Source organism: Miscanthus floridulus, chromosome 10, assembly GCF_019320115.1.
Source record: "Miscanthus floridulus cultivar M001 chromosome 10, ASM1932011v1, whole genome shotgun sequence".
In the NCBI taxonomy this organism is placed as follows: Eukaryota; Viridiplantae; Streptophyta; class Magnoliopsida; order Poales; family Poaceae; genus Miscanthus; species Miscanthus floridulus.
In genome coordinates, this window is record NC_089589.1 from 16,697,603 (window position 1) to 16,769,691 (window position 72,089).

The following is a 72,089-nucleotide window of genomic DNA, read 5'->3' on the forward strand; positions in this document are numbered from 1 at the left end:
GCCCGCCAGATGTACCAGGATCTGGCTGTCACCCTCCCGCCCAATTGGTGGTGTGGGTTTCCTCATAAAAAAATCAGGTCTTCTCTTGATCCAATGCACCAAGAAACCATGAAATCACCATTGGGGAGAAACCACCAGTTTCTAGGAGGCTCGTGCCGCACTCTTATTAGAGGAAGAAGATAGAGTTGGGAGAGAGAAAGAGAAAATAATTATTACTCATAAAAACCATGAGTTGAAAAAGCAGTATTTTTTTTTTTTTTGTGCGGGACTGCCCTGAGCCCGTGTAGTTTCATCCCCACCGATTCTTCCGATCTGCTGCGGCGGGCAACCGGCGGCCTCCCCGGCTCCTCACCAACTCCCGCCATCTCCCCTCGCCTCTCCGTCTCATTTTTTTCCCTCTCCCGTCCGTCCCACAGCAGATCAAGCTCCAGCGGCACAGCGTCCGGCAGCTCCGATCCAGCTCGACCTCGACCAGGCACAGAAGCGACACTCCGGCGACAGAGAGAAGCCACTCGCGAGTGCCGCGTGCAGGTGCTACAGGGCACGCCTCTCCTACTCAGCTGCTCCGCCTGGAGATGGACCATCCGTCGTCCTGTGGTTCCACTTCCATGGCCGCATCTTCCGCTTCATATTAGTAATAAGATGTTCAGACTGAATGATACTAGTACCAGTACTAACATAGCATCGAGTAGCTGAGGACTCGAGATATTTGTATTTGCCGGCTGATTTAGCATTACGAATACATTATCTAAAACTGTTCTTTTAAGTACCGACTCGTGGTGCTCATGCAGATTCTTAATCCGAAACCTATTGCCTTGAAGATTCAGCAAGATGAATGATTGATGAGTCAATTTGAGTAGTACTCTGAAATTATTGACATGTTCTTATTTGCCAACATGATTGTTGTAATGTAGTAATACGTAGAACAATATCATATGGCTACATGGTTCACATAGCACATTTGATCCAACAACATGGAAGAATTAAGGATTAAGTCCACTTTTGGCACCTCAACTATTGTGTCGGTCTAATTTTAACTCTCAACTACAAAACCATCTAGTACCGGTACCCCAACTGTTAAAACCGCTCACTTTTATCACCTGGGCGGGGGCAAGGCTGTTTTAACCGACATTGAGCGGTTTTGACACGCAACCTCCATCTTAGTGACATGTGGAGCCCACGCGTCATCGACTCACATGCTATAAACATATGTTTTTACATAGCAATGGGGTACCGGCGACCTGCTGGCCATGCCGCCGGCCGCGGCGGCCCTCCACGACCATCTCGGGCGCGGATCCGCAGTCTTTGCGGCGTGGAGGCCACTGGTTGCCGGTGAGGCGATGGGCCAATGACGAGCATGAAGGGCGGAGGTGTGACCGACGTGGGCGCGGAGGCATGACCGTAGCGGATCCGCAGCCTGCGCGGCGCGGAGGCCGCTGGTCATCGGTGAGGCGATGGGCCAACGACGAGCGCGGCTAGGCGGAGGCGCGGCCTGCGTGGGCGTGGAGGTGCGACCATCTCGGGCGCGAAGGCACGACCGACACGGATCCATAGCCTGCGGGGTGCGGATGCACGACCATCGTGGCCGCGGTGGCACGACAGCAGCGACTCGTGTGACGGCGGCCGCCCAGCAATGGTCTGATCAGGCGAGCGTGAGCACAAACCAGGCCCCTCTCCCATTCTCATCAGCTCTTGGTGAAGTGGTGCTTCTTGCCACCGTCTCCGCCCTTGCCGCCACCACCGCCGCCACTGCTCCTCTTGCTCGCGTGCGCCGTCGTGTTCTTTAGAATATATGTGGAGGGAGCACTAGGGGGTCGGTCACTCAGAACAAGAGGAACGCTTCGGAGCTCAGATCGAACCGCGGAAACGAATGGGGGGATGGACGGAGGTAGGCTAGGCAGCACCTGGCGGAGTGTGTTGTTCTCGTTCTGGAGCGTGGACACCCGCTGCTCGAGCACGGCATTGCGGAGCTCTAGGTCCTTGGCCTTGGCCTCCAGCTCCATCAGGTATGCCTTTTTTTGCTTCCGCGCCTGCTACATGGTCACGTGGTTCCGAAGCAGGCGCTTCAGCCGGTTCTGCTCCTTTGTCCCCCTCGGTGCAGCCGCGCTTCTTCCTGACCGCCGAAGGCTGCGCCCCCTGCTTGCTGTCCGACTTGGGGCGCTCGTTCATGCCCGCACCTAACAAGGCCGACGCTGACGCGCTGCCCATCTCCGGCACCCGCCGTATCTCCTCGTCGCTCTCCACCCCTGCAGTGGCATGCGCGCAGCGGCAACCCGGGCACCTGCTGCAGGGGCAGAGGCGGCTGTGGCAGGGACGGAGGTGGAAGGACCATCGTCGTCGTTGGCGGAGGCAGAGGCGGTGGAGGTGGCTGACCGTCGCCTTGCCAAAGAGCTTGAACCCCATGGCGTCGGCGTCTGGGAGGTGGCTGGCCATGGCTCGGGGTGGAGGTCGGAGCAGGAGGCGGGGCTCAGGGTGGGTAGGGGACGCCGGCCGACGCTGGGTTTTATACATGGGTTTTATCCCTCCCGTGCGTGCGTCTACGTGGCGGTCAACGCCAGCGTGCCAGGTCAAAACCAGGTACATGTCGGCATGAAACAGCCACAACCGTGTCTAGGTGCCAAGAGTGAACGGTTTTCAAACTTGAGGTTCCTGGACCATACCGTTTTGTGGTTGTGGGTCAAAATTAGACCAACAAGATAGTTGAGGGGCTAAAAGTGGACTTAATCCAAGAATTAAATGCTGCAACTAGCCTATGAAACAGTGAAGTGAAACTATGCAATGGCAGGAGTTGTTTCATGTCCTAGTTTCACGTCTTGGAAACAGGGACATGAAACCTTCATTGAGACTGGCCTTATTCAAGGAATCTCCTCGTTGTGAATTTTTCTTCCATGGTTAAGACGTGGCAAATCATTAAGTTTCCAAATTTTTAGATAGGTTTTCTTGAAGTGGTTGCATTACATCTAGTGATATATGCATAACAAGCTAGGTAGATATGTCTTTGTCCAACTATGTTGGATATCTTTGTTCCATTATTTGCATTTATGGTTTTTGCACCACCTTTGTTAATGTTGGGGCTATTGCTAAGACGATAGCGGCACAAATTGATAAAACATAATGGCTATTGTCGTTACAAAGCATAAGCATATATATATAATAAGAATCGACCTATGTCAACTTTGTTCCACTCGTTCACGGGATGGCTCTTGTGACTCAAGTCCTAGCCACCTCATATCAGTCTTCATTCTTCTCTAGATTTGGTGACCTCACCAGCGATAGGGAGGAAAGGGGATAGCGATAGGGAGGAAAGGGGATTTGCCATATTCACCATTGATCTATAGAGCATCTCCAAATAATCCCCCTTTAAGAGGTTTCTTTCCATGGGTATTACAGTTTTGTGGACGATTAAGGTTATATGCATGTTTCTAGGTATTCTTAACTGAAACGAGGTATCTAACAAGCTAGAATGTTATTCCTTCATCCACTGAATATGTTTGGAGACTTGATTTTGAGCGCCCTTTTGGTTCATCACTTATATGAGCTAGCTAGTGTTGGAGTTTTTGTATTCCTTTTTTCCAACACAAGAAGATGGTTAATGATCTTTGATATGTTTCTGTGCTTCTTGCTTGAAATCATATGGTGTTGTCTTTTTGTACTTGCTAAGGTTCTAAGTCATGTTTCTAGGTTCGAAAGAATTCTCACTTCTACCATCTTCGTTTTGTTCACCGGCGGCAGGATATATAGATTGGAGACAGAGATTGTTGTGTCAAGGATCTTTCTGAGTTTATACATTAATTTGTATGTTTCTTAGGGCCTCTATGTAACAATGTAGAAAAAATAAAACCAGCAATGGGCTTGGCTCAGTATAGGTCCGCCTGCTATATAAGCTATAACATGCCACATTTTAGTTTTATATGACATTTTTATGAGTTGCCAGCTCAGCGTCACATTAACATTTGATCCTATGTGGAATGGGGTAGAACCGATAAAATAAAACAAATGTCATAAGTCATTGTTACATTAAAATCAATGGTACAATTTTTGTGACACGGAATAAACAGATGTAACAAAATAAATTTGTGATGCGTGTTTTCTGACATAAGGATTTTTGTGCCTCGGATGTCACAAATGGTGAACTATGACATAAGTTCCCGATATTATTTTGATATAAATGAAATGTCAAAAGATGCCATATCTTTTGTAGTGTAGGCTGCTTCCATCTATTTGTAAAGGCAATGTGTTGGTATCTTCCACATAGAGAAATTAACATGCAATCGTCACACCCCACAACAAAGGGTAGCATTCTCCAACACTTAAATGCACCTCTAGTTTTGTTCATACCCCTTGGTTAAATACCATGACCAAGATGCAGTAGTGAGCAATATATACTTAGCATTTTTAGCCATCTATTGTAGGGTTTAACTTGGGAAGCAGGAAAAAGTTTGCATACACTTGGGCATGTCATTAATACTGTTGTTGATTAATCCTGACACTGTTGGTCTTTCTTATGCTCAAGTAGCTAAATTTTGCAAGGTGTTGACACCAAATTTTGGAATGGGTACGTGGGAACCCGAAATTTGGGGGATTTGTTATGAAGCCGTGATATATGCGGAATCGGCTAATTCGGATTGCCATTGGAATCGGTTAAGTGACCATGACATCATCATCGACTTGAGGTTGGACTCTGCCGATGAGAAGATGGCGGTAATTGAAGCAAGAGACGTGTCGGACTTCACGGAAAGGAAAGGTTGGAGTCCAAGTTATCTTAATTTAGGATGTTTTTCTATTCCAAGTTTGTAAAAGAGTCTTGTTCAACTAGGACTCGTTTTAGGCCTTGGGTATAAATAGTACACCCCTGCTATTGTAATCCACAGACCAATCAATCAATCACAAACCCGTTCGATTACTTTTTGGCTTTCACGCCACCCTTAGGAGTAGGAGTAAGGTAGATCTCGTCGAGTTTTTCAACAAGTAGGGCTACATCGGTTGAGCCGACCTCCAGTTTGTTTGTGACCGTCACGACTTGTATCTTACCTCGTATGGCTGCATCATCATTGACCTCCACTATGAGTTTGATATAAGTTAGTTATCGATTTGTATCTATATCAAGTAAAGCTGCATCTTTACGACCTCACTGCTTGGTATAGATCAAATCACAAGTTATCGAATCTATTAGAGATTAGTAAGGCTTCCTTGCTGTTTTTAGTAGATTCACCGGTTACCGATCTTGCTATTGTTAGTTTCTTTACCAATTATAGCAATATCACCAATTTACCTGATCAAGACCGAGATAGATCGGCACCTCATCATATTAATTCATCGTCTTTTTGCTACATCACGATTGGCTATTATTTTGATGATGAATTCTACTAGATCGACTGTTTTATCTCGATTTTGATCAAAACATAGTAGGCGTTCGAGGCATATTTGATTTTAAGTAGATTTATCTAAATCGGCTATTTAGCCAATAGCTCACGCCTTCACGTGTATAATATGTTTTCATGATTTTATTGAAATATAAATAGATTTATCGATTGTTAAGTTTAGTTAGTTGTCTTTATCATAGCTGCCATCGCTTAGAACCTCACTGATAAAGACATTAGGTTGGATTTAATCGGTTTATAAACTTATTTTATATTAGATAGTCGGCGGTTTGCATATTATACTGTAAAACTCTCGGAATAGGCAACCAATTAATGCAACTAAGCTCAATCATAAATTTGTTTATTGCGTTCTTTTCTCGTGATTATGGGTGGTTAGATCCATAAATGCAACTAATACTTGATGATAGCCTATAGCACTTATCTTGAATATTTTATGAGCATGCTGAATATCGACTCTTTCGTCGACAGCTTTATTTGATTGGCTATTTAGCTACAAATTGGAACTGTCTGGAGCAACACCAGCATGTTCTGCTTTAAATTATCGATTACTTTTCTCTCCCTGTCAATTGCATGGTCAAATTGACTGGCACGCCTACGGTTTTGAAACCAACTTGTCCTGCGTTTGGAGTTAAGTAGATCTCCCAGGTTTGTCGTGTGTCCTACACGGTAACCTAATTTTCGTGTCAACACAAGGTATCCCAAATGGCAACAGACTAAGATGAGAAGGGTGCCAAATTGTTCCTGCATAGAACTCTACGATTTAAGAACTTACCCAAACGTGGTGGACTACAAAGGTCAGATAGGGATGCCACCGTCTGCTGACTACCACAATCATTTGTGTGGTAGGCCCCAAACCTAGATACCCGATAGCCTAAATAGCAAGTTTATGCCATGGAATACTACTCTAATCTCGAGCAACAAAGAATAGAACACTCAATATGAGGAGAGAACTGGTGTGAAGGTGTGATTCACTTAGATATAAATGCAAGCCTAGCTACAAAAGTTATACAACTAAACACTAATATACCACTACAAGAAAGTAACAATGCAACTAAGGCACGAAGTATAGTAGAGAAAATATATCTATTGAGTACTCAAAGTCATACAAAGGAAAAGATACAAGGGCTTCACCTTGAAGACTAAAGACTTGCTCAGAGTGACACTTAACTTCCAACTAAACTAAACTAACTACTACTATTGGAGAGTGGAATGAAGAGCTTCTTGAGTGTTGTGTGGGTTACTATATATGTGAGGTGGTACCCCCTATATATAGTATATAGAGGGTAAGAAGGTGGGCCCTTCAATCCGTAGGAGAGCTCCTTGATGACCCTGAGATCAAACCAACCTCAATGGAACGTCCCACGATGCTCCTGGATGTGCTTCCTTGCATGTCACAAAAGTTGAGGCGGTTTGGTGCCTATGGGGCTTCAGGCGACCAAGGGGGAGTGGTGGTTTGGCTGACCCATCCACTGACCATGGTCCCTTTGTCTTCTGCAGGTAGCTTAGTCCACTTCTCAATGTTATGTATATAGGTGCCTCGGTTGATTTGGTTGACGACAATTACTTAGTTAGTCCAAGGATCCTTGTGATACTTATTCTAAGCCTTTGATCTTCAACGGACATATCTCTACTATAATAGACTAATCTGAAATACGCTCAGTCCACACAAGAAATAAATGGTAACCCACACTCATGACATTTCATCCATCTACACTTGTTTGTGCACCCAGAAAAACCACCCCATAACAAACCAACGATCCAGATCTAATCTGAGAAGGCTTCATCACATGATCCAACGGGCAAGGATGATTTGAGGCTTCAACGCACCACCGAGGTCGTTTTGAGGCTTCAACGTTCCTTCGGCACCCACGCACGCGCCTTTCCTCGCTCCCTCTCTGGCGATTCCGCAATCACCGCACGGAGTCATGGCACAGATGGGCCCGACGCATGTCGCCTACCTCGCGCCACGCTCCCGTTCCTGCCCCCACCGATGCCCTATGCCACGACTTACACAACGGGGTGCTGGATCTCGGCACCCTCCAATGATAGCGGCCCTCTCCCCACGGTTGTGGCGAGAGCGCCGCCACCGTCGCAACTGGGCAGTGGGCTGTCAGCTATGGACCAATTGCCCAACGCAAAAACTGAAACGCAGCTATGCTTGGTCTGCCCAACACGAAGATTGCTTGGAGGTCCGAGTAGCCAGCAGATTGGCGTCCACGGTCCATCTGGATTTAGGAGATGAGGAGATAGATCACCTTGCTGCCTCAGTCACGGAGATCAAGCGAGCTGCCGAGCCGAGCCAATCGACGAGACAAGAAAGATCACTGGCCACGGGAGAGGACAGAGAGGAGAATAGATGACATGACGAGATCACGGCAGCAACGCCTGCAATTCTTCTTTGATTTCAGTCACTAGGTAAGCAACCACACTGTACACAGTAGTACGCATATTCATGGTGTTTAAAGATTTTTTTTTAACTTAATGAGCTCGAGCACCCTGAAGTTATTAGATAATATTGAACTTGAAGAGCGCTGTACAAAATTTGCAGAAACTTTCTCTGTTGACAGATCATCTGATGTTGAGGTAGATGATCCAATTTGTGAATTGAAGTTATTTTAGTGCATTGAATATTATCTTCTTAATTTATCTGGTAATCCTCACTTGTGAATTCTTGCATGATCAGATAGCAGATTAGGAGAGACGACATAGCTCACCCATTGCGGCACATCTGCCGTGCCTATGACGTGCTTGATGGAATGCACAGCAGATGGTGTTATGAATACTCTGCGTATTCGAGAAAACTACAAAAGACTGCAAGGCATGATATTTCTTTCCCTTAACTATCAATTAGTTATTAGGTGTTGGGATTAGATGAAGCCAAAGCCAAACTAAAGATGAGCTGACGGCTAGGAATTACTAATGGTGTTATTATGCGACCCAATGCAGTATTGGCCATTGAATTATCACAGAAAAAATTATTTCAGGGAATTATCATATGTTTTTAAGTAGCCTATTTGATCTGCAGGATAGTACAACTGTTGTTATTGGGCGTATTGAACAGAGAACACAGCTTACATCTTAATTTTTTATTGCCTTAGATCGAATTTGTGATGCAACTAAACTGCTGCGCATGATTATCCTACTTTCTAATGTTTGAAGTATGAATTGGATGCTTTTCCTACTTTCTAAACTGAGTACGGAATTCATATGAAACCTGCTTTGAACTCATGTTTATGTTGACTTGGAGTGGATATGGATCAGATGGAGGCAATTTTTTACATCAGTTTAGGCTGCACAAACTGTTTAACATTGTTTAGCAACAAAAACAAATTAATGGTTATGTGAAATAAAGGCTAAAACATAGAAAACATAATGAGATTGCTTAGGTACCAGTGGAACTGCATCAAAAAAAAAAACATAGTGAAGGATTTGTATATTTTGTGTGAAAAATATTGTCTGATTGTACATTAGTGACTATCTACTATAGATAATCAGATACTTCTGTATCTTACTATGGTCCAATATATGTTTTTATATGATTCAGTATGATATTCTAATTGTTGAGGTACCAGGCTATATGGCTAATAAAGGAAGAAAAAAAAGCCCATGCATGCTTTAACATGATGTCTAATGGCCAGTATATGAGATTAATCATTTTATTTAGGACCATCTCATATGAGTACATACGTACCATTCATTTACTTAACTAGCTGTACAAATATTAGAGGTTATTGTTTTTTTTCCGGTTATACTCAACTATGACTTTTCAGCTTTTTTTGCAACGTTGAAAATTATTTATTTCTAAATTTTTAGTGCTCTTTTTAGTGGCAAAACTGATGCAGAGATGATTGTAAATTGTTGCAGCGTGGAGCTGAGGAGCACCTGAGGAGTGAATGCAAATAATTTCTCATCATGAATACATGAGTGTGCATCCCCTGGCATGTTCAAGTGCAAGGAAATGCCTAATCAAATACCCATTTTTTGCAACATTCAGCAAGCTTTATGCTGAATTTTGCGAAAAAACTAGCATCAAGGGATCTCCCCTTTCAGAAGACATGTTTGTTTTTGGCCACTCCAAAGTTTCAGCAAGCGTTATGCTGAATTTTGCATAATCTGACATCAAGGACATCTCCTCTTTCTGAAAGAGATAACTGTTTTGGGTCATTTCAATGTTCATCCAGTTCAGGCGATTCAAGGGCGATGATCAGGAGGCGAAGGAGCAGGCCACTGATGATGAGGAGAACGACAACTGGGAGCTCGCTGCAGGAGAGTTGAATTCTTACAGCTACAGGTAGAGATAATCGAGAACTTGAAGCATGGTTTGCATGGTTTTGTGTGCATAAGAGATTCAACACTCCAGCTTTAGTTCTTCCTGTCAGTTGAAGGAAATTGAGTAGGTGTTGCCAAGCAATTAGCCGACTGGCGACCAAAGCACGGTAAACTGATGTAAAGCTTTGTTCTGAATGTTATGTCTTGACAGCATACCCTCGTGACTGTGCTGCAAATGCTTCATCTGGATTGCTTTCTTGTGGATGGAAGTGTACAATGGCTGGTGTGTTGTCACAAAAATTATGATGCTAAGTTTTTTCTGGTGGGGAAGAGATGAATTCTGCTAACCATCCTTGAGAATATGAGATGTGAATCTTAATGAACTCGTGGTGTTAGCACGAGCAATATACTAGTAGAAGCAGTGGTGCATGATGGTTGTGAGTATGTTTCCTCACTTTGCACCAAAGTTGGGGAGGATCAGTGACGTGGACTGGTTGGGCGACCATGCCTAGGTAGGCCAACCCCTTCCTAGGGCCAATTTGAGCCATCTTTGACAAGTGGGTCAGATAGATCATGTGTGCATACTTTATTTTGAACAAAATATATATGAGAAATGCTATAATCCTTGTTTATTTCCGAGGTATTTGGTGGTCAGATAGATCATGTAATGAACGTTAACACACACATACCATACACATCAAGAGCTAAGATTATCTTTTTTTGGTGGTTCCTTCATGGGTGTTTATGCAGCAATAGCATGTTAACAAAGATTGTTAAGAGATTCCTTTGGAAAGAATACAATAATTGCAACATATCAACCATTGCACCTTCAATACATTGTCTTGAGGACAAAGCATGTTGGAGAAAGATTGTTAAGATGGCGATTGTGGTTATAAACATGACATATATAAGTATCAACCAATTTGAAAAAAATATAATTCTACTCCATGATGTGATGGCTCTCATGGGGTCTCAACCACGTCATATTGGTCTCCATCGTCGGGATTTGGTGACCTCGCTGGTAGTGAGGAGGGGAGACTTCCATATATCTAATAGCTTACTATTAGTATCCAAATAATCTCCTCTTTGTGAGTTTTACTTCCATGGTTAAAATATGGAAAATGATTTGGTTTCCAAATTTCTAGATAGGTTTTGTTGGAGTGACTGCATCACCCATAATAATGATATATGCATAACAAGCTAGGAAGATACGTTTTTGTTCAACTATGTTGGATATTTTTGTTCGTTCATTTGCATCTGTGGATTTTGTGCCACCTTTGTTAACGTTGGGGCTTTTGCTAAGATGACATCATTATAGGCAAAAATTGATAAAATGTAACGCCTATTGCCGTTACAAAAATGCGACCTATATATCGACCTATGCGATGCGAACCACCAATGCCATTGTTCCGCTCCTTCACGCGATGGATGTTGTGACTCAGGTACTAGCCGCCTCACATTAGTTTTATTTCTTCTCCAGATCTGGTGACCTCACCCGCATTAGGTAGGAAAGGGAACTTGCCATATTATCATCATTCTACAGAGCGTCTCCAAATAATCCCCTGCAGAGGTTTCTTTTTATGGGTATTACAATCTTGTGGGTGATTAAGGTTTTATGCATGTTTGTAGGTATTCTCATATCTAACAAGGTACCTGACAAGCTAGCAAGTTATTCCTGTGTCCACTTAATACTTTTGGTCATTTGATTTTGTGCCACCGAATCCCTTTGGTTCACTTAATTAGACAAGCTAGTGTTGGAGTTTTTGTATTCTTTTTTTCTAATATAAGAAGACGGCTAATGATCATTGAAAGGTTTCCATGTGTCTTGTTTGAAATTATAGGGTGTTTCCACTTTCTACTTGATAAGTTTCTAAGTCATGTTTCGAGGTTCGAAAAGAATTCTCACTTACCGTCTTCATTTTGTTCGGCGTCACCTCAATGTTTTGGCAGGATGATACATAAACTGGAGATGGATACAGATGTGTCGAGGACCTATTTGTGAGCTTTTACGTTAATTTGTATGTTCCTCAAGGCCTATGTGTAAGAATTGGGAAAAGAAATTTTATTTGATACAACCAGTACTAAGTTTATCACAGTCAAATGGCCTAGAGATCAGTGCCGTTCATTTGCGGACTTGATATCTTCATTCAATTCAAAATTGGAAGGGCTTGTGAATGATAATAATTTCTGTATAATTAATATGTGGCTTGGATTTGATGGCAGTGCATAATTGCTCTATGCGTTTGTAAGGAATGAAATAAATAAATACTTGTGATTGTAGAGTAGCAAAGTAAAGCTATACTAGCTGGTTATCATTTGTCGCCATAGCCTTATACCTGAGAATGGGATTGGAATGGATTAATTACTACCCTGTATATATTTCTACGACTAAGTTCAGTCATCAATATTTTTTGGTAAGCATTGACTACATGCCAAGAAAATTACACAGTAGAAAAAATATAGCCAAAAGAAGATCTGAAACGTAGATTTTCAAGCATTACTGTAGTCCCAAAATGAAAGCAAAGTAGCCAGGCAGTAAATAGCAAATTTAGCCAGTAATCATTGTCATCTAAACTAGACAATATGGACGGGGGATGTCTATTCATATACAAGCGATTATTTCTATATCAGGAGGCTGGTATGGAAAGTTTTTTTCATCATCAGTTGGACATGGCGCGTGCCGATTGGCCCAGCCGTAGCGCCCGTTTGAAACGGTTGCATGCCGCCTGTTTCCCGCGCTTTCATTTTTGCTAATTCTGTGAGGAAACAGCGAGTGAGAAAACGATCCAACCAAGAAACTACCTGCAGGCCGGTGTTCTAGTTTCAGAGCTTCCCTTTGGCCTATATAAATCCCGGGCCTGCAGAGCTTCCCTTCCATCAACCCATCACCCATCCATCAGCTCTTCGACCATTAGTGCACACATTATCTACTAGCAATAGCTAGCTTTCGTGCTTGCTTAGTTCCACCAATGGCCGCTGTCACCACTGTCCGTGATGTGCTGTACCACTACACCTTCGCCCGTGGCCTATACGAACGCCTCATCGGCGACTGCGAGTGCCACCCACAGGTTGCACGGAACATCGTGGCGCTCCTCCTCTGGTTCGACCAGGGCACCAACAAAGTCATTTCCCACCTGCCGAGCATGAGCACCACCGCCCTAGGCCACCTGCTCAACGAGGCCAGCTGGGTCATCCACTGCCTTCGCATGAAGAACGTCCCCGACCCGCCGACCCCACTCCTCTCCGCGCTCTGCCAGGACAGCCACATGGACCACCCCCGTTTCTTCGCCTTCAACCGGGGCCGCATCGCACGTGGCGTCGCCGACCTCCTCGACGGCGTGTGCACGCTCATTTTCGACGACCGCTTGTACCACCTGCTGCGCCGCTACCAGACTGGCCTCGTCGGCCGCAACCAGGAGCTCGAGGCGCCCTATGAACGCGTCGTCGTCACCGTGCCGGAGGACAGCCGCGCCATGTTCGTCACATTTTCGAAGGGCCAGCCAGTCGAACGAGACGACATCTTTAACTACTTCAGGGAGTATGTTCTGCATCAACTCGTTGACACATTCATGATTGCTCTCTAGCTTCGTGAATGAATGCCACATATATGTGCATGGTTGCATCCTCATCGGATAATGCATGCAGGACCTGGGGAGACTGCATTGTCCGTGTTCTCATGGAGAAGACCACTGGTCGCGCGCAGCCAATGTACGGCCGTGTCATCTTCAAGAGCAAAGCGTTCGTGAGCCTGGTGCTCAACGGCGTGAAGCGCGCTTCGCTCTTCATAGGCGGACGTGAGATCTGGCTCCGCGAGTACATCCCGCGCAACAGCAGCAACAACTGAACTTCGCTCTCCCTAGGGCATCCATCAGTGCTGGTACATCAGTGGGGAACTATATATGCATATCGCGTTAAGGAGTGGCCGCCGCCTGACCATCCCGGCTGGTGGGTCCTCCCCTGGATAACAAGAACTACAATACACAAAACCACTGTACAATAAATCCATCTTTTCTGTAACTCACAGAAGCACTGATTCCCCTATATTGTATGACAGGGCAGAAGCATTAGGAATATGAACGGAAAGAAAACTAGATTCTGGTCTGATCCTTGGCTATATGAAAAACCTTTGTACACAGTTGTTCCTGTTGTGTTCATCCTATGTGAACAAAAAGAAGCTAGTGTAGCTAATGTGAAAAATGGCAAAATTCAAATCACTTTTAGAAGATGGTTAACTGATGAACTGCAGACATGCTGGGATAAAATCAACTCTGATGTGAATACTTTTCAACTGCAGACATGCTGGGTTTCTGCTCTCTTTCTGCTCTTCTTTCCCAATAGACTCATGTATTTCTGTTTTTCTACGAATGGAAATGGGGATGTCCTCGTGTGAAAAAAATACACAAACAATTTTGCAATATGAAGATATAGTGTGTCGGGTTCATAAACCCGGGGTCCCCAATGGACCCGCTTTCCTGCAATACTTAGCCCAGCAGGCAGCGCAGCGACAACGCGCATCTGAGCGGGCCTAGATACACAATGACAGGCCGAGACCACGATCCGATCCCCGACCGGCACCTCTGGCCAGGAGACCTAGTCGGAGCCCCAATCGGAAGGCCTGGCCGTGGTGGGACCATAGTTTGACTCTGACCCCGTTCCTCTGAATGAGGATATGCCGGACCCTTGCTAGCCTCTCTTTCCTGACCGACACAGTCGGGGCCGACTATGAACAACCGACCAGGACGCCTGCTCGGTGTGGGCCCGGGAAGCAGGCGGAGCAGATAAGGTAAGGCGCTCAAGTCAACCGCAATATCGAGGATTGTACCCTGCCATGCCCTGCGCACCTGCAGGACGGCGCCGTTAGGCCATGTCAGACGGACACTATACAGCCTACTAGACGTGTCATAGTACAAACAATATTGTGGACGCCATCGTTTGCCGTCATAGGCGAACAATGTGCAGCCTGCCAGGTCATGAACAGTAAGGTGGGCGAACACTATGTAGCCTGTCAGGTGCAACATGACATGAACAGTAAGGTGCGATGGCGTGCCATACCCAACGGCGTGGGCAACAAGACTAGGTAGCACCCGTACACACTCTCTCCCTTTTCGTCTTTGACTTGTAAGGGCATCCCCTTCATCTATAAAAGGGGATGCACTCTCTCATAAAAAAGGATGGCTCAATGGCTCTAGAGCTCAATAGCTACACAGTCTACACGCTCTCAACAGCTGATAAGCTCGGACACACAGAGCATACGCTCTAATACTTAGCGCACGTTTGAGCATCCGTCACTCTCTTCCACTCGGTTCAGAGTCTGACCGGGCCTCTAACACCCCCTTCCCATTCCTTACTCGTTTGTAACCCCACAACAAACTTCGAGCACCTAGGCTCAGGAATAAAGTCACCGACCGACTAAAACTGGATGCAGGGCACGTTGCCTGAACTAGTATAAATCCTGTGTCATCGCGTGCTAGGCCACATCTGATCACAGCGCACGGCAAAACTACAAATATTTACTTGTCGGCCACATTTCGCACCGACAGTTGGCGCCGTCCGTGGGGAAAACACCGTGCATGCTTTTGGTCATCGGATGGCCCACCTTTCCACCATCTTCGGCAAGGTGGCCTTGAGCTATATGATTCGCTTTGGCTCACTAGAGTTTCCTACGTTCCCACTTGCTGGGATATGGGTTCCTCCCGTCTTTGTGCCACTCTAGACCTTCCTCTTCGAGAGTCTGGACTTCGTCGCCGATCAACTCGGTGTACTCCACCTCCACGAGGAGGCGCTTGTCCTGGCATCCACTGGAGGAGGAGCGCCCTCCACTGGCCCCGGGCCACTCGACGACCTCAACGTCGAGACACCCGCGCTTCGCCTCGAGCCCATGTTGGGCTCAAACCCCATGGTGAGTGATGTACATATTGTTCTTTACTCCCTATTTAACACTTTCCGCTAGCTCTCTGGAGGGACCCCATTGTCCCCACCGTGATCGCCATGTGACCGGTTCCCCTACGGCTTCACGTCCCCCGTGGATGCGTGTGTACAGGGACTCCGAAGGATGCTGACACTGCCCCCTCTCATGTCTAAGTTCGTGGGGATGGCGGGCTATGCCCTCGCCTCCTTCCACGACCCCGTCGATGACGAGGACGAAAGCGATGGCTCCAACATCGGCGACGTCATGACATCTAGCCACTCTCTGTCCCAGGAGTGCGCTATGGCGGATGCCCCAGACAGCTATCGGAGGTAGTGGAGTCTCTGTAGACTCACACCCCTCTGGACCCCCAAGCGCAGGCCCTAGCGCGTGCGCAGGAGCACGATGAGGAGTTACGACAAAGGCGGCAGAGTCAGCCGCCACCTGCGCCGGCGCGCATGGCGCATCACGCTGTGCCACATGCGCTTAACCCGGCAAGCGGCACTTGGGGTAATGCACGTTAGGTCCAGCATAACATACTGGATGGAGGTGATGACCCCCTCAGTTTGCTCGTGCTAGCTAGAACATCGCTGCTATGGTGATGCTTCTGCCCGGCCTCCCCAAGCCTGCTGCCCCTAGGAGCAGGTGATCCACCGGAACCTCTAGGCGCTGGTGGAGATAGCCGCCATTCAGCAGGCGGAGAGCTCCGCGTCGTGACACCAGCTCGCGGCCTCTTGCCCAACTAGGGCACTGGGGCCGCACCAGTCGAATCACTCCATCCACTCACCACAGCAGTTGTCGGGAGTGAAGTAAGAAGCCGCAGCTACACTGTAGCCTGACCCATCGCCCGCACCACACCGACCACCTGTGCGCAAGTGGCTCGGGCCAAACTGTGACGCTCGCAGTGTCATCAATAATCGACGCCATACTAAGCACGATGATGACATCCATTGAATGGTAGCAAGAGTGGGCGGCGCAGGCCCTGGCCAGACCACTGAGGACTACGAGAACACGCACCCTAGGCATGGTGGCCGACCGAATGACCGGAGCCCTATCCCTGATGGCCCGGGGCCACGAGCCTTTAGTCACCGCATCTAGAAATCGCCGTTCCTACAGCGTTTCCGACCGCCCACCAACATCGCGAAGTACATTGGGGAGATGAACCCCAGTGTATGTCTCGCCTGTCAAGCCGGTGGAGCATGTTCGGCATGGCTCGAATTCCTTTCGCCCAACAGCATTCGCGACTATGTGGACCTCGAGAGGGTCTTCATCAGGAACTTCCAGGGGATGTATGTCCATCCTGGGAATTCCTGGGACCTCAAGAGTTGCTAATAGGAGCCCAACAAGTCCCTGCGGGATTACATCTGTAGGTTCTCAAAATAGTGCAACTCCCTTCCTGATGTCGTCAATGCGGACGTCGTCAGTGTGTTCCTCTCTGGGACAACCTGCCAGTCCCTGGTCCACAAGCTCGGCTTTGTGAAGCCCCGTACCACCCGCGACCTGCTCGACATTGCCATGAACCAGGCCTCCGACGAGGAGGCAGTCAGGGTGGTCTTTAGTAGCGGTCGGGACAAGGGCAAGGCCAAGTGCGAGGACCAAGGCGAGGGCCCCTCCACACAACAGGGCAAGAAGAACAAGAAGGATCGGTGCCGATCGGCCAACCCAACTTTGGTCGCCATTGCCGATCGTGCGGGCAAACAGCCCCAGCAGGGCTAGTCTAACCACTTCAACAAGATCATGCAGAACCCATGCACCAACCACACCTACCCTGTCAAGCACCTCTACAAGGACTGTGAGCTCCTTAAGCGCTTCCTGCGGCAGGTCGGCAAGCCAAAGGAAGGGAAAGTCAAGGAGGATGCAACCAAGAAGGGAGGCATGGCGGGTAAGGATGGAGACATGTTCCCCGACCCCAAGGAATGCCTCATGATCTTTGGGGGATCTGACACCGTCCACTCCAAGCGCCAACACAAGGTACGCTACCGAGAGGCATGCGTCGTCGAGTCGGCCATCCCCTCTTTCCTTAGCTAGTCAGACTCCCCGATAACTTTTGATCAGAGAGACCATCCTTCCCATGTCACCCGACCAGGTCGCTACCCGCTCATCGTCGACCCCATCATCCGCAAGAAGCGCCTCACCAAGATGTTGATGGATGGAGGTAGCGGCCTCAACATTCTGTACATCGACACCCTCGACGTCATGTGCATCCCCCGGTCGGAGCTCCATCCCGTGAGCTCTCCCTTCCATGGTGTGATCCTAGGGACATAGGCGTACCCACTCGAGCAGATCGACCTGCCCATCATGTTTGGCGACTGAGCCAACTTCTGGTCGGAGATTCTGATCATCGAGGTGGTGGACTTTTTGGGGTCCTACCAAGCCATCATAGGGAGGTCATGCTATGCCAAATTCATGGCGGTCCCCAACTATACCTACATCAAGCTAAAGATGCCAGGATCAAACGACATCATCACCATGGGTGGCACCTTCTCACACGCCTACACATGCGACCGCGAGCATTACGAGCTCGCCAATGCCGTCATCAACTCCACCGAGCTCCCAGAGCTCGGGAATTTAGCGACTCCAGCAGTCCTCTACTTCAATGGCTGACCTCCTCGAGTGCCTTCCATCCGATCGAGGAAACCAAGGCAGTGAAGATCGACGCCACTGACCTCACTAAGACGGTGCGGATCGGGACCAAGCTCCTGGCCAAATAGGAAAGCGAGCTCGCCGACTTCCTACGCGCAAATCGGGATGTCTTCGCATGGAAGCCTTCTAACATACCGGGCATACCAAACGAGGTCACCAAGCATGCACTACGCATCATCCCGGGCTCAAAGCCCGCCAAGCAATGCCTGTGTTGCTTTTGTGATGAGAGGCATAGGGCCATAGGCGAAGAGATCACCAAACTTCTGGCAACCGGATTCATCAAAGAGGTATACCACTTCGAGTGGCTAGCCAACCCTATTCTTGTGAAAAGGAAGAATGGGAAATGGAGAATGTGTGTTGATTATTCTGGCCTCAACAAGGCATGCCCAAAGGACCATTTTCCTTTGCCACACATAGATCAGATAGTCGACTCCACCTCAGGATGCGAAATCCTCTCCTTTTTGGATGCCTACTTAGGCTACCACCAGATCATGATGAAAGAGTCTGACCAGGTCACGACCTCATTCCTCACCTAGTATGGTTCATACTATTACGTAACCATGCATTTTGGTCTGAAGAACGCGGGCGCCACCTAACAACGGTGCATGCAGTGATGCTTCACCGACTAAATTGACCCGCCCGACCAACCTGACCAAGTCGAGCGGCCAAAACCGACAATCGCCGTTTATGTAGATGACACAGTGATGAAAACGGCTCAAGCTAGAGACCTGATCGCCAACTTGGTCGCCACATTCGTGAACCTCTGAAGGTTCAGCGTCAAATTGAATCCCGAAAAATATGTTTTGGGGGTTACAAAGGGGAAGCTACTCGGATACATCATGTCCGAGCACAGCATCATAGCCAACCTCAAAAAAATCACAGCCATCTCCAACATGGGCCATATACACAACATCAAGGGCGTGCAGAGGCTCACCGGCTGCTTGGCCACCCTGAGCCGGTTCATCTCCCGACTTGGCGAATGAGGGATGCCTCTCTACAAACCTCTCAAGAAGATAGATGCATTCATCTGGACAAAGAAGGCACAACAGGCTTTGGAAATCCTCAAAGCATCGCTAACGTCGGCCCTAATCCTCGTCGCTCCCGAATGGAGAGAACCTCTCCTCCTCTACATCATGGCAAGCAACCACATGGTAAGCGCCTCCCTCGTCATCGAGAGGGAGGAGCCGGGACACCCCCTGAAGGTCCAATGACCAGTGTACTTCATTGGTGAGGTACTCGCTGATGCCAAGGTTTGCTACCCCCAGGTACAGAAGCTTCTATATGCCATGTTGATGGTGACCTAGGAGCTCCTGCAATACTTCACAGATCACAAGGTCATCGTCGTCACTTCGTACCCGTTAGGAGACATCATCCGCAACTACAACACCATGGGACGAATCTCCAAATGGGCACTCGAGCTCTTGGGCCATGACATTAGGTATGTCCCCCGCACCGCTATTAAGTCTCAGGCACTTGCCAACTTCGTCGCCAAATGGACAGAATTCCAGCTCCTGACCCAGGACGTCACCCACGAGTACTAGACGATGTACATCGATGGGTCGGTCATGGCGCCCGGCTTGGGGGTTGGAGTGGTTCTGATCTCCCTAGATGGGAGCATGTTCTGCTATGCAATTTGTCTCCATTTTTCAGCCTCAAACAATGCCATGGAGTACGAGGTCCTCATCAATGGGCTGCGCATCGCCATCGAGCTTGGCGCAACGCGGCTATATGTCCGCAGCGACTCAGAGCTGGCCATCGACCAAGTCATGAAGAATCCTCCTACAAAAGCCCTCTCATGGCGGTGTATTGCCAAGAGGTGCACAAGCTCGAGGGCAAGTTCTGAGGGATCGAGCTGCATCATGTCCCGTGAAAGGACAACGATGCCGCTGACTTCCTCACGAAGTGGGCTGCCAGGCAGGTTCCGTCTCCAGGTGGGGTCTTCATCAACGACCTCCACGAGCTGTCTGCCCATGTTCTGGAGCATCCGACTATGTTGTGGCTCAATCCCGACCAAGCGCTCGGGGGCTCTGGCGCTCTATGCGATCTGACCCTGACCCGCTCGGGGCTCAGGCCCCGACATTCCTATCGCAACTTTGACAGGTGACACCACCGTGATGACACTTGACCTAGCTGACTAGAGAGCGTCGCTGCTCGCCTACATCCTCAAAGAAGTCCTCCCACCAGAAAAGACTAAAGCACGACATGTCGCTTGATGCGCCAAGATGTTCATTGCCATCGGTGATGAACTTTTCAAACGAAGTCCATTGAGAGTACTCATGAAGTGTATCCCGACTGACCATGGGAAATAGCTCCTCCTCGATGTCCACACTGGAATCTGTGGACATCACATGGCCTCGAGGTCCGTAGTCAGGAAAGCCTTTCTCCAAGGTTTCTACTGGCCCACTGCACTCCATCACGCAGAGGAGGTTGTTCGTAGGTGTGAAAGATGCCAGTTCTTCGCTCAGCAAACTCACTTGCTAGCGAAGGAGCTACAAACCATCCCCACCACCTAGCCATTCACAGTCTAGAGCCTCAACAGGGTTGGGCCCCTCAAAAAGGTCCTAGGTGGCTTCACTCACCTACTCGTGGTGGTGGACAAGTTCACCAAATGGATCGAGGTGAAGCCCATCACTAACATCCACTCGAAAGAGGCTGTCAAGTTCTTCCTCAACATCATCTATCGGTTTGGTGTTCCTAACTGTATCATCACCGATCACGGAACCAACTTCACCAGCAAGAAGTTCCTAGACTTTTGTGATGGATATGGTATTAGGATCGATTGGGCCTCTATCGAACACCCGCGTACTAACGGTCAGGTCGAACAAGCCAATGGCATGGTCCTCCAAGGACTCAAGCCCCGCATTTTTTACTGACTCAAAAAGTATGCCGGGTGATGGGTTGTAGTGGTCCTGGTAGTCCTTTGGAGCCTAAGAATGACTCCAAACCGATCTATGGGGTTCACCCCTTTCTTCCTGGTGTACGGAGATGAAGATGTGTTGCCAACCAACCTCGATCACGGCGTCCAAAGAGTGAGGGCCTTCGACGAAGACCGAGCCATGGAGGCTTAGCAGGATGTGGTTGACCTGCTTAAGGAGGCTCGTGAGATGGCCATCATCTGCTCCACTCATTACCAGCAAACTCTCCGTAGGTACCACAAGAGAAAAATTAGGACAAGGACCCTCGAGGTCGGTGATCTCGTACTCCGGAGCACCGAGTCAACCAAGGACAAGCACAAGCTCTCTCCACCGTGGGAAGGACCATACATGGTGGACGTGGCAATCTGACTGGGTGCCAACCGGATGAAGGATGTCAACGGCAACGTTCTCACCAACACATGGAACATCAAATAGTTACGTCGTTTCATTCCCTAAGCTCGATCTTTACTGTTCATTTCCATTTAAAACTCGCTCCTACAGCACCCTAGCATGAGCACTCTTGGCCTAAGTCTCTTAGGGGCTCCATAGGGGTGCGATACCACTCCCACATTACTATCGTTTAGTAACACTTTTCGCTCAAATGAAAGGGTGTCCTGTTCCTTTAACTACCCTACGTAACTTATGATTTAGCCTCCCGACTGATCAGACCCGCCCCCATGACCTAAGGTTATGAGCAGCTGAGCCTCGCTGGCCATGCCCGAGTTCTTAAGGTTGTAGCCCATGGTCAACGGGCAGGTGTGAAAAGCAAAGGGCAAAAAGCAAAGTTGCGTAAGGATAAAAACAAGGACGGGCAGACAAGCTTCCCTTCATGATTGATTTCATCACAAAAGAACATAAACTGTTCACACGGGGGCTCCCCCCACAAATTTATCTTTTTACAAAGACTAACTACTTTTGTACAATTCTATTGTGGTCCTCCGGTCGTATCGGTGGATGGTGCGGTCGGCAAAGATGAAGGCAACTCGGCTATGGTCGGGACAACGGCGCTCGGCTCGGCTATGGTCGAAACGATGTTTGGCTCAATTGCGAGTGAGATGACGCTCGCCTTTGACCTGGCCTCCACAATGATAGGCTAGATGATGTCTTCCTAGCGCACACCTGTGACCACCTATGCATGCAGCGCCAAGTTTTCCCCCAGCACCTGGATCTTGTCCGAACTCCACCCGCTGGCATACCCTCTGTAGGCGGCCACGAAGTCCAGGTCAGGGTAGTGGGTCACCACCGACATCAACACCCTCAACATCTCATAGAACATGCCATTGGAGATGAGCTCCCGAACCTCGTTCGGGACCTCCACCAGCTGGAAGGCGAGGGTGCTGGTGCTAGGGCCCGACCCGAACACCTCAGCGACTGTGGGGTGTACGACCCCAGATACCCACAACAGACCACATGGGCTACGCCCCTAGGGGTGGCCCAGTCTACAAGAAGAAGCCTTGCGAGGCACGACTCTGCTCGGCGTCTTCCGCAAGACATTGGAAAGATATCCTGAAGATATTACGAGATCTGTTAGGATATGTATGATCCCAAGATTCCTGTAATCAGTTATTACTTTCCAGTTATCTCTTAGATCTAACCGACTTATAACCCTACCTCCCAGACTATACAAGATGGGCAGGGGCCCCCTCTAAAATCACGACATATGATACGATAGCTAATACAAACCAACAGACCATAGGAGTAGGGTATTACGTCATACTGATGGCCTGAACCTATCTAACTCGTGTGTCTCTATTGCCTTCTTGTTCTTGATCTCGCGCTCCTCTGCCGATCAATCTACCTTTGTGGGATACCCCTCGGAGGACTGCCGACGATATTCTATCGACAGTTGGCGCGCTAGGTAGGGGTGTGTGTGCTATTTCCTTATCGAACAAGATGGTTTTTCCATAGGCTCTTCATCCCTTCTGCAGCCTGGCTAGATTTTCACGGTCAGATCCATCTCGTGGGTCATCAATGTTGACGGAGTCAGAGAGGTCCTCGAGCCAGAGCAGATCGGTTCTGCGCCGGCCACCCCTGCACCTGCAACTGCAGGTCCAATCTCAGAGGCAATTCCGAGGTCTCTTTCGGCAACAACTCGCCGTTTGCTTCCTCACTACTAGAGGAGGCCGATCAACAACGACGATCTGATCAAATCCATTGATCGGGTCGGTCTGAAGCTCGCCGATTGCCTCTCCGTCGCCGAATCAGCACTAGACACTCTGGTTCAGCGCCGACCACCCTTCAATCCAGATCTATCGGAGGCTGTTTGGGAAACCGTAGGGGCTACGGCCCTACCCTTCAGATTCACCAACGCCGCCGCCGCTTACCAACACGCCCAAAGGGGCAAACTCGCCGACCAGGTCGCCGTCCAACTTCCGCTAGCCGTCAACACGCTACACTTAGGTCGGAGCCTTGGGGAACACCTCCAGACCATCTCAGAAGGAGCTCCAGGCTTCGAGTCTCAGGGCTCTACGGAGACCCTCGCCGAAACCGCCTCCGATCAATTTCTCCTTCCACCCTTCCGAGGTGGTGCGATCTTCAACGTCAGCGTCGACAGTCCTCCCCGGAACGGTGAAACCAAGGAGGAGTGCGCTGCTCGGGAAAACTGGAATGTCAACCGCGCGCAGCGACGAGAAAACAAGGCAGCCATTGCGAGGGCCGAGGCTGCTCGGAATAATCGGCTTGACTCTCAGGGAAGACCGCTCCCGCTCTACCGCGACCTCGACGAAGAATTCCTCCTCGTCGACGACCACGACGTCTTCAAGACTCCAAGCGCCAATTTGGCAGTAGCCACCAACGAGCTCGCTCATTTCCCTCAAACGCCCGAGCTCGCCAAGATCGCTGCCATGCTTAAAGCGGCTCACTATTAGGTCAATGAGATCCGCGAGGATCAGAGACCTTTGTGCTCTACGAGCACGATTCACCGATCAGCTGCACCGAGGACCAATCGCCGCCCAAGCCAAAGCCGTCTCGCCGACCAATCACTACCTCTCTAGGGGGGACCCGGGGGGCATCGCGCCGAACACCATCACTAGCATGACTAGGAGGTCGAATAGGATGCTAGAGTACATCTTAGCAACCTCCGGGATGCGTGGCGGCATATCGAGCAACGTCGCTTTGGTCACCATGAAGATGAAGTACGTCGCCGTCAGGATTACGAAAAGGAGTACGGCAACCTAGACTCTGCCCTCGAGCCTATTCCCGACCACAACGCCATAGATTACGGTGTCGACAACCCTGAGGGGCCCCCAGCTTTCACAAGGGCACTCCGGACGCTTCGATGGCCCCATGGTTTTAAGATCACCGGGGTCGAGCCCTACGAAGGAAGAATGAACCTAACTCAGTGGCTGCAGGCTTACGCCACTACCGTCCGCGCCGCGGGAGGAGACACCAGCGTCATGGAAAATTATCTCCCCATCATGCTCATGCCACCCGCCATGAGCTAGTTCACCAGCCTTGCATCGGACTCCATCGGCTCATGGGAAGAATTGAAGAAAGTTTTCACCAACAACTATATGGCCACGTGTACTCGACCCGGCACGAAGCATGATCTCAGCCTCATCAACCAGAAGCCATCTGAGCTCCTCCGCCGCTACATCCGGCATTTCTCCAAGATGCGAAACTCTATCCCCAACATCATGGAAGCTGAAGTCATCACCACCTTTATCCGAGGACCCACCATCACGAGCTTTGCTCCAAATTCAACCGTAAGCCACCGACAGGTATCGGCGAAATGATAACTACCGCCAACCAGTACGCCGATGCAGAGGAAGCTGAGGTGTGCTTCAACGAGGATGCAGTCACTCAGCAACCACCTCACCAATACGACGATCGCCTCGATGACCGACGTCACAGTGACCACCATCCCGATGACTGCAACTATCATCGCGATAGCGGTCGTGAGCGAACAGGAGGACACAGGCCTAGCCAAAGTCGCCGCCACCGGCTAGAACACATCTTCACCGCCGTTAGTCAACCTCACGCCAAGCGTAACTACGACGAGCAGTACCAAAAGATCCTCGATGGCTCGTGCCCTCTTCACAAGAATGCCAAACACAAGATGAAGGATTGCATTGGTCTAGCTAGGGAGTTCCAGGACAAGAGGCTCGATGACGACATAAACGATGGAGCTAGAGGTCACCGACCACCTAGGAACAACAACAACACCTTTCAGGACCAAGATAAGGTGGTCACCACCATCTTTGGTGGCCTCGCCTCCACTGAGAGTCGAAGGGAACAGAAGCTTGCAGCCCGACGAGTGCTCACCGTCGCTTTAGAGGAAACTACCGCCGACCCCAGCTATCGCCCATGGTCCGAGATCCCCATCATCTTCAGCAGGTCTCACCAGTGGGCAGACATACCATATACAGGGCATTTCCCCCTCGTCCTCGACGCAACCATCCAGAAGGTGGTCTTCAGAAAAGTCCTTGTTGATGGTGGCAGTGCTTTGAACCTACTTTTTGCCGGAGCCCTAAGGGAGTTGGGCCTCGTGATATCAGATCTCACACCCTCGGACTCCTCCTTCTGGGGTGTGGTACCTGGAAGGGCATCTAGACCACTTGGAGAGATCACCCTACCAGTTCAGTTCAGCACAGCAAGCAACTACCGCGTCGAGCATGTCAACTTCTACATCGCCGACTTCGACACCGCCTACCACGCCATACTTGGTCGGCCAGCTCTGGCCAAATTCATGGCCGTACCACACTACGCGTATCTGGTGTTGAAGATGCCTTCACCTGGACCACCACCTATGTGATATTGTGGAGTTGGTCGAGCTCTACCTCGAGAATGCTTCACTCCTCTAGGGACTAAGCCAGTACCTCCATGCTCTAACCTGCCATCGCTCTGGCCGCCTCTAGCTCCTACTCCAAAGAGCTGACCTTTCACCCAATTCTAGAAACAGACGATAGATTCAGGAGCAAGGAAAAGAAAATTTCAAGACATCAATCGAGGGCAGGACAGTTATGTACTGAGGTAGGCGCTTTCAAGAACGGTAATCCCTTCCTCTTACTGGGCCACCCTCTCGAGCAGTCGAGTGTTTGACTCCTCTGCCCTGAGCATCTGCCCCTGAAGCGCGACCACTTCTTGCTCAGCGTCCGACCGGACCTTCTGCTCTGCCTCTAGAGCCTCCAAGGACTTCCAGAGCACCGCCTTGGTCCCCACCAAGTGAGCCAATGCCATGTGAAGCTTCTGTTTGGCAGTAGTCACCTGCGCGACCACGCGCCGCTCCACTTCTCGGGCTCCCGTCGCCTTTGCCGTCCGGTCTTGGGACTCACAGCAGGCAGATTCTACCTTGCGCCTAAGCTCGTCGACCCACTGCAATGCTACCACTTCCTGCTCCATCTGACTGTGCTCATCCTGGAGAAATCAGGACTTGCAGATCGACATCGTCTCCAAGTCCTATGTGACAAGTAGCAGGCGTTTTGAGATGACCATCACAGCCTAATGGATGAAATCAAAAGACAACACCATGAACATAGAAAATTTACCTCCACAACACGGGGCAGGTCGATGGTCATGGATTAATGGATGAGCTCAACCCTCTCCAAGGCCTCCTTGAGCTTCTCCCTGGTAAGAGCGAGATCAGACCCCATCAACAACCCTCTCTCCCCAAGCAGGTGCCAAAGTTTCACCTCCTCCTCATCGCGAAGAACGAACTTGGCTTTTCTCGGCTCATTGGGGTGAGGCCACACCAGCTCATGGGTCGCTAGTGACCCTTCCGGAAGATCCAACCATCGCAGCACCAACCGACGACGGGATCATCACCCGTTCTCAGGATGGCTGGACAGTTGGTGGCATCACTCCGATGTCTTCCTCACTATTAGGGGGGTGTCCACCACTAGGACGCCATGGCTCACCGGTGGCTGCTCTACCTCTGCCCTGGCCATGGCTCCGTTGGTCCCCTCCTACTTCGACCAGGCGGGCGAACCGAGCACCCCTCCGCGGGGTGAGATGGGGAGCCCAGTTTCCCTCCTCTCCTCCTCCATGACTAGTGGGAGAGGGACCGCAAGAGTCACCTCTGACCTAGCCTCTACCATCACCATGGGGATCGCCGACATCACGGCCGCTGCCGTGCTCATGATCGGTTGGGAAGATGCAACACAAATTAAGGAAGGTCATGCCAGCACCAGCCTACTTCCCTTCGCTCTTCGCAACCCGCCGTAGGCTGGGTCTCCACTCTTCTCACATGGGAGGTGGGAGATCCCCAGTCCTACTGGCTCCTGGCCACTACAAAAAAGGCACAAGCGTAGGTTAGTCACAATCAAAAACTCAACTATGAGAACAAATGGAAGCATGAATACATACCCAGATGAAAAGCGGTAGAACCTTGAAACCCCGACCGGCAGACGACGAGTTGACCGGATGAGGATTGCTCGAGGGTCGCGACACGTGCCCCCTCGGATCAACCGAGGGTGGGAGTGACCCGGCCGGTCCTTGTTTGACATGAGGATCGCTCGAGGGTCGCGACCCATGCCCCCTCGAATCAACCAAGGGTGGGGGTGACCCGACCGGTTCCTGTTCGGCCCACGAACGGCCATGGCGGGTTCCACCGGAGCAACTGGAGATGAACGTCTATGGCCTCTAGCTCATGGTGAAACCACTAGAGCAACTGGTGGAGCATCTCCCCGTTGGGGGTCGTGCACACATGTCGACCCCAAAGACATAGGGGAACGATCACGTCCCCCCAATCGACCGATGTTCTCTGCCACACTTGGAGAAGGGGGCCTTGAAGCCGACGACGCCTCCGAAGGGCGCGGCGACTGTGCCCGCTTCACCTCCCATTTGCAAGCAGCATCCTCGCCTGTGGCGTGCTTCCTTGACTCAGGAGCATGATCGTGCGTCTCCATACCATGCCCGCCATAGACAGGCGCAGCGCAGGCACACGGGCGCTCCTCTAAGGTCATGGTAGCGCCCTCATCTCCCTTGTCCTTCGAGGAACCCATATCGTCGCCCGACTTTGTGGGGTCATCCAACTCAAGCTCCTCCTCCACCTCCTCCCGGTGCTCACCACCATGGAACCGCCGGTTGATCTCCTTCTTCTCAAAACTCCTCCGGTCCTTCGCGGTTTTCTTCTTATTAGCAAGCATGATCTCCCTCTAGGTGGCTAGCCGAGCTACGCCTTCCACCCCTCTCAGAAGATGTGGCTGGGATTTATAGGCTACAAGCCCCTACGAAACAGGCGGCTTAAAATTGATCTAAAGATCAAAACAAAATAGAAAAAGGTCTCGGGAAAGGAGTATACCAGATTAGATAGCTTCACGTCATGGAGAGGTCCGAACGTCCCTTCGAGGGACTCATCATCCCCCAACTGCAGCACCCAATCAAGATAACTCCAAACTTCATCCCTTGACAACTCCTCTGGTGATGTGCGGTCGGGATCCGTTAGGCCAGAGTATTCCCACATGGGTCATGTTCTCTCCGCCAATGGGGTGACCCGATGGTAGAAGAAGGTATGGAAGACCCGCAATCCATCGAGGCCATGCCGCACGAGCCTCTAAAGCTCCATCTCGATGATCTCCAGCTTGTTCTACCGATGGGCAGGACCCCACGACCAGCTTTCCTTCCTCTTCGGCCTCTCTCTGGTGAACGTTGGGAATGGCGCCTCCGCTGGGTTCCTGATGTAGAACCACTCACCGTGCCATCCCCAATTGGAGTCACTAGAGGAGTACACCTGGTAGGGGACCAACGGCTTAGGCCGCTTCTGCAGGGCGAACCCATCGACTGGAGCGATTCTAGGCGGTTTCCCCTCAGATAGGGCCCGCTTGCTGAAGATCGATCAGAAGAGGTCCATGTGCGGCTCCATGCTGAGGAAGGTCTCGCAGACGGTGATAAAGCCAGCGATGTGCAGCACCCTAGTTGGGTTGAGGTGCTATAACTCTAGGCTCCACTCGTTGAGGAGCCCGCACAGGAACCAATGCGTGGGGTACCCTAGCCCGCGCTCATGGAAGGCAAGGAAGGAGACAACCTCGTCGGCCGGGGGTTGAGGAACAACCTCCCCTAGCGCGGGAGCCCTCCAATACGCCACTTCCTTCGACAGGAGTAGCCCTTTCTCAGTGAAGGCAGCCAACACCTCCTCGTCCACATTGGAAGGTCTACAGTTCAACATCGCGCCACGGATCTACGAACAGATCTATAAGTTTTTCCTCTCCCTCGCTCTGCTCTCCTCTCTCCTAGAAACCCCCACAGTGCACGATGGTGCTTAGCAAAAAGAAGGAAGAGGAAGCAGTGGTGGTGAAGGAAAGGCGAAGAGATGGGAGAAAAAAACCCTCTCCTCCCCCTATTTAAATGCGAAAGGACATGCGGCGGGACATGGCCTGGCTGATGGGATGTGCCTGCCCGACGGAACATCGCTTGGCTAGTGGGATGTGGCCTATGCGGGGCCCACCACTACTGCAACCCGGACAAGGGAAACGAGGCACAACCACATGCAAACAACCCTCCGCCTTCCTAGGAAAGCTTTGGAGGGGCCCACCAATGGAATCTCCATCAAGGAGAAGCCAGCCGGTCACCCAAGTCGATCGGATGGATCGGGTGGCTGCCAAGAAATGGGTAAGGAGCAATGGGATGCCCCATGTAGGTTATGCCGACTCTGTCTTGAATGACGGACCCGAATTCCACTCGGACATATCCAATAGGAGCTCCTCGAATCCACACTCTAGCCATCAAGGTAACTTTACCAACCCCCATTTTACTTTTCTAGTGCATGAGCATTCATTCATCCATTCACATAAATGCATTCATACATTCAGTCATATATTCATCCATACATTCATCCCATACATCCAAGCAATGCATATGCAATTGTTGTAGCACAACGCTTCGTGTTGTGTCACGAAGCGGTAGTCGTCTCATTCGATATGAGCGGCGACTGATTGGGGTTCAAAGGCCAGCCCACAAAGGGCTCGAGGCTGCCTCACGTCAAATAGAGCCAGGAGAGAAAACATAGATGAGCCCTAGCAGCCCTTGGCTAATCCGCTCAGAAGCAGACATGGTCATCTTGACCTTCTCGTTCGATCCTAACTCAAGCCATGCCCACAAAATCTACATCGACTAGAGGCCAGCGGGACACCTGAGTTGGTCTCTAGAATGGCTTGGGCATCATCTACCGGGAGGTGGGTTAAGGAGTAGTGGAATGCCACATGAGGGCTATGTCGACCCCATTATGAATGATGGACCTGGATTCCACTCGGACATGCTTGTTAGTGAGCTCACCGAGCGCGTCACTCGAGCCATTGAGGCAAGCGACGTTAGCTCAACCCCTCCGATTGTGGAAACCATGGGTCGGGTGATGCATGAAACTCGACTGACCCCTACTGAGCCCAATGGGGCTCAGGGGCTTGGGCCACCCAACCCCGACTCAGCAATCCAACCGACCATGTAGGCCCTAGGTGGGAAGAACACGGGTGAACACTCCGACTAGAAGGAACACAGGAGTCTATGGCCCTAGGAAAGAGTACTAACCTCCGACCGACTCACCAGTCGGTCAGAGCCTCGGAGGCTACACTCACCGGGTGTGCTCGCACGCACCTGGTAGAAGATAGACTACCGATAAGTTCCCCCCTTTAGGGGCTAGGCGCCTATGTCTACTTGATGTGCCTCCATGGCCTTCGCCGATCCCCTCATCAGAGGCTAGCTGCCAATATCCCCATGATGCGCCTCCGCAACCTTCACCAGTCCTCCCCATGGAGGCTGGGCTCCTAAATCCTACTTGGTTACCCTACGTGGTACAATAAACCAAGGGGAAAACACCGAAGTTCCAATAAACAGCCCACCTCCACGGCGCAATGGGCATATGAATTACAAAACAAATACAAGCTTTCATTAAGCTAAAGACACAAGCCCTAGGCTTTTACAATAACACGCAAAGCATGTGTGAATAGCCCTAGGACTTCTCCGCACCTTAGGGCATGAAGCAAAACATGGGAGCCAAGATCCTTGTTCTTCCGCTATAATGCTCTCCTCCCTCTCTTCGTCGTCTGATCCAGAATCTAGGATAGGGGCCTGTTCGAGACGTACGATGGTCTCTCCTTACGAGAGATCTTCTAGCATCGTACTCCCGTGCACCCTCAAAAGCGGCAACTCAACGGCCCCTTCATGGCTTCACAGAAGTCCCAAAGGGGCTCGGGGCCTCCTATCGGGTTCATAAACTTGGGGTCCCCAATGGACCCGCTTCCTTGCAATACTTGGCCCAGCAGGCAGCGCAACGACAACACACGTTTGGACCGGCCTAGATACACAATGATAGGTCGAGACCATGATCCAGTCCCCGACCATCACCTCTGCCCAGGAGACCTGGTCGAAGCCCTAACTAGAAGGCCTGGTCATGGTGGGACCGTAGTCTGACTCTGACCCTGTTCCTCTGACCGAGGAGATGCTAGACCTCTACTGGCCTCTCTTTCCTGACCGACACGGTCGGGGCCGACTAGGAACAACCGATCAGGACTCCTGCTCAGTGTGGGCCCAGGGAGTAGGTGGAACAGATAAGGTAAGGCGCTCAAGTCAACCGCAATATCGAGGACCGTACCCTGCCATGCCCTGCACACCTGCAGGACGGTGCTATTAGGCCATGTCAGACAGACACTATACAACCTGCTAGATGCATCAGAGCACAAACGGTATTGTGGGCGCTGTCGTTTGCCATCCTAGGCGAACACTGTATAGCCTGCTAGGTCATGAACAGTAAGGTGGGCGAACACTGTGCAGCCTGCCAGGTATAGAATGTCATGAATAGTAAGGTGGGTGATGGCGTGCCGTACCCAACGACGTGGGCAACAAGACTAGGTAGCACCCGTACACACTCTCTCCCTTTCCGTCTTTGACTTGTAAGGCCATCCCCTTCATCTATAAAAGGGGATGTGCTCTCTCCTAAAAAAGGACGGCTCAATGGCTCTAGAGCTCGACAGCTACATAGTCTACACGCTCTCAATAGCTGATAAGCTCAGACACACAGAGCATACGTTCCAATACTTAGCACACGTTTGAGCATCCGTCACTCTCTTCCACTCGGTTCAGGAGTCCAACCGGGCCTCTAACACCCCCCCTTCTCATTCCTTACTTGTTTGTAACCCTACAACAAACTTCGAGCACCTGGGCTCAAGAATAAAGTCATTGACCGACTGAAACTGGATGTAGGGCACATTGCCTGAACTAGTATAAATCCTGTGTCATCGCATGCTAGGCCACATCCGATCACAGCGCACGGCAAAACTACAAATATTTACTTGTCGGACACATTTGACACCGACATAGTGCATGATAATGATCAATCTCCAATAGCAATAACAACACATGGATTAGCTTAGCTATCAAGGTAGCCCACGAAAATAGCGCAGGAACTAGCTTTTTTCTTCATTATAACATTTGAAAGTTTCCATTATAGATTTTTTTTCAATTAATTTAATTTTACATCCATAGAGCTTTGTTCAACCATCCATTATTACAACGCTCTTGCTAATTAAAATAGGCTATCAAAAAGCAACAGAAATTTGGATACTAACTCAAAATGACCAACTAAGCGTTAAGTCTATTAGAAAACCCTAGTACAAAACAATCAATCACTATCGGTTGCTTTGAAACCAGCAGTGATAATGTATCACTGTGATATATGACTACTCATTGTAGCCATGAATCAGTAGTGAAAACCTATCTATCCCTGGTGGTTACTCTATTACTGACGTTGTAGACATGAATCAGAGTAATAGGCTGGTTTTCACTCGTTTTGCAAAAAAAGCATAACTTTTTCATATGAAGTCAGATCAAGACATTCATTATACCAAAATTGTAGAGCTTAAAGTGATCTAAAACTTTGTTGTTGTCCTTGGCCTCACTGAACTACCAATGACGAAATGAAAAGCAAAGGTAGAAGCAAGTAGTGGACCATTCAAAAATTCATCCTCCTCCTTCTTTATTCATTGAGGAGCACTATTTATAGGGTCTATTTACATCGGGAGGACCGTAATGCCCCCTACCAACCCTAGATGTCAAGAATATTCCCCTATTGTGGGCATTACCGTCCACTTTGCTACAAGATCCAAGCCAGATTTGATAACTCCTAAAATGAGGCTCCCTTCCACTTGTCCCGTTGCTAAGGCGTCTTCTCTGTGACCTTCGCCCCCGATCACCTAGAACACAAGCTCTCTACTTCAATCCTTTTGCCATCGCCTGTTTTCGTATGTTCTTGGCAAAGGGTCTTCTTGGCATATCCACCGCGTGTCATCTCTAGTTCTGTGAGAAATGAGAGGTTCTAAAGTATTCGGCCTAGCCCGGTGAGGCATGTGAAAGGGGGTCCCGAGCTAGGTGTATCAACACCTAATAGTAGCCTCTCATTGGAGAGTCTTGCATTCATCAAGTGAGATGATGAACTCTCCTTGCTTTTGATCTAAAGCACCCTTTTGCGCCATCTTTGAGGTTTCATGAAAATGCAACATGCATTTTTAGAATCATGGATCTAGCTTTAGATTAAAAGACCTGAACCCTGCAACCTTAGCACCACATCTTCTCTTGTTATGAATAATGTCACAATCTAGTTGACCTCGCCAAGAAGGCTAATCCCTACAAGACAATCGATGAACACAAGCAAGAACTCGAAAGAACACAACTCAATTGAAATGATAATTGCATATGAATGATTAAGCACTTGAATGTGGGGTGTCACAAATCGATGAATGATGACTGTTTGAACACAAATTGATATAAAGCAAAACAAAAACTCTAACTTAGGCGACAACTATTGAATATATAGTCTAAGGGGAGGCCAAGGATCCCCTATTCGCATCCCTAAGGAGTCCTGACACATTGCAAGGTACAATGGCCTAAATGATGGTGATGTAGCATTCTAACAGATTCTGGATGTCCACTTGTTTCAACTATTCCCTTTGATTATGAAAGAATTTTGATATGAAACCAACACCATTGGTTAGGTTATCTTTTTATGCATAGGTAGAACAAAAAAATGGAGTTTGTATGGGTCCTGGGCATCCATTTTAGTACAGACTACTCCGAGAGTCCAAGATGGACTCGAACATAATATGCATATTGGGCCTCATCAGAGACCTAGGTGATGTGGTCCTTCACTGCCGGTTTTAGCCTAGCCCCAATCATTTTTTTTATTTTCAAGCTCATAACCGGCAGTGAAGGTACATCACTGCCGGTTCTCATAAATCCGGCAGTGATGTGCAAATCTGGCGTAGTGCCTCCAGCCCATGTTGTGGTAGAGGCGGACAACCAACTATGTATCCATGGCCCGTCTATCCATCTCCTCACATACGCCCAGGAGCTCCTCTTCTGCTTCTGCTCATAAGCTTGTCACAGGGGATCAAGATCGAGCCCTATCTTTTAGGGTAACAACATGAAAAATGTTGTCTAGGTTTCCCAGCAGCCAAAGCCTCTACAACCAAAGCCACTTCCACCATTACCATCGCTACATCTCCTCCTTCAAGAGGGCTACGGAAGAGCATCATTTTCTAGGTCCTCATGAGACATAGGTCACTATATCCATACATGATATATTTCCGTATCCATTGCTCCACCATTTCGTAATTGTATGAGTGTTCTCTCCTTGGCTCTATATATGCTACTAAGTATATGAGGGTTCTGATAGGACCACATATTTCCTTTGAAGTTAATAAGGTTTAATTTTTCAACTCCAAGAATACTACATTGGGTAGTAATCAACAGAATCATTAGATATTTAAAATGTGCTATATAGATGAGACTAAAACTTAGTAAGTCCTCCTCAATCCTCATTACTTGCTAGTGCATTTTCTGATGCTAATTAGAATGGATGTTTCGATGATCGACGATGTACATGAGGGTATAATGTTGTCTTAAGCCCTAATCTTTTGTCATGGAGTCCTAGGAGACATGCAAAAGTGTCGTTGTCTAGCACAAAAATCTAAAAGCACTAGAAAATGCAACTACATAAACTACATGAAATGAAATATTCCTACAGGAGTTTAGGGTTTAGGATTCATGTACCTAAAGGAACTAAATTATGGTTTGGTGGTATTCTAATGAGAAATTGTTAGAACGTGTAGCTCTGGAGGAATCTAAATTCTCTGATGACAAGTCCAAGAAGCCTATAACACAAATGGAGTCATGGAGAATGTCTATACAGGAGTAAATGTTGATGATGGTCATGAAAGAGAAGTTTTTTAACCACTGAGATATACAAGATACTAGAGAGAGCCTCTACAAAGAGAAAAATTGCTAAAAGTCTCCTCAACAAGTAGTTGCTTGTAGACTATTTTCTCTCACTATGTGAAAAACGGTTTGTAGCAACGGGATAATTTTTTTGTAGGGGCGGCTGGTGATGGAGCTGCCCCTACAGTGGCATGCTCGGAAGCCTAGAGACCAGCCGCCCCTATAAATGGAACAACAGGAGCGGCTGGTGATACGAGCCGCCCCTACAAATGGGTCTAATTTGTAGGGGCGCCTCACTCACGAGCCGCCTCCAGTATTATGATTTGTAGAGGCGGCTCAATCACCAGCCGTCTCTACGAACGTTGCACGTACAAAAAGGTCACAGACTCCTTTCTCCTCCTCGGGTTGCTCACTCACACGGTCGCACCCCGCCTCCACCTGCTCGCTCCCTCCCTCCCTCCCACACCGCTAAGGTTGAAAATGGTCGAAAAACTCATAAATTGTTTTCTACTTTTACATTTGAAATACGAAAACGAAAGCGAAAACGGTAAAACCAGACACGAAAACGAACGTGAACTTACGAATTATCGAGAATTTAAAAAACGAACCAATTCGAGCGGATTTATGTCGAACACGGTCGATATACGAAAACTCAATACGGAATACCGACCCGTAGACCAAGTGCATGACTAAGTGCATACATGATCAAGTTCAAGTGCATATTATAGAAACATGAACTCGAACTGAGTCAGAATAATTTTATTAATCTTTTTAGAATAGATGTAGTATTTTATTTTAAAGATTTATTCAGATTTTTCTTTTGAGTAACAAAGATTTATTCGGCTGATGCAAAAACTATCAAATGATTGACTTTGCAGGTGGGGGTTAAACCGATGAGCTTGATGAGCTATGGCTCAGGTGGGCTTTCGTGTAGATGCTGCTGGTTTCCTGATATTTAGCACCATCTTGTGAGGTGAATAGAGATGAGGCTGGGCGCTGTCTATAAGAGAGGGCAGCTGGCCACCAGTAGAAAGAACACAGCTGCGTGGTGAACAACCTGTAATTGGGTTGTATGACCTGTGCAGTTGGCCAAATTCGGTTTAAACTAAATTTTCAATTCAGAATATTTCAAATTAAAAGTAGAAAAGTAGAAAACGGTCAAAAAATGTCTAAACCATTTTCTACCTTTACATTTGAAATACGAAACATCTGAAATGCGAAAGCGAAAACGGTAAAGTCGGACAAGAAAATGCGGATTCGATCGGATTAAATATAGAAAACGATGCGGCCCTCCTCGCCTCTGCCGCCCTCCTCCTCGCCTTCCCTATGCAGATCCGGCCTCCTCCTCACCTCCCCCGCCGTCCTCTTGCCTCCACTGTGGCGGCATGGAGCCCCGGCCGAGGCAGCGCATGAGTGTTGGCTGGTGGCCGGCAGCAGATCCGGCCTCCTCCTCACATCCCCCGCCCTCCTCCTTGCCTCCACTGCGGCGGCGCGGAGCCCCGACCGAGGCAGCACATGGGTGCTGCCTGGTGGCCGACGGTAGATCTGGCCTCCTCCTAACCTCCCCCGCCCTCCTCCTTGCCTCCACTGCGGCGGCGCGGAGCCCCGATCGAGGCAGCGCACGGGTGCTGGCTGGTGGCCGGCGACAGATCTGGCCATGGTGGGCCTAGATCCGGTCCAACTCAAGCCGGCACCAACTCCATGCCTCGACATCGTCGCCCGCCACCTCGACGAAGAGAAGTCCTCCACTTGAGCCGGCTCCAATTTCTTCTTGCCTCTGTTGCTTTGTTATTTATCTGCTGTAATTGGGTCATTAGACTTTGACGCATGATTCACTGCTTTTACCTGACATGAACTTTGGCACTTGTGCTTTTTTTGGATAAGTTTTTGTCCTTGTGTTTAGGTTTAGTGACATTCCTCTAATAGTGTTTAGTCAGGCTAACTTACTTCAACATGCAGATTACAATCTCTGGGGAATATCGCAGCCGTCTTGTTAAAATGGTAATAAACTAGGTATTACTTCTAAAGCAAATGAAACAATTCGTACTCCTCGATGTCTACTTTCCTTTTGATTTAAAAATGGGACTGCTCATTGATTTCTATTTGAATACTCATCTTGCAGACTGTCATTTGTGGAGTCCTTAATTACTGCGCCTAGGCTTATGCAAGAGCGATATGAAGTGAGTTTTTTTTATTCCTGCTGGCATCAATTTAAGATAAAGCTGATACATGCTTTCTATTTCGTCCACCCATGGACTTGAAGGAAGATTTCCTTTGAGAGGTTGAACAAAGTAAGCTGAAATGTGCAGATTTGTCAATCTTTCATACGCGTTGAGTCATGTGTTTTATGCTGGCATCTTATTGTGGGCACACATTTACCATGATATATTCATAGTATACTTATTCTTTTTCTCAATCACTTTCACCTCCTTACCTTCCCCCCATTATCATGTTCCTCGAGTGATTTACTTTTGTGATGCTTATTAAAGTTTAGCGGTTTCTTACCCTACCCATCTGTGTGTGTGGATCATTCAGGTGACCCTCCTTTGTCAAGTTGGTTCAGATCTGGCTTGCCAGAATTCTTCTTCGGTTACGATCAGCATTATAAAGGTTGTCTGTAGGCCTTAATTCCCTCTGTGCTATATTTTTAGCTTTTTTCCTAGTACTGTGTAATAACAAATTGTTTATTTTGTGGCAGTCATTGATTGGCCATTTTGATCTGGACCCAAATCGTGTATTTGATATTGTGAGTCTTCGTTTGCTATGCTATTGTTATTAAATGTCGGAGAGTGTGGTGTTGAATTTGTGTAATTCTGTTATTCTTGTCTGCCATGTGTTGGAATGCTTTGAACTCTATCAAGATAGTAACATCTTTCATCAGCTCATACATCTTTTTCCAAAGGTATTTGTTCTATTAGAACCAATATCCAATAATAGCAGTCTCATAATTTATGCAGATTTTTAGTTTTTTTAACACATCTTACATGATTTAATTAATGTAGTGTTTTTTTCAATATCTTACGATTTCCTCTATATAGTCCCATGCTGCTCAGATTTTAGGGTTCAAATTCCAGTACTATCAACGATTGGATGTCAACAACCCTGTTCCATCTGGCCTTTTCAGAACAGCAGCTTTATTGATCAAATCTGGATTCATTGACCTAGATAATGTGTATGTTTCCTAATTGCCCACTCATCCATGGAAAATTCATGATGGCTAACATTCATCTTGAAGATCATTATAAACTTATAATTTAAACAATTGTCAGATCTTTTGTTTTTATTTTATGCTGTGAGGTTTTCTAACTTTGGTTTTCTCAAGGTGTAACCAACAAAAAACAATTGCCAAACTGATGCTGCGGTCGCTGGTTGCATCTGGTCTGGATGCTTCGAGGCCAAATTACACCACCTCTGGTAATTGTGATTTGCACACGCTCTCAGACAGCCTCTGAAGTTTTTTTTCTAACTTTAATTCTTGGCATGGATGTTTTACATGGTTCTCCAGGTCGAGCAGATATACCATCAATTGATGCGGTGTGTCTTGTTCTCTCTTGTGTTGCTTGCATCGAGCAAAGATTGGTTTTCACATTACTTTTCATATACCTATATGCAGTCTCATAGTTTAAATGAATAGCAAGCACAATAATTTGCACCGTGTATTGTCATGGAATATTTGTTATAATCTGGTATAAATAAATATGTATTGTCATTGAGTTTCAGTACAATCGTAGAAGATAAGTCATGATGGAGTTGTGCATGAAAAATATATGTTCTGGTCGAATTTGAATTGTAAATTTGAATTTTTTTTGTAGAAAATGTACCGTAGGGGCGGTTGGTGCTGTAGCCGCCCCTACAAATCGATTTGTAAGGGCGGTCTGGGGCGGCGGCTGGCTACACGGTATGGTAGGGGCGGCTGGCTGAACCGCCTCTACAAACGATCTCCAGCCGCCCCTACAAATGTTTATTGTAGTAGTGTCTATCACTAAGAGTGAGAAATGATCAATTGTGAAAAAGCTTAATCTCATTGTCCTTGCTAGATTTGATAACATATCTCTAGGTTGGTGTTAGAGGTGCAAGTCTAATTTGGCTCTTGGTGTCCCTTATTAATTAGATAACCTTATCTACATAAATCTGTATAATAGTCTTCAGGGTTTGTTAGGGTCAGGAGATGCCGAGTTGTTATAACCTATATAGTTGTTGTATTTAGTAGCATCTCCTAGCCTGGCATTCCTAGATTGGTTCTATCTATTTGTAAAAGCAACGTGAGGGAATCTTTCACATAGAGAAATCAACATGGAGTCATCGCACCCCACAACAAAGGGTGGCATTCTCCAAGACTCAAATGTGCCTTTGGTTTTCTTCATACCCCTTGCCTAAATACATGATCAAGATGCACAAGTGAGCAATATATACTTAACATTTTTTCCATGTATTTGTAGGATCAAACTTGAGATTCAAGAAGAAGGAAAAGAATGCTTACACTCGGGAGTGCCATTAATACTACTGGTGATTAATCCTGACACATACCATACACGTCAAGCTTGCATTATCTATTTTATGGTTCCATCATGGGTGTTATTTATTCAATGATAACAAGTTAACAAGATTCCTAAGATATTCCTTAGGTAAGAATACAAGAATTGCAACATATCAACAATTGCACCTTCAATAAATCAATACATTGCCTTGAGGACTAGGCACGCTGGACAAAGATTGTTAAGAGATGGCAATTGTGGTTATAAAGATAAAACATATATAAGTATCAACCAATTAGAACAAAAAATTGTAACGCTACACCTTTTGATGTGATGGCTCTCATGACTTGGGTCTCAACCAACTCATATATTGGTCTCCCTCCTTAGGATTTGCTGACCTCGCTGGTGGTGAAGAGGGGAGAATCGTCATATTCATATGTCTAATAGCTATGCTAGTCTTAGTGTCCAAATAATCTCTTCTTTGTGAGTTTTCCTTCCATGGTAAAGACGTGGCAAATGTTTAGGTTTCCCAATTTCTAGCTAGATAACGATATTTGCATACTAGCTAGGAAGATATGTCTTTGTCTAACTATGTTGGATATTTTTATTCCTTTATTTGCATCGGCGGATTTTATGCTGCCGTTGTTAATGTTGGGTCTTTTGTTAAGATGACATCAATATGGCACAAATTGATAAAACGTAATGGTCGTTGCCGTTACAAAGATGCGACCTATATATAAGAATCGACCTATGCCAAGAACCAATGTCTTTGTTCCACTCCTTAATGCGATGGCTCTCGTGACTCAGGTCCTAGCTACCTGACATTAGTCTTTGTTCTTCCTCCAGATCCGGTGACCTCCCCAGCGATCGGGAGGGACAGGAACTCGCCATATTCATCATCGATCTACAGAGCATCTCCAATAATTCTACTTTAAGAGGTTCCTCTCCATGGGTATTACAACTTGGTGGATGATTAAGATTTTCAGCATGTTTCAAGGTATTCTCAGCTCTAACTAGGTATCTGACAAGGTAGCAAGTTATTCCTTTGCCCACTGAATACTTTTGTAGATTTGATTTTGTGCCATCCTTTGGTTGAGTTAGATAAACTAGTGTTGGAGTTTTTGTATTCTTTTTTTTCCAATATAAGAAGATTGGTAATGATCACTGAAAGGTTTCCTTGTGTCTTTTTTGAAATTATAGGGTGTTGTCTCTTTTGATTTGCTAAGGTTCTAAGTCATGTTTCTAGGTTCGAAACAAATTCTCGCTTCTACCATCTTCATTTTGTTCATCGTCCCCTTAATGATTCAGCGGCAGGATATATAGATTGGAGATGGACATGGTTGTGTCAAGGACCTCTCTGAGCTTATACATTTATTTTGTGTTTCTTCGGGCCTCTGCGTAAGAATGTGGAAAAGAAAAAAATTGATACAACCAGTGATAAGTTCATCATAGTCAAATGGCCTAGGGATCAGTGCCATCCATTTGCGGACTTGATCTCATCATCCAATTCAAAATTGGAATGGCTTGTGAATGATGATTAAGTTCTGTATAATATGTAGCTTGGATTGATGGCAGTGCATATAATAGCTACATGTGTTTGTAAGGCATGAAATAAATAAATACTTGTGAATGAAGAGTAGCAAATTAAAGCTACTAGCTGGTTAACGTATCAGTTGTACCTGATAATGGGCTTGGAATGGATTAATTATTACCCTATATATATTTCTATGACTAAGTTCAGTCGTCGATAATTTTTTGTAAGCATTGACTACATGCCAAGAAAGTATGCAGTAGAAGGCATAGCCAAAGCCCAAAAGAAGATCTGAAACGGGGATTTTCAAGCATTACTATAGTCCCAAAATTGAAGCGAAGTAGCCAGGCAGTAAATAGCAAATTTAGCCAGTAATCATTGTCATCTAAGCTAAACAATATGGATGGGAGATGTCTATTGATATACAAGCGTATATTGCTATATCAGGAGGCTAGCTACCTGCAGGCCGGTGTTCTAGTTTCAGAGCTTCCCCTTGGCCTATATAAATCCCCGGCCTGCGGACTTCCCTTCCATCAACCAACCCATCCATCAGCTCTTCGATCATTAGTTCAATAGCTGTTAGCTATCTATATATAGCTAGCTTTCTTGCTTGCTTAGTTCCACCCTCCACCAATGGCCACTGTTACCACCGTCCGCGACGTCCTGTACCGCTACACCTTTGCCCATGCCGTATACGAGCTCTTGATCAGCGATTGCGGCTGCCACCCGCAGGTGGCACGGAACGCCATGGCGCTCCTGCTCTGTTTCGATCGGGCCACCAACCAGGTTATCTCCCGCCTGCAGGGCATGAGCACCACCTGCCTAGGCCACCTGGTCACCGAGGCCAGCTGCGTCATCCGCTGCCTTAAAATGAGGAACCTCCTCGCCGGCCCGCCGACCCCGCTTCTCTCCGCGCTCTGCCAGGACAGCCGCATGGACGACCCCCTCTTCTTCCCCGTCAACCGGGACCTCATCGTGCGCGGCATCACCGACCTCCTCGACGGCGTGTGCACGCTCATTTTCGACGATCGCCTCTACCACCTGCTGCGCCGCCATCAGACTGGCCTTGTCGGCCGCAACCCAGAGCTCGAAGCGCCCTACGCCGGCGTGATCGCCACCGTGCCAGAGGACTGCCGCTCCATGTTCGTTACATTCTCTGTGGGTCAGGCAGTTGAACGAGAAGAGATCTTTAGCTACTTCAGGGAGTATGTTCTGCATCAACTCGTTGACACATGCTTTGTGAATGCCATATATGTACATGTGCATGATTGCATCCTCATCGAATAATGCATGCAGGACCTGGGGTGACTGCATTGTCCGCGTTCTCATGGAGAAGACCACTGGTGGCGCACAGCCAATGTACGGCCGCGTCATCTTCAAGAGGAGAGCGTTCGTGAGCCTGCTACTCAACGGCGTCGAACATGCCTCGATCTTCATACGGGGGCGTGAGATCTGGCTCCGCGAGTACATCCCGCGCAACAGCAGGAACAACTGAACTTTGGATCGTCCGGGGCCTCCATCACTGCTAGGAGCTAGGAGATCAGCGGGGAACCATATGTATCGAGTTGCTATCCGGTTTACTTTATTCCAAAATGTTAGCTTCAAAGTAGTAGTAGAATGTAATATATGTAGTAGTGCTTGTGGTTTAACCAAATCAAACTTAATGCAATAGCTGTACCTTTTGCAAACTCTAAACAATACAATGAAGTTCAACATATATGTGTCATTGTCTACAATTAATTCTGTTAAACAGCTATGCGTGGTGATGGATCTAGGATTTAATGGAAGAGGGGACTGAAGTCATCTTCAACCTCTAGAGCCCCTCCTTTCTCGCTTTCATGCCTACAAAAATTAGGAGGCGGGGACTCAAGGAGGGGCTCCATTGCCATGGAGGTGGTAGGATGGGCTTGAGCCCCACCCGCCCCACCCGCCCCACCGCTAGATCCGCCCCTGGCTATGCACTCTTTACATAAAATAAAGTTCTTCTAGTTTTTCCTAAGTCAAATCATCTGATATTTGACCAAATGTTTAAAAAAGTATGAATGATTAATAATGCAAAATAAGTGTCATTAGCTAGATTTGGTGACATAAATGTTTACACCCTTCTCCATAAAATTGATTAAATTGAGAATACACTACAACAAATATGACGATGTATTCCTCATGACAATTGAGAAATACGTCGTTGATTTATGATGTATATACCTCATGACGATGTATATACCTCATGATTGCATTTTGACCTCTCTAAATGGGTGATTAAAGCTATAGATAAATAAAAGACACAGCTAGGTCGGTCATGAAAGGCCAACGGTGGAAATTGCCTGGTCTCTTGGGATCTGTTGCAGTTCGGTGGCCTCGACATTCATAACTTAGAATTTCTGGGTTGGTTACTCCGTATTTGTTGCCTATGGCTTGAAAAACTGATGCTTCTCGCCCATGGGCCGGCTTGCCTATTCATGTGCCACATAATGCTCGAGCCATCTTCAAGCTGGTTGTGGAATCTTTGGTTGGAAATGGCCCAAATACTATGTTCTGGACTGATAGATGGCTGGCTGAAAAAAAAACATAGAAGAATTAGCTCCTAACCTTCTCAAGACAGTTCCTATGAGGGCTGTTAAGCAACGGTTGCGGATGCTATTATTTACTGGTCATTGATGGGTTTCTGATATAAAGGGTGTGCTCTGCCGGTCCCTATGCTTCGTGAGTATCTTCTGATCCGGGGCCTGGTAGATAGATGACTTCCCATTACAATTTACAACCAGAGGTGGCTGAATAGCATCATTGGAATCTCTCCAAATCTGGATCCTATACTAGTAAATCGTCTTAGGCTTTCTTCCTTGGCACAATTCGGCTTGCACTGTGGAAGAGAGTATAGAAGACTTGGGCCCCCTGTGCTGCAAATTCTTCATCTGGCTTGCTATTAAGATTCACTGCTGGACAGCCGATCGTCTTGCCAAAAGAGTTCTCCCACACCCTCCTGCTTGCCCCCTTTTGTGACCAAGAGAATGAAACTCTACAGCACTTGTTAGTCACCTGCGTCTTTACCCATCAGGTTTGGTACGGTATATAATCCTACAGAAGATCAACCTGGCCTCAGTTACCCCTGCGTCTTCTCAATGGATGATACATAACTATCCTAGGTGCTCGAATTTTTTAAGAAAGTTCACAGAAAACTCACTGAAGTTAAACAAAAACATCATAGACAATTATATATGCTAAATTCAATTGTTCTGACAAAATTTCGCGCCACAAAGTTCCATTGTCATAAAATTTTAGAATGTATAAAGCACTCATGGCCCACCACTCCACCAGTTAGACAAGGGTCACATATATTAATAAATAAGTGTTCCACAACAACAACAAAATACTAAATTATTTTTGAAATTTATGTTGACGTGAAAAACAATTAAACAAAGTGATGTACAATAATGAATTGTTTAGTTTTCTTCATAATCATGGTTGCACATATTATCTAAAATTCTTCATGTTCTAAATATACTTTGCAATTCTCGTATTATTTGTAGAGCTCAAGAAGTAATTACAATAGCACAAAGGTCATTTGATCATAATTATTTTAAATGAAAACTAAATAAACACTAGTAGAAAATTGATCTTTAGCCCAGGTTGGGAAAGGGATTTAGTCCTAGTTTTCCAACTGGGACTAGGGATACGGGACCTAAGGCCTTCTGAGGTTAAAAAAAATAACTGGAACAAGCCCTTGTTTAGTTTTCTTCATAATCATGGTGGCACATATTGTCTAAAATTCTTCATGTTCTAAAATATACTTAGGAATGCTCTTATTATTTGTAGAGCTCAAGAAGTAATTACAATAGCATAAAGGTCATTTGATCATAATTATTTTAAATGAAAACTAAATAAACACAAGTAGAAAATCGATCTTTAGTCACGGTTGGGAAAGGGATCTAGTCCTGTTTTCCAACCGGGACTAGGGACACGGGACCTAATTAAGGCCCTGTAAGGTTAAAAAAATAATTAGAACAAGCCTCCCTCCCTTGTGACTCGAACTAAGACCTCATGCATTGCCTCACGCGTAGCTTTCCACTCCACCTACACAACACATATGACTTTGGATGAGATGTTTTCCTTTTGAACTAACTCATCGATGCCAATCGGGACTAAAGGGCCTACATTAGTCCCGGTTGGTAATACACCAACCGTGACTAATGCCTCAAGGCTCTTTAGTCTGGGTTGGTAACACCAATGGGACTAATGTAGACCCTTTAGTCCTGGTTGGTGTTACGAACCATACTAAAGGTCCTCCGACGCCCATGAAACTTGGACCTAGCTAGACTAATGCTCACATTAGTCACAGGCCCAACTAGAAGAGACTAATGTGTTGAACCGAAAGTTTTTTCTCTACTAGTGGAAATCCCTTAGCATTGTTCTGATTTCAACCTGTTTCCTTCCCTCCTCTCTCCTACCTCATTTCATCCATGAAGGCATGAAGGATATATGAGAAGGTGCATGGACTGAAATGAGGGATGACGGAGGATGGAAATGAATGGCCTAAAATCGATCAAGGCTAATGTAATGGCTTTATTTGGTTTTCCATTTGAAACATTTGCCACAATGATCCCTGTGTTAATAAAATTATTTCCAGAGCTCTAGAAATTTAAACAAAATGGTGTCGAGTATATGGATAAATTTTATGATCATATGAAGTTCCAAAGGAATGCTCAAATTTTCTCCAAAGATTTTCAAATTTGGTTGGATACTAAACCACATCCTTATCCTTGAGTTCGGACAATTGAGAGATGCTACTTTTCCTACCTAAGGTATATTGTTGATTCAAAAGAATGATTAGAACTCCCATGCATTTGGCATGCGTATCTCCATGGCTGTAGAAATATTTGAAGGTGGACCCATGGGGAATTTATACCACAAAATGTTGTCTCCCATGAAATATTCGCGTGATCCAAAGGAAACAGCTCCCTAAATACAAATTGTAGACCATTCAACGAAAACCGTAGTTGGAAGCCAGGCCTCCATGGTGTTTCTGATAAAGCCTGAGGAAATTTCATTTAAAATAAAATTTTCATCCACCTTTCATATGCAATGGACAGTGCAATCATCCACTTCTAGCCATAATGGACATCTAGAAATAGTCGGTTGATGATTAGTAATGATGGTAATATGTTGGTTAGAATTATAGCACATTAAACTGCCTTCGTATGTTTGTAAAGGTTCAAAACAAGTGGGGCGGTTATATAACGAACACTTGCTGTTAAAGAGTTCAAACAATGTATGGTGAACCACTATCATCTTAGAGCTTGCAAACTTTCCATGTTCTTTAAAACCATAAACTTTTCAACTAGGGTGTAAAGAAAATTTTCATTCCTTTCAGTTGAAGAAGTCAAAACAAAAGGAAAACTATCAGGAGAAAATCTATCAAGTCGACCAAAAAACTTTGAAATCCATAAAATGGGTGCCAACAAACAGCGAGACAATAAGAATGAACATTTACACAATCTCACCAGCCTGATGGTGGATCTTATGTGGTACCAGGGGTGGGGATTGGGTACCAGATATTTGTTTATGCCCATCGGCTTCGGTGGAGTGAACTTTTTATGATGGCAATTGAGAAAAGGAAAATTAAAGAGATATGTTTGAAAACAAATGGATGTTGGTGATTTTTCCATTTTTAGTGACAGGAAGAGCTATTTCTTTGCTTGGTTGCAACACATGTACCTTATATTGGAAAGATGAATTGAGTTTCATGGATTGATGCATTTCACAATCGTATATTTCTTTGAAGTCAAGCCACATCCTGCATGGAGTAAGCCTTCCACAATGCTCATGATGTATGTATGGAATGTAAAAATACGTTTAGATACTTATATAAGGATCATTGATGTATTTTGTAGCAGTAAATTCTTGCCAAAATATCATTGTATGACTAGGCTAGTTATTGCTAAAGTAAACAAAAAATTGACTTCTCCCTAATCTATCACACACAATCCTCATGATGCATGCATAGAATGGTTTTATTGTGATTGATGCATTTGTGAAGAATATCCTTAGCTATATATACATTATTTTGGTAGTGAATTAATGCTTGCTATAATACCATGGTATGACTTGGTGATTTTTTGGCACTATAAGTTACCGTAGGCTCATCCTTAGATCTATATATATAAACATCACCCCTATGCTCATTCATCTCAACACTAAAACAATCTCAGTTTCCTTTCATTTATATAATTGTAGTAGTTACCGAGAGAGGAGTATAGCTAGGGCGCTATGGCACGCAAGAAGGAGAATCTCCAGTGGATCTCAAACAAGTCATCTCGGCGTGCAACATACAAAAGACGCTACGAGGTCCTGGTAGAAAAGGCCAGCGAGCTCACCACACTTTGTGGCTCCAAGGCATGCATGGTGGTGTATGGTGAGGGTGAGGCACAACCGATGGTGTGACCCACTGATGAAGGGGCCAAGCAGCTCCTCGAGAAATTTAATGGCAAGCCGGATGTTGGCAACTTCAAAAAGATACAAAACCAAGAGGAGTTACTTCACAGTCGCTACTTGAGGCTCCGTGAGCAGGTGAGCAAATTTAACCATGATAATAGTGAGCGTGAGACTTTAGTGCTCCTCCACAACACCATCAATAAGAGCCGCCTAAGCCTTGGTGGTACCACAAAAGACGAGCTCGTTAACCTTAGTGAGATGGTGGACATGAAGATGAGCAAAGCCAAGGCACAGCTCCAATAACTTGTTGGGCAAGAAGATCTCCTAGAGCCATTGCAGGTGATGCTTCCAGTGTGATCCTCATTGCAATCACAGGCTTGTTCCTGCACCTACAAGGAGATGCAAAGCATGGCACCACTAGGACCACCAGCACCTGCAACAGGACTTGAGGCTTCCAACCTGCCGCCAAATGGTGGAGAACTCGGTGCCATGATCTATAGTGGCTTCGCAGCAGGTAGCATCATGGACCCCAACGGTAGTTGTGTGAAATAATGCTACCTCACAATCTTGGTTCTTGGACAAGATTCAGGGAAACTCATATTTTCCCATAGTCGACGCCAGCTCTGATATGCTTTTCATTGCATTTTCTTCCATTGCTATTGAGTGTCCTGTGTTAGAGTCACTCATTGCATCCCATGCCTTCAGCTCCATGGAAGAATACTTTGAGTTATCCTTCATATTGTTTCACATCTAATAATATTTATGCATGCATCCCTATATCTCCCTTTCAGTTGTTTCGATCAATTATATTAATGGTTGTTATATTTTGTGTGTCAGTACCTTATTTGCGCATATCCAGGATATATACATATCAGGCATCTATGAAATATGAGTTTTTGTGTGTGTGATGTATGCAGTCTTCTGACTACGGTGGCTTACAATGAATAGTTTCTATTGAGTACAGTGATGCCCATGGACACCACTCCTTTCGTTGAAAACATCCATCGCCCTGCACTTCTTCATCATGCATCGTTGAAGAATCGAGCAGGCGACCAGAAGGGGGTGACTGGGAGCCAAATTATATTCTCATCGAGAACTTGGCTAGCTATATCCCAAAATCAACCCGAGCTCTTTCTTACCCCAACCCAAGTTATATATACAAGCCAACATGTGACAAGATGACCTAGAGATATTCAGAGATGGCAGAGGAATAACACGGAAGCAAACAAAGATCAAAACAAGCAAAACCAGCCTGAGCCTGTTTCCAAAACCAGCATGAGCCTGTTTTTTCATAACACAGCTCATGGAAAAACAAAAGTCAAAAACTGATCAAACGACCTCCAAAGATCATGAAATTTTGTGGAGAAGTTTGTAACACCATGTAGAAGAACTCCACCAAACATCAGCTCAATCGGAGCAAGTTGAAAACCAGCCTAAGCCAGTTTCCAAAACCGGCCTGGCAGGTTTTAACAGAATCCTCTCCTTGAAAAATTCGAAATAAATTCAAAGAGCTCCAAAAATTCAGAAACTTGGCACACACCTTGACTAACACATTTAGGATCTATCCACAAGATATCAACTGACAAAAAGATCAAAACTTCAACGGGAATTTCAAAATCCCTCTCTCAAATTGAGGTTTTGTCAAGAATCCTCCAAATGATGACTTTTAGGGCTCATGGGAAATCATTTAAAGCCAGTGGCTAGATAAGTTTCCAAGTTGTCATAGCACGTAAAGATCAACCACGAACAACCCAAAACTTTTATATCAAAGATCTCCAAGAAAATCACCAAAAGAGGCTTGAAAGCACTATGTAAAAAATCAGATTACAGACGCGTGTTAATGCACATTATAGACGCTATTTTACGCATCTCCCATAACGCATCTGTAATAAGCTTATACTACAGATGCAGGTTACCGAAACGCGTCTGTGATACTTAAACACGCGTCTTTGATTTGCTTATAGGACAGATTGGTGGAGTCAACACGCATCTGTAGTAATAAATTACCAGAGACACATTTTCTTCACACGCCTCTGTAGTAAAGTCGACGCGTCTGTAGTAGAGTCAAGACGCATCTATAGTTACAATTTCCTAGAGACGCGTTTTCCACACACACGTCTGTAGTAAAGTCAACACGTGTCTGTAGTAAGAAGTTACTTTAGACGCATTTTCTTTTCACACGTCTGTAGTAAGAACCATACTATAGACGAAAACTTTATAAATGTGTCTGTAGTATAAGTGTACCAACCAAAGTCGCTAGTCTACACGCGTTTGTAGTGTTATTCTTACTACAGACGCGTCTGTAGTCTACATGCGTCTGTTTTCTGGGTCTTATCAGAGACGCAGCCACAACATAGAATCACATAGGTTCACAATCAAATGACATACACAACAGCTCTCACAAATGACATATAGATCACTTCACATAATTAGCTTCAAACGCATCACAGTATAACAAATCATTGTTCATCAACATAGATCACAGTAGTATTTTCATCACACAACACAGGTAACATGCAGCTACAAACTCACCACAGGGATCATAATAGTACTTTGTTCATCACATATTGAACTAGCTAGATAGGTCAGCATGATCATACCACAAAACTAGCTAGCTAGGACAGGCACTTGACACAGTATCTTCATCTTGGTTGATTTGGAGCATGAAACTCGCCTTTTGCGTCGATGATCTGCGACACAATGAACATGGTGATCTTCTCTCTAGTTACCTCCAAGTTCATTGGAACGGTCAACACATCAAATTCCTATATGACAGCATGTATGTAGCCATGAGATGAAGATATTTGTAAATCTTATGAAGGTGCACATAGAGCTAAATGGTCTATATGCCACATTTGTCCAATAGACAGGAAATCCATTCCTATCTCTCTATCAAAGACATTAGACAAATGCCTCCACATCTATTTAGCAATGACACAGTCAAAAAATGATGAATGGTTTCTAAATCTGTACAGAAAAGACAACTCTGATCATCCACCTTCTTCCTAATACTAAGATTGTTCCTTGTAAGCAACATATTTTTAGAAAACAACCACAAAAGGAATTGCACTCTAGGTGGAATTGTAAGCCTCCACACAACAAGCACATGGGTTGAGATCACACCTCTCAAATAGAGTCTTGGTTTTTTTCATTCACCAGAACAAAAATTTCCCAAATCTCCCAGAATTTAACCTTCTTTCCATTTCCATTTTTCCATCTATACCCCCATTTTATCAGATGCACCTGCCCACATCATCCCCTTAATAAACAAGTTGCCGAGACTTTGACCTTGGTCGGTGAAATAGTAGAGGCACGTGTTCAGAACACACGTCTATGAACTGATATCAAATATGCACGTTCAGCTGGGATCACTAGGTCAAGTTGTCTGCTATTTGAGTTTTTTACATAGTGAAGGAGAGTTCCGGGAAGGGAAACTTGTGCGATGGGAGCTAGGGTTCAAGCCATGGTCTGAACAAGTTCCAAGAGTCCCAAAATTACTCCAAAATCGAGCCTACAACCCAGCCAAACCAAGAGATCAAAAAACACCCAAAAATGACCACCAAAATCACCAAAAAGGGAAATTTCAGATTGGGAGAGGAGAATAAGTGAAGCACGAATTTGACCTCTTGATTACCTTCACCATGTCAGATTACAAGCCACTCCAAGCAGATGTCAAAGCTTGGATTGCAAAAATCTCAAAAGAAAGAGCCTCTCCTCTCTCCTTCTCTCTAGATCATCTAAGCAAAGCTCTCAAACTCACAAATGAGAACCTAATCCCCAATGCTTGGTCTCCACCACCAGCCATGTCCCATATATATAGGCACTTGGCTATTTCTCAAGTTGAACTTACATGAAGTACTTAGCACAAATACCCCTAGGGGTAAATCCATCCAAGTTTTTCTTTAACGATCCAACAAACCCGGTGCCTTCTTGACTTTGCTTCGCCTCGACGCAAGCTCCGAGATTCCACCATGTGTCCGCCAATTCGTCAATCCTCAGTTTTGAGGACCAAACCAGTCAAACCCGATGTCGATGGTTTTGAGGCCCAAACCATCAAACCGTCCATGCCTGGTTTTGAGGCCCAAACTAGCAAACTGAGGAAGTCTTTTGATCTGAGGCCTGATTGGTGCATCGCTCTCCACCAAATAGATAGTTATCTTGAACTTGATGGAAGATCAAGAACCCTCGTCCTCATCTCCTGGTCCCTTGGTCCAAGCCTTCTCGTTAGCCCTTCATCACTCCCGGTCCATCACGCATGAACTTTGCACTTGACCTTCTCCATTGTGTCGACCATCTTGATGCACTAAACACATGCACATTCACAAGCCAAGAGACATGTTGCACAACACACAACACAACTCGACACTACACCTCTAGTTAACCATTAGCATAATCAAGCACATATGAAATATGATTCAATCGAGAAAGCCTCAAAGCTCTCATACTTGCGTCAAATATTCATCACAAAGACAGTCACATCTCCACAATGTGTTCACAATGCCTAGGTGGGATGTCTCTAAGAGAAAACCCTGTACCTTTCAATCGGTCATGCAATGATGACATCTTTGGATGTCATTTCTTCCATGGAGGTGTTGCATTGGAAGAGACCCTTGGTGTTATTAGTGAAGCGTCTTCCCCTAGTTGTATTTTGAGTGTGCATACGGATACTCCAGATTTTTGTGGCTTTGTGAAAAGAAACTCAACTATGGCTCAATTGAATGATGATCATCTGGCCAGTCGTATCAGTCATCATTTGTGACTGCTAGTCATGTGCTACTTGTTGGTTAATTGGTTGGAGATTAATGGAGACACCTGGTGCTTTAGATTCATTGTTCATCAACTTGTTTTGCCAGAGGACGCACAAAGATTTTGTAGACTATTACCATCTTACTTCATGATACATTCGAATAGGTGCAAACATGTTAAGCTTTAATTTCTCAAAAGTTAGATTGTAGATTTATTGGTGATTTGAGCTGGATGTTGAGTATGAGATTCTAAGTTTGCTTAGAGAATAGTGGGTCAAATTCTTCATGCATGTTGTCTTTTTTATTCCTTTATTTTGGTCATGTATACCTAGCTTAAGCAGAGGTCAGAATAATATTTCACCTCAAACTAAAGTTTCCTTTATATCTAAAAAATCTCTCACCATAAGTCCATGGTCCACCCTATACAAACAACTAGCTTGAGTCATGAACCATCGCAAGAGGATCAGACCAGCCCATATGCTAGAAAACCTCAGTAAGGCAACACGCACGCACGAGCATTACTACAAAATAGATTTTAGAAGATATATTAATGATCAACTGAGATGGACATAGAGGCTCTAGGCAAACACCCACTTGTCATTGGTTATTTTCAAATACTGACTTCCTAATAGTGCCACCTCTATTAGGGTTTGGTGGTACATAACCGGTGTTGGACGGTGTCGTGGGTCAAAATGTCGCATTGTTGTTTGTCGGGTGTCACTGAGTGTGGGTCTCCGGTGGCTCGGGTGGACTCAAGAACACAAAGAACATAGAGAGGATGCAGTGGTTTATCCTGGTTCAGGCTAATGGGACCGTGACACCTAAGAGGGGGTGAATTAGGCAACTTAAAATTCTACTTCTAACTATGGCCTCTAATTTTTACCTTAGCAAAACCTATGCAAATAAATAAATCATCTAAATGTGCAACTCACTACAAGAAATACTCTTATACATGACGGTTTACCTGTGACCTTCCAACAAATCATCACAGAATGTAGTCATCTGTGATGGTCCAAATCCAAGGTGATAGATATATGACGATTAGTTAAATTATTGTCATGGTTGGACGTCACTGATCATTTTGGCACCTCCGTAGTCATCTATGACGGACTCATGTGGGAGGTCATAGATCCAACATCCAACATGTCATGCTGATCAGAGAATGAGAGGCAGGGGACTGGCGCTGGGCAGGTGGGACCTACATGTCGGTGAGGGATGTAAACAGGGAAGGTGGGACCTACCTGTCGGTGAGGAAGCTAAATGTGCAAAAAAAATTTGCCGCTACTGGGAATCGAACCACGAACCTCTCAGTTGAAAGAGCAAGGACCTAACCACTGGGATACTAAATTGTTTTTGCATAGTGCTGATCTATTTTTTCTTTAGTCCTTTCTCAAACAAATTATAGTGCTTTGAGATTAAGGAGCCATTTGACCACATACCACACTTGTCTACGTCGGCCGCCCCTTTCCACGACCCTGACCGCGGCGGCCGACCCTGTCCACGGTGGCTGTTTGACCTATGGCGGTGGCGTAGGCATTGGCAGCAGCATACGTAGCATCATAGGAGCTTCTGGCGGTGGCCTAAGAGCTGCTAGCGGCGGTGTAGGAGCTCCTAGGTGGTAGCGACGTAGGGGGTGGCAACGGAAGTGCTTCCGGTATAGTCGGTGGTAGCGGCGGCAGCGGTGGAGAGGATACTAAGGGCCAGCAGTTCCAGCGGCTCCATCAAGGCCCCCTGCATGAGATCCATCACCAGCCACCTGCGGATCTTGGCTCAGCTGAGTTCGATTGGTATGGATTTGGATGCATAGTTTAATTCAGTGATGTCATTTGTTACTTGATGTAGTGGTTGTAATGAAGATTTATTTATTTTCTGCAATTTTTTATGTAGATGGATAGACGTTGGATTCATGGTGCTCTATTTACGCCTCAGTATATTTTTGGTGTCCGGTCTTTCATGAACTTCGTCAGAGAGAGGTTTACTGAGGATGAGCAAATTTTGTGCCCATGTAGTCGTTGTATGAACCATCAATCTCTGCACCAAAATGAAGTGGAGAGGCACCTACTGCTCAATGGCATGTCCAACACATATAGCAGGTGGATATATCATGGAGAGGACAGCAACATTCATGTTTTGGAGGAACTAGCAGTACTTGAGGATGCAGATGTTGATTCTTTTGTATCTGAGGACACTAATGATTGTGGACTTGAAGGGATGTTAGGGGAACTCGTCAGGTCCGAACAAAATGGAAATGAGGCTGCACTTGAAGATGGAAATGAGGACGTTGCATCACGTTTCAAACAGCTTATTGAAGAGGCTAAGCGTGAGCTATATCCCGGTTGCATCAATTTTTGAAGGTTCACATTTGTAATCAAGATGCTCCATGTGAAGTCATACTATAGGATCACTAACTTAGCATTTTCTGCAATTTTGAAGATCTTGCCAGAAGCTTTCCCATAGTTCAATACTATTCCAAAATCATATGACGAAGCAAAGAAAATGCTACGTGAAATAGGACTTGGTTATGTATTAATTCATGTGTGCCCCAACAATTGTGTGCTATTTAGAAAGACATATGCAGAATTGGATAACTATCCAGTTTGTGAGGCATTAAGATGGAAAGATCCTAAGAGCAAGAAGGTTCCAGCAAAAGTATTGCGGCATTTTCCATTGGTCCCTAGGCTACAAAGGTTGTTTGTTTCCAAGAAAAGATCTGAGGAAGCACAGTGGCATAAGTTGAAGAGGAAATACAATGAGAAGGAAATGACCCATCCTGCAGATGGAAAGGCATGGGAAGATTTTGACAACCGCTGGCCTGATTTTGCTGAAGATGCTCGAAACCAAAGACTTGGACACACTGCTGTTAATTCATATTCTTAAATATAGGATATACACAATATCTTGATGTACATTTGGTGCTTACTATGTAGTCACCACAAAATCACTCTATTTTCATATAATCATCCTAACTTGGAATGGAGTTGATTATCGATGTAGAACATCTTATACGATTACTAGACATGCATTGGGTAGTCACCCTGATTTTGATTGAGATCTAGCTAGCTAGCTAGAGATGAACCTCTAGGAATTGAATTGGTACTAGTTATTTGGTACTTACTATATATAAAATCAACACCAAATCACCCTAAGCAAGATACCTTCGAGTCGAACACTTCTAAAATCATCAACGATTACTATAGGTTATGTGACACCTACCACAAAGTCAAATGTGGCCGGTGGACATATACAAGCAATAGCTGATCGATGTGTAGAGTATGATATGTTCAAGGAATACTATATATACAAACATCAATGGGTAGTCACCAAAAAATCAGCCTTATATAGCATAACACGATGGAGTTGGTTGATCTACGTAGGTAGAGAACCTTTAGGGATTAGTACAAGTTATTTGGTACTGACTATATATATAATCACCACCAAAACTCCGTAAGCAAGATACGTTCGAGTTGAGCACTTCTCAAATCATTAACGATCACTATAGGTAATGTGGCACGTACCACAAAGAAAAATGTAGCCTTTGTAGAAATACATGTGAGAGCTTCGAAGTTATATAGATTATTGGGCTTAATATGTGCTATTAAGTACTATTACTTGTCAAAAGAGAGGGCAGTAGTGATTTATTTACATTACCGGGCCTAAACAATTTAATTGACCAAATTTATACAATTAATACCAAGCAAGTATATATAGTAATCCAAATTTGGTTATTACCGTGCACTATTTTAATATCTTGATAGCTACAAAAAATATATAAGGACCATTTCAAGAAAAAAAGAAGCACCCTGAATGTTTCGGTGAGCATTCTGAACAGTGTAGGCACGCACCCTGAAATTTTTGCTGGCAGCGGCCTTCCCCACTCCACAATTTGGCATGCGAATTTACCAATCTGGCCGCCCGCCTAGACAGCACTCCATCACACAAAGGAAACAATGAGGCTATTTTGGTAATATTGCAGCGCCCTATTTAATCGGGCTCCGCCGTCTTGCAGGCAACGCCGCCCCCAAATCCCCCCAATCCTCCAAATCTCGCCCCCAGAACCCTACGCCCCGCCATCCATCGTCCCCCAACCAGCGGCCCCACTGTCCTCCATCCCGCAGACACCGCCGCTCTGCCATCCCGCAGCCGCCGCTTCCTCTTCTCCCGGAGTACCTGCAAAAACGTCGATGTCACCGAAGAAGAGGGGCAGAAAACCAGTGAAGAGGCCACGGACAGGAAACCAGTTTGCAAGCGAAGTGTCTCTCCTGCATCCTTATTTTCGGTGATCTTGCTTACACAGTATCGGGTCGCCTAGATATGCTCCTACGAACCCTATCTGAGTGAAAATGGCTGCAAGCAATTAGAACCCTATATGAGTTTAAGATGCCTGTGTTTCTTGGTTCAGAATGTCTGATTGCCATGGTGGGTTCAGGGTTGGTGGGGTGGTGCTATGTTTCTTAACATCCTTGTTACTGCCGCCATCTTTTAGTGCTATTAGTTTTCTTTGCTGCCTCTTAGTTTAGGTTGTACTCGGTGGTGTAGTGAAATGCGAAAGAAGCAAAGTGCTGAGGAAGGTTGCTTTGATTTCCTTTTTCTTCCAAAGATATGCTCTGTCTGATTGCTATATATGATGGGTGCCAAGAAAATTTATGTGATGGGAAAATAAAAATAAGATGTCCTTGTATAGACTAAGATCTATATAGCAAGTAGCAGAGGATCCTTGTACAGATTAAGGACTGCTGCTTGTGGCCTTGCTGATGTGAACTGGATGTTAAAAATGTTTTCTGTCTGGTTGTGAACTGGTTGCTGATGTGAACTGGATGCTTAAATATGTCCATAATTTTCTATTTATTCCTTCTTAATGCAGATCCTCCGCTTACTGACTATGAACTTCAGCGGATGAGAAAGTGTTTCCGCAACAACGCAAAGATGCGGCAACTAGGACTTCCTGTACTAGCTAGACTTTTTGCGAACACTAGGATTTCCCCAGAAATCCAGCAGCAGAAGGAAACAGAAAACTCTGGTTCAGAGTACAATGGTGAGCATGAGCCTAACAGTGATGGCCATCTAGGTGATGATGGCCTAGAACCGGAGACGGAGTTGGGGTGTACACTTGCTTGTTTATTATCATATAAGGTGCTAGTTATTCCATAGTGTCAAATCTTAATATGTGGATTGCTTGCTCATTGCATTTAATGTTTATCTCCCAATCTGTACATTTGATTGGTTCTATGTAGAAGAAGAAGACAACAACAAAGGTTACCAAGAGAGGTGTTCAGAAGACTCAACCTGAGATGCAACCTGGTGTTCTCACAAGGTCACAGAAGAATCGTCCAGCTGATGTTACTGTCGTGACTAATCAAGCTGAAATCTGCAATTAGCCTACAGAGGAAGGTTAAATGACTACATTCCTGTAACAGGTGGATGCATGGTGATGGATGTTGTTGGATGCTTGTTTTGGTGATGGATGCATTTTGGCAAGTTGTCTTCCTGCAATGTTAGTCTGTGAACAGGTGGATGCATGGTCTATTGTTTGAACTAATGCATGATCTTTGACCTATGCAGTTCTGTGAACCGATGCATGTTCTGTGAACTGATGAACTAATGTAAGGTCTGATGCATGTCCTAGCCTATGGTGTGCCAAACTTCTTATATAACTGATAGTTACTATGTTGGCATATATTTAGATGTATCTGCGAATCTATGATGATATGACCTCGATATCTATTTATATGCAATGGCATATTTATATGAATCCGTGGTGATCTGTGACTACCTGAATGGTGTGAATTTAAGTTTGAATTTACTGTCAATTTAAATTTGAATTTGGTGCAATTTAAAATTGAAGTTGGTTCAATTTAAATTTGAATGTCTGCTGATTTTTGATGGCCCACAGTGGATCAATTCTATTGTGCAATTGGGCTAGCCCAATAGTTCCTGCTACAATATGGACCTAACTAAAACTAAAAAACAACACAACACATGGACCTCATGAACAATGAGCCACAAACAGGCTACTGATGATGTGGCAACGTAGCATCCACGTGTAACATAATGGTGACGGTTCATTTCATCACTATTGCCTTTTGCTATTGTTGCCGACCAGTTCATCCATGATGAATAAAAAAGCCAACCTGTGATGGTCCATTTTGGTTCAACAAATGTATGACGCGGGATACATGACGTTTTTCGCGATCGTCATCATGAGTTAACTGTGACGCATTTTCGCATGTCTGTGACCAAAGTAAACCGTCATGTATAAGGGGATTTTTTGTAGTGACTATAGTTTTGCTAGGTGTGTTGCTATCTCTACCGCAAAAGAGTTATGCAACCTAGGTTCAAATCCTATCAACTAGCCTATCAACTAAGCTAGAAATGTAAAGCACACAACTAAGGTAGCAATATAAATGTGAAAGATAAAGATGAGATAGAGATGTAAACTCTCATCGATGACTCTAATATTTTTACAGAGGTATTGAAAAGCACACAAGCTTCCCCCTAGTCCTTGCACTGGTAGAGAACCGAGCTTTACTCCCGGTGGGGAACCCCCTCTAGTCCCGGTTCCCCACCCGGGAGCAAGCATCCGGGACTAAAGGGGGGTCCTTTAGTCCCGGGTCAGGAACCGGGACTAAAGGAGGACCTTTAGTCCCGGTGGGTAACACCAACCGGGACTAAAGGTGCCTCTTGACATGCCACGATGGCCGGCACCTTTAGTCCCGGTTGGTAATACGAACCGGGACTAAAGGATTTTTTCTTTTTTCTTTTCTTTTCATTTTTTTGTTTTCTTTTCAAAATAGGTTTTCGAAGTCGTATTGTACGATGCTAATTATACATTTATACGCGCATATAGTATGTTTCGGTTCAAGCACAATGAACATATTAAATCACACAATTCAAGCATAGAAATATATATATATATATATATATATATATATATGCATGCATGCATCATATATATATTTACATGCATGCATGCATATGTGTATTTTACATTATATTATTTCATGTGCATATATTACAAAAGATTGCATGATAGTTGTTGTGACATAACAAGTTTCCTCTCATCCTCTAGCTTGGCTTCAATGGCAGTGTTGGGTCGAAGTAGAACTCGCCCTTGGAATCGATGACCTGCTCATTAAAAAATCCGGCTATAGACTCTTGAATTGCTTTGATTTGGTCTTGCCGTATGACCTTTTCCTCCAACCATCGAGTCTACAGGTTTGAATTAAAGGAAAATAAATTAATATATGTACATATATATATATATATAAAGACATAGTAACACAATCAATAATAATAATTAAATGAATATATAGTGTATTTTTAACGTACTGAGTCTCTCTGTAGGAGTTCTTTGGGAGAGCACCTTGATAAACTTGCAAACATAGTAACCACAGTAGTTGTTCCCCTGTTCCTGCCTCAGACACCACTTTACGAGAAAAAGATTTGTCATCCAATCTGGTGATCCGGTGAAAGCTATATGTTTAATTAATAAAGATGATGCGATTCAAGGGACTTACTTTCAAAGGGATTACATTCAGTGGCGCTTTGCATTTTTCCATGTGTTGCTTCTCAATAAAGGTTTTCCAAACACTGCCCAATAAAAAATTTGCCACGTCATCAGATATAGTTAATCATCATGTTTGTGTGTATATATAGTTGCTAGAGATCCCAAAATTACCTCTGGATAATATCTATCATATCTTGGTAGTCTTGTTGTGGTTTTCTCATCGAGTCATAGATTATCAAGTGACTTTTCACCAGATCGATGTCCATCAATATCCAGTGATTGCTGCATGTGTTTATAGGATATAACGCATAACACTCATTAATTAACTAGAATCAACATATGAGCCATTAAGGCTATGATCGACATGATTAACACTCACTTGAAGTTATAGGGAAAGAGTATATCCTTCTTGTGGCGTTGGTTCACTAAGAAGTTCATGATGTTACTCTCTGACTCAGACTTCCAATTAGTCATTGGAGTAATTGGGTCTTTGAATACTATATGGGGATCAACAAAACCAATTTCATTGCAGCCTTCCTTTCTGAGCTCTGTCATTGTAAATCTGCATATATATAGTACTTGTTAGGATAATTTATATGCATATACACACATATGATGAGTTTAATAATAGATCGAAAGAATTATTACTTACAGGCAATAGCAGCTAATGATAACTTTGTCCAGAGAGGTCAGGTGGCATAGTTGATGAAATTCTGCAAAGTCAACATACATAACATCATCGCCACGGAACCAATGTTCGTCTCTAATTCTGACACCAACGCAGAAGTCTCCACTGGTAGACGCCTGCATGTACCACTTGTTTAGCAGGTACATTTGCGTCCCCAGATCAGATAAGGCTTGAGGGTTGTATAGACTCTGGCCTAGTACAAATTTTTTCTTCCAAATATCAACCTCCGCCGCACTCTCAATGTTTCCATCACCAAACATCTGGTAAAGGTCGAGACCAGTCTCATCAAGAAATTCACCAAGGTGATCCAAATCGACATCCGGAGGTATGTTTGCCTGATGCATTAATCCTAAATTCGAACCATATTCATTACCAACAACTAGCGGGGGGATTGATTGGTGCGCTTGTTGTCCGAGTTGGGCAACTCCTTTCCCTGCCCGCTTCTTTTTCTGTGCCGCCTCAATTGACTTGGTGAGAGTGCGGTCATAGTCTGATAACGTTGATTTGGACGGCTTACGAGATTCCCGCTGTTGTTGCTGGTAAGAAGTCACCTTTTTTCTTAAAATATCCGGAGCTACGAAGAAGTACGGTTTCTCTGGGTTTCTCCTTGCTTCTTGATTCATTTTAAGTTTGTCATAGAATCTAGACATGTCTTTTTTATATGCATCAGTTCCTTCTTCCTTCTCTTCAGATATTATTTTGGGAATAGCCCTTGGTTTCACAGTGGCTTTCTTTGTAGGCGGGGACTGGTTCTTCATTTGAGGGGCTGGCCTCATGCTAGGCTTCTTGGTAGGCAGGGGCGGGGGAGGCGTTGGAGACCTCCTTGGAGGTGTTGGCAGCGGCGTTGGAGACCTCCTTGGAGGTGGCGGCTGCGGCGTTGGAGACCTCCTTGGAGAGGGTGTGGATGCAGCCTCGTCTTCCAACACAATGTCATCGTACAGAGCACTATGATGATCTGGCGATTGAACAATTGGATTTAGGTTGGGGGAGGATCTGCTACAAAAAAGGAATGACATATTATTATGAGCAGATTGTTAATTATTTAAGCCAATACAAATTAATGATGTAGTGTTTTCATCCACACGTACCTATGGTGAGGTAGTTCAGGAGGAGGTGGAGCCGACATCCCTGGAATGATGATGTAGCGCTTGCGCCATAGAATGAATGTCTTCTCCGCTTCTCCTAGAGTCTTCTCGCCATCACCTCCAGGAATGTCAAGAGGCAAATCACTAAAACCTTTTTCAGCTTTATCTACCGAGATGGTAGCATATCCTTCTTGGATTATATTCCCATGAATCCTTGGTGTCTTGGTTCGGTCGATAGGATTAACAAGACCGATAGCCACCTTGATTGTGGAATTCTCCTTCGGAATGTGTAGCTCACACGTTGTACAAGGTTCAGTGACGTCATCCACAGGGAAGCGCAGTCCTGTGTCCCCTTGATTTGGTATCTCCGTGGAAGCGCAGCTGCTTTTCAACTGAACAGATTGGCTAATGTTGATTCCTGGCTCTGATGCCTGCTTGCTTGCACTCACTGCTATTTGCACTTGCCTTTTGATTTTCTCCTGCATTCTCGCTTCAAGGGTTTTTTCCCGCTCCTGTGCTTCACGCACCGCTTCCTCCAACCTCTGGAGCCGGTGTGCCTCTTCTTCCTTCTTTCTCTGGCGACTTCTGTAGGAAGGTCTGTCCTGAGGGAATCCATGCTCCCACGAGACACTTCCTTTGCCTCTAGTTCGGCCACCATGTTCAATAGTCCCGATGGCGTATGTCAGCTCATCCTTCTCTCTGTTGGGCCTGAACGCACCACTAGCAGTAGCTCTCTGAGCATAAAACAATCTTTCTGCTGCTTCTTGCAGTCTTGCGCCATAAACGCACTTCCCTGTCTCCTGGTCTAGTGTTCCCCCATGAGCGAAAAACCAATTCTTTGCACGTTCTCCCCACTCGAGTGATTCTGGTCTGATACCCTTGGCAAGAAGGTCTGCTTCCATTTTGTTCCACTTCTTAATGGCAGTCGGGTAGCCACCTAATCCCAAGGTATGGTGGTATGTCTTCTGTTGGGCATTACGTTGGTTCTTTATCACCCGACTCACACCCTCTTCCGAAGTCTTGTACTGTACAAACTCATCCCAATAGGGCCTCTGCTTTGAGATCGGGCCTGGGACAGTAAAATCTGGTGCTATGTTCTTCTTGACATATGTCGTGTATAGGTGTTTCTTCCAAGTCTGAAACTGGGTGGCCATCTTCTTCATTGCCCAATCCCTAACTCGCTCCTTCAATTCATCACCATCTATTATATCATCATAATCATCTGTTTGGAGCATGAAATGTACCAAGACATCATTCCAAATTAACGCCTTGTCACGATCGGAGACAAAACTGATATGAGGAGCATTGGTCTTCTTCTTCCATTCACGGGTACTAATCGGGAGCCGGTCCCGTACAAGGTAACCACAGTGGTGCACAAATTTCATTTTATTCGGCCCCCCTGGTTCTCCTGTATCCACATTGAACTCCGAGATGATGAAGCGACCCTCCAATGGCTTTTTGGGACCTCGAACATTTTTACTCTTCGTTGTAGTTGTTGATGTCGATCCAGAGGGCTACAAAACATAAACATTATTTTTAATGTCATGAGCACACATAAGACATATGATAATATATATATAGCTAATAATAAAAAATATATACTTGGCCAATATGTTGTTGCTCATTTTGTTCAAGAGCTAAGTACTGACTCCCGTCATCTACATCCTCTTGCACGTTATTTTTAGCACCATCATCGCCGGCAACTTGAGTGCCAGTGTTGATCAAATTCATCATCAACTCCTCCTCATCCATATTTCTCGGGTCGGCCATCTAGCTTCAAAAAACAAAACCAATATATAGTACGTCAAATCTTTGCTTATTACATGCGTAAAATCTACAAACAATATGCATTATTAAATCTTGCCCCTCGATCACGGACGCAATTCGCCACACTAGAACGAACTACGTCGGTACTAGGGCGAATTAGGGCACGAGAAAGGGCGGTGTGACAAGAGTGGCGGTGCTCCACTCCGCCGTATATATGTCTGTACACATGGGTGAACGAGGGCGGCGGTGCTCCGCCGTATACATAGAAACGCATGGACGAAATGCATATGAATACAAATGACGTATATATATGTGTCGGCGCGGTGGCCGGTGTGCTGACGACGATGACGTGAGGCGGGCCGGCGTGCTGACGACGACGACGACGTGAGGCGGGCCGAGGCGGTGTCGGTGCGTGATGTTGTGATCCTATGTACCATGTGAACCATGTAGTCATTCATCATATGAGAAAATTCTATGTTAATAATGTAAGTATAAGTCATTATGAAATGTAAGTATATGTGTCTTATTGCTCATATAACCATTACTATTTCCGAAATGATAAGAATTTATTTTCTTCTTCTACAGGCGATCTCTGATGCTATGATATAAAGTTTGAAGATAGTCTTCCCGGAAAAAAATATGTAATGCTCATATTACTTTAGCAACATTAATATATTATATCTGTATATTCAAAGTTCACAAATGAAGAAACATTGAAGTTTTCCTTCATTTGTCTGTAGCCATGCATGCAAGTCCAACAAAAACTGCTAACATCATCACATGTGATATTTTTGATAAACTAAAAAACGCTTAGTTTACAAACTGGGTATCAAAATTGAGTTCCTATTTGACCATTATATATCCTACAACAAATCCTTCAAAAAAAAAGACCCTACATGAATATATTTGGATAAAATTTCGTTAACAAACATTGATCTATGAAGATAGAAAAAATTCTTCTATTGAAACTGCATCTTGAAATAATGGCATATCATATAGTGATGAATATATGGCGGTTGATGGGCTGGATCATTAGCGGATGGTTCGTAGCGTTGTTTCCAAATAATATATAGCGTGTTTATTATACAAGCCATGGATTTACATCGATCTAATTAATTTCTAAAGTAATTTCATTGGTGATCCTTAATTATACTTGTCATTTAGAGTTCCAAATATTCAAAACTTGCCTTAAGATATGTTTTTATTTAAAATCATTTAGAGTTCCAAATATTCATTTTTAGTTTCTAGATTTTGTGATTCAAAATTTGGAATTTTCAATCGACCTCGACCGTTGACATGGCTTACACCAAAGTTGTAGTTTTCGACGTGATCTATAACTCGGCAGTGGAGGGCTCGGACGAATGTACAAAGAGATCGACGAATATATCACCTCGATCAAGCTCGGCAGTGTACGTACTGGAGGGCCTCGGGCCGGCGCGGTGGGGCAACGCGCGCGCGGTGGAGGGCCTCGGGCGCGGAGGAGGGCGTGGTGGAGGGCCACGGGCAAGCGCGGAGGAGGGGCACGGGCGCGCGCGGTGGAGGCCGCACGAGGAAGAAGACGGCGGCGCCGGTGTCACGGAAGGCGAACGGACGCGGCGCGAGGAAGAAGAGGGCGGCGGTGTTCGACGATGAAGAAGACGAGCGGATCGATCTGCCAGGCGCTGGAGGTTATATAGCAGAGGAGAATTACTCCCGGTGCCAGCCACCAACCGGGAGTAAAAACCCTTTACTCCCGGTGCGTATTACCAACCGGGAGTAAAGGTGCCTTTACTCCCGGTGCGTGTTACCAACCGGGAGTAAAGGTATACCTTTACTCCCGGTTGGTAACACGCACCGGGAGTAAAGGCTTTTTTTTGGCGGGCCACGAAACTGCAGCCCACCTTTACTCCCGGGTGGGCTTCCCACCCGGGAGTAAAGGTGGCCTGCAGTTTCGTTTCCCGCCTGTTTTAAGCAATATTCTTGTTAAATACAATAGAAATGCAATAGTTTTTATTAAATACATAGTAAATTAAATAAAAGGCATAAAATTATTTTGTTAAAAATATGAATTTTATTTTTGTTTATTGCACATAGGAAAAATCGATAACCTAACTTTTTTTATTTTTTGTTAGAATTATAAAACATAATGTAACTAATATTTATTATTTCGTTAATGCAAAAATGTAGTGTTTAATTAAAATTATTAAAATTATTGGTTTTGGACAGAAAATTTGTTTTCACATCATTTTAACGTTAATATTTTAATTTTTCATCACTCAGTATCCTTACCTTTTTGAGAGAGAAATCCCACCAAATCAAACATTGATTTAATTTGAAACATGACATAATAAACATCTGAATTCACAATTATTACATAATATCTCAAACACACACTATATTAAATCACTATATCATCAAGTGGGCACAGCAGTGAACTTCTTCTTTACGTATGTCCCTTGGTTATGATCGCTTTGTAACCATGGAGTGTCCTCATCATTTACCAAGATGCTAGGGTCTTTGTTCACTTTGAAGGGCGGAATTCGGTCATCCTTTTCATATTCTTCTGACATGTCCGACTTGTCCTCAATTCCCACGATGACTCTTTTCCCTGAAAGAACTATGTGGCGCTTTGGCTCTTTGGTTGAGTCATTATCGTTTTTTCCTCTTTTTGGTTTGGTAGACATATCATTGACATAGAACACCTGATTCACATCCTTGGCAAGGATGAATGGTTCGTCTTTGTACCCAATATTACTAAGGTCTACTGTTGTCATTCCATACTCGTTGTCTACTGTTACCCCGCCTCCGGTCACCTTGACCCATTGGCACTTGAACAATGGGATCTTCAAAGTAGGTGCATATTCTAGTTCCCATATTTCATCTATGCGTCCATAATATGTCTGCTTATTCCCATTCGGGTCTGTGGCATCTATGCGGACACCACTATTTTGGTTGGTACTCCTTTTATCTTGGGCTACTGTGTAGAATATGTTCCCATTTATCTCGTACCCTTTGTATGTGACGATATGCCATGATGGTTGCATAGCCAATAAATACAGTTGCTCATGGATGCTCTCATCACCTTGACATTTTTTCGCAACCAACCGCCGAAAGTTTCCATGTGCTTATGCGTAATCCAAGCTTCAGTCTTCCCTGGAAACTCGGATCGTAAGAGATCCTTGTGTGTCTCAATATACGGATCTACCAAAGAGGAGTTCTGTAGAACTGTGTAGTGCGCTTTATTGAAATAATCATCATCCGTACCAATATATGTTTTCCTCCCTAGTGTCCCCTTTCCACTTAGTCTCCCCTCATGTCTCGATTCAGGAACACCAATCGAGTCAAGGTCGGGAATAAAGTCAACACAGAACTCAATGACCTCTTCTGTTCCATAGCCCTTGGCGATGCTTCCTTCTGGGCGAGCACGGTTGTGAACATATTTCTTCAGGACTCCCATGAATCTCTCTAAGGGGAACATGTTGTGTAGGAACACAGGACCAAGAGTGAAAATCTCCTTGACTAGGTGAACTAGGAGGTGTGTCATAATATCAAAGAAGGAAGGAGGGAACACTAACTCAAAGCTGACGAGACATTGAACCACATCATTCTGTAGTTTAGCTAGATCAGTTGGATCAATTGCCTTCTGAGAAATTACATTGAGGAATGCACATAGCTTTACGGTGGCTAGACGTACATTTGGAGGTAGAATTCCTCTTAATGCAACTAGAAGTAATTGCGTCATGAGAACGTGACAGTCATGGGACTTTAAGTTACAGAATTTCTTCTCTGGCACATTTATAATACCCTTTATATTCGAGGAGAATCCAGATGGTACCTTGATGTTGTTTAAGCATTCAAACATGATTTCCTTCTCCTCTTTGCTTAGAGTGTAGCTAGCAGGACGTAAGTAATGGCGTCCATCATCTGTCTTCTCTGGATGCAGGTTGTCTCTTTCTCTCAAACAACGCAGGTCCTGTCGTGCTTCAAATGTGTCCTTAGGCTTTCCATACACACCCATAAAGCCTAGCAGGTTCACACAAAGATTCTTCGTCAGGTGCATCACATCAATCGAGCTACGGACCTCCAGGACTTGCCAATAGGGTAGGTCCCAAAATATGGACTTTTTCTTCCACATGGGTGCGTGACCGTTAGCGTCTTTCAGAATAGGTTGGCTTCCATGTCCTTTTCCAAAGACGACTTTCACATCATTGACCATATCGAGTACATCCTCACCGGTTCGGTTGCGAGGCTTGGTCAGGTGGTCTGCCTTCCCTTTAAAATGCTTACCTTTCTTTCTTACGGGGTGATTTGCAGGAAGAAATCAACGATGGCCAAGGTACACGACCTTTCGACATTTTTTCAAGAATACACCTCTAATATCACCGAAGCAGTGTGTGCATGCATTATATCCCTTGTTTGACTGTCCTGAAAGATTACTTAGAGCAGGCCAATCATTGATTGTTACGAACAACAATGCTCGCAGATCAAAGTGTTCCTGTTTGTACTCATCCCACACACGTACACCTTCTTTATTCCACAAAATGAGAAGTTCGTCAATAAGTGGTCTCAGGTACACATCGATGTCATTGCCAGGTTGCTTCGGGCCTTGGATGAGCACAGGCATCATAATGAACTTCCGCTTCATGCATAACCAAGGAGGAATGTTGTAGATACTTAGAGTAACAGGCCAAGTGCTATGACTACTGTTCTGCTCTCCAAAAGGATTGATACCATCTGTACTTAAAGCAAACCTTAAGTTTCTTGCGTCATTTGCAAACTCCGGGAATTCTCTGTCGATTGCTCTCCACTGGGACCCATCAGCAGGGTGTCTCAACATATTGTCTACCTTACGGTCTTCTTTGTGCCATCGTAACAATTTTGCATGTTCTTTGTTTCTGAACAGACGTTTCAAGCGTGGTATTATAGGAGCATACCACATAACCTTGGCAGGGATTTTCTTACGCGGACGTTCGCCCTCAACATCACCAGGGTCATCTCGCCTGATCTTATACCGCGACGCATGGCATACCGGGCATGCATCCAATTTCTCGTACTCTTTGCCACGGTATAGGATGCAGTCATTAGGACATGCATGTATCTTCTCTATTTCTAGCCCCATAGGACAGACAACTTGTTTTGCTTCGTAGGTAGTGGCGGGCAATTCATTGTACTTCGGAAGCATCTTCTTTTGGATTTTTAGTAACTCTCCAAATCCCTTGTCAGATACACCATTCTTTGCCTTCCATTGCAGCAATTCTAGTGTGGTTCCCAACTTTTTCTGCCCTGCATCACAAGTTGGGTACAACAATTTCTTGTGATCTTCTAGCATCCGCTCGAACTTGATCTTCTCCTTTTCACTTTCACATTCTCTTTGTGCATCACGAATGACCTGACAAAGATCATCAGCTGGCTTATCTTCTGCGGCTACCTCTTCTTCAGCTTCTCCCATTGCAGTATCATTGAAGCACGCACCATCAGGAATAATATCATTGTCGTCCCATTGTTCTTCTTCATCTTCTTCCATTACAACACCGGTTTCTCCGTGCTTTGTCCAACAAATATAGTTTGGCATGAAACCCGACTTGAACAAGTGTGAATGAAGAGTCCTTGAGCAAGGATATTCCACCGTATTCTTACATATGGCACATGGGCAGCACATGAAACCGTCGCGTTTGTTTGCCTCGGCCGCACGTAACAAAGAATGCATGCCGTCAATGAACTCTTGTGAGCGGCGATCAGCATTATACATCCAATGACGGCTCATCTGCATTACATGACATAAATATCATATTAAAACCTAGATCATAATTAATTATTTATACAACATGCGTGCCACCACAAAAGATAAAATTTATGAAAGCATCGCTACAATGTAGACAATCCCAACTACCACTAAAAGAACTAAAGCTAAAATACATTTCAGGAGCACAAGGATTTCGCGACCAATCTCAACTAAAACAGACAGATCCCCCGATTGTGCAACATCTTTGGGCTTCTTCGGCTGGATCACTGCCTCATTAGCCGCCGTATCTGCCTGTTGTGCAAGATATTTTTGCACGAGTTCAACATACTCTTCCTCCCAGTAGAAGCCTGAACATCGTCCACTGCCATCCCACTGAAATTAAAACAAAAAAGTAGAACTTTAATCACAACCATCATGAAAATAGGTATAAACTAACCATAATCATTAAATACGATAAAATAACTCACATTGCGATCCGGACACTTGTAGAAGATACGATCCTTGTTGGGATCCTCCTTCTTCACTCGGTACTCCATCACAATCTTCGTCTCATCACGACACTTGCCGCATGGAATGAGAGGAAGGCCCGGCCTAAGTCGCTTTGGAAACCCATGAGAGGTCGAGGACCCGGAAGCAGTTGCCATCTACTCTCTATACTCATTTTTTAATACACTATAAATTTCTTCTTTTATAAACAAATAAAATTAACAAACTATAAAATTATCTAGATCTCTAAACAATGATATTTTTAATGGTCATTGTGTTCTCGTCTTTTACTGCGGCAGGTAAGTAATTCATATGATATTTCCGCAAATTAACAGAAGAATGGGAATGTACACACATAACAGACTACTACGACGATATCGGGACGTGTGAATAAATAACCATCCGTACTAGTTGACCTTGCTTACGTGATCATCTCGGCGAGTATTTCTCCACCGGACAGCACCGTACTTGGTCAAGAAAGAGCTCCGATTCTATGAGGAAGGGAACACGGTCTCCCACGACCGTTGTCGCTCTCCCTCATAGAATCAAAGCTCCTCCTTGATGTCCGTTACCGCTCGACAGAGAACATGCTTGCCGAGCTGAACACGGTCCGCAAGTTCAACTAGTACGGATTTTCTATAATTTTCTAACTATTTTCTAAGTTTTTATTTATATATACTACGTTTAGGTACGGTGATTGACAGACTACTACGACGATATCGGGACATGTGAATAAATAACCATCCGTACTAGTTGACCTTGCTTACGTGATCAGCTCGGCGAGCATTTCTCCACCGGACGGCACCGTACTTGGTCAAGGAAGAGCTCCGATTCTACGAGGAAGGGAACACGGTCTTCCACGACCGTTATCGCTCTCCCTCGTAGAATCAAAGCTCCTCCTTGACGTCCGTTACCGCTCGGCAGAGAACATCCTCGCCGACCTGAACACGGTCCGCAAGTTCAACTAGTAAGGATTTGCTATAATTTTCTAACTATTTTCTAACTTTATATTTATATATACTTTAACCTTCTTTCATGTAAATATGCAAGCTTAAAGTGATTTTGAGCTCAAATTGCTTACAAATGAAAAAAACCACAATAAAGAACCATAAATATATATAGTGAATAAAATGGCATAAGAAAATGGTAAAAAATGAGAGTATGAGATTGGTAACCTTTACAACTGAAGAATCGACGGAGGAATCGAAGAATGGATGGAGGAACAATGGAGGGAGGGAGGAAGCAAGAACACTACTGCAGTGAGCTTCAAAATGTGCTGAGCTCGGGCTCGGGGAGGAAGGAGGAGACGGCCGATTTATAAAGGGAGAACATTTAGTCCCGGTTGATAGATCCAACCGGGACTAAAGGTAACTTTCCAACCCCGGGCGCAGCCACGGCCCGAGAGTAGACCTTTACTCCCGGTTGGAGCCACCAACCGGGAGTAAAAGTATACCTTTAGTCCCGGTTGGTGGCTCCAACCGGGACTAAAGGTCCCTGCCACCTCTGTCTGGCGCAGTAGCTGTTGGGCAGGGACCTTTAGTCCCGGTTGGAGCCACCAACCGGGACTAAAGGTATTTCTAGTACCAGGGGCAAAAAATTCCGGGACTAGAGCCCATTTTGGCCGAGGATCAAAGGTCTGTTCTCTACTAGTGTTGTTGGAGCCCCTCGCAAGGGCCAAGCTCCCTGTTGGGTAACTCCATGGATAACTCCAGGCCTTCTCCATGCGCAAGTGGGTCTCCTAGATCGCTCCCCTCCATCCTCACTATCAAGCTTCCAGCCGAAATGCCGCGGGCCTTGTTCCCTCCGGTACACGATGGCAGCCACACCACAAGCACGATTGGTGTGGTCTCGCAAGACTTACAAGCCCTGCCAAGTACAACAATGATACGCGCAACCACCGAGTGATAAGAAGTATGCAAACCGAACTAAACACTAGGCCTAAACCTAGAGCAAGCACATATGAGCGTGGTCTAACAAACCTAATCACTTCACAAAGCACATACGCTAATCTCCGAATATTTCGCTAAGCACTATGCATGTGGAGAGCACAAAAATGGTGTAGCAACACCCTTTGTATGTTTACTCACTCCTCCACCTCTCATTTGGCCAGTTGCAACCCATATTTATAGCCCCCATTGCAAATAAAGCCGTTGGTAGCTTGGATGGGCAATTCTATGTACTATCGGACTAGTTGCTATAGTAGCGGCGAACTAGTACTATAGCAGTCCGATGCCTCGCAACGGTCACTGTGTCAGTAGCTATTGCCGCCGACCGTTGCTGTGCGCTTGAGACTGACACGTGGGGTCACATCGTACTAGTCCAACACCCCATCTATGGACTGAGTCCGTCGTCGGGCGCACCTCTCAGGAGCACTCTGTTCTGCTCCCTGGAACCGAAACCTAACC

At 45.6% G+C, this 72,089-nt stretch overlaps 2 protein-coding genes and 2 pseudogenes across 2 annotated transcripts; 3 read left to right on the forward strand and 1 right to left on the reverse strand.

The window, feature by feature from the left end:
* Nucleotides 1-1,685: 1,685 nt before the first annotated feature.
* LOC136485437 (transcription factor HY5-like) lies at nt 1,686-2,208 on the reverse strand (annotated as a pseudogene).
* Nucleotides 2,209-12,619: 10,411 nt separating this feature from the next.
* LOC136488083 (uncharacterized) lies at nt 12,620-13,494 on the forward strand. The gene is made up of 2 exons (XM_066485125.1): nt 12,620-13,188; nt 13,296-13,494. The coding sequence occupies exons 1-2, from the start codon at nt 12,620-12,622 to the stop codon at nt 13,492-13,494; spliced, it is 768 nt and encodes a 255-aa protein (XP_066341222.1).
* A 28,397-nt stretch (nt 13,495-41,891) lies between these two features.
* LOC136488084 (uncharacterized) lies at nt 41,892-42,753 on the forward strand. Its single transcript, XM_066485126.1, has 2 exons — nt 41,892-42,463; nt 42,555-42,753. The coding sequence occupies exons 1-2, from the start codon at nt 41,892-41,894 to the stop codon at nt 42,751-42,753; spliced, it is 771 nt and encodes a 256-aa protein (XP_066341223.1).
* A 4,769-nt stretch (nt 42,754-47,522) lies between these two features.
* Nucleotides 47,523-53,239, forward strand: LOC136488085 (agamous-like MADS-box protein AGL80; annotated as a pseudogene).
* Nucleotides 53,240-72,089: the final 18,850 nt, after the last annotated feature.

Excerpts from the sequence above, each read along its gene's own strand:
- LOC136488084 (XM_066485126.1), top strand. The coding sequence starts at position 41,892 with ATGGCCACTGTTACCACCGTCCGCGACGTCCTGTACCGCTACACCTTT. Across the intron at positions 42,464-42,554 it reads ATCTTTAGCTACTTCAGGGA|GACCTGGGGTGACTGCATTG; the intron begins GTATGTTCTGCA and ends TAATGCATGCAG.
- LOC136488083 (XM_066485125.1), top strand. The coding sequence starts at position 12,620 with ATGGCCGCTGTCACCACTGTCCGTGATGTGCTGTACCACTACACCTTC. Across the intron at positions 13,189-13,295 it reads ATCTTTAACTACTTCAGGGA|GACCTGGGGAGACTGCATTG; the intron begins GTATGTTCTGCA and ends TAATGCATGCAG.